This window comes from Nycticebus coucang, chromosome 13, assembly GCF_027406575.1.
Source record: "Nycticebus coucang isolate mNycCou1 chromosome 13, mNycCou1.pri, whole genome shotgun sequence".
Taxonomy (NCBI): Eukaryota; Metazoa; Chordata; class Mammalia; order Primates; family Lorisidae; genus Nycticebus; species Nycticebus coucang.
The window spans coordinates 31112348-31184436 of record NC_069792.1 but is presented as its reverse complement, the minus strand read 5'-3'; the positions used below and the strand labels follow the sequence as shown (position 1 = coordinate 31184436).

Genomic DNA, 72089 nt, shown 5'->3' with positions numbered 1-72089 from the left:
CAAGCACAAATGCAAAAAGAGAAAAAAAATGTTCAAACAATGCATTCACTTCTGAAATTTATGTTATAAATAATTTAGCTAAATTATTTAGATCACTCTTTCCTAAAGAGTATCTAATAGAGCTAAAGAAATATACTTGAGCAGAATGATAAGCAATAGTGATCTGATAGACCACAAGCTCTGGACATATTAAAGAAAATGTTCTTTAATTACTCACCAAATTTACCTGCTCAAGCGAGTAAAGTCAGTTCATATGGAAACTATGTAGTTTATTCTGAAACTTTTCTAAATCCCATCTACAAATCATGAAAACCTGTGCCTGAGGAATCTTTTCTTTTTTTTTTTGTAGAGACAGAGTCTCACTTTACTGCCCTCGGTAGAGTGCCGGGGCGTCACACAGCTCACAGCAACCTCCAACTCCTGGGCTTATGTGATTCTCTTGCCTCAGCCTCCGAGTAGCTGGGACTACAGGCGCCCGCCACAATGCCCGGCTATTTTTTGTTGTTGTTGTTGCAGTTTGGCCGGGCTGGGTTTGAACCAGCCACCCTCGGCATATGGGGCTGGCGCCCTACTCACTGAGCCACAGGCGCCGCCCTGGAATCTTCTTTTCAATATATTGTGTCTCAGGAGACTTTGCGATGTTCCCTCTCCCTGCCCAGGAAGGACACAGCATCATTCAGGAACTATGACTACTACCTCTTAGCTGCTTTTGAAACTTTCATCTCTGAAACTGAACTATCAAAAGGCCTTAAATATATCCCATATTATAATTATCGACCTACAATAAAAATACTTTAAACATATTAAAATTCTTATAATGAGACTCGATTACTCAACATGTTAATCTTTAGTTTCATTTGCTTAAGATTTTTCTTTAATGGTATTAATAAGTTTTGCTTTCTTTGAATGCATGTGGTTAAAAAATAAAAATGACAATCTCTTTTTTTAGGATATATAAAATGCCAGATTCTGCCTTTCCCTTGTATTAATCCCCAAATAAATTATGTTAATAACAATGGTAATACTTTAAAAATAGATGCTATTAAAAAGCAGGATATTCATTATAGTACGCTATACTAGAAACATTTTCAAATCTGATTTTCCAAGTTATTTCCACTATATATTCCAAAAACGAACTTCTATTACTTACCATGACAAACCAGCTAATACAATATTTATTCATTTTCTGCTTGCAAAAAATATGGCCTAGCTGCGTCATTTGCACTTAGTTTCCCAACAAGGGCCATTTTGAAGTCTAGATTAGATTCACACTGACACAATTCTATAAATTGTTTACATGAACCATAAAAACTTATAACAAATTGGCATGATACCAGTGAGTAATAAATGCTTAAAGAATAAAAACACTTCTTCATTTTCACTCATATCCATTTATTGCTAAAATGGCAATGAAATCCATCACCTCCACAGGCAAAATGTCTTAGAATTCTCAGCTCTCTCATATTCTTGGATTTTGTGCCAGGAAAATGATGTAGAGTCGGTGGTGGTAGCTTTCAAATAGACCTTATAAAATAAGTTTTGGATGACTATTGCTATGGAATTTCCTGACTCAGATTCTTTAAATTCAAATATTAAGGAAAACTATAGCATTCAATAATTTTTAGGACGTAAATTGGCTACTCAAGGAGGACAGTATTCCCCTTCCTCTGGTCAGTGACATCAATGTTTTTCAAAGTAAGTACTGCATAAAAATAACAAAACCAGCCATAATTATAAATCTATCCTGCTGTTTGAGAAGAGGAATGAGTTGGGCCCGAGGAATTCAAAGCCTTATGAGAATTTAATAATACAAATTAAAATATTTCTCATTTCCTTCAGCTGTAGTGTCTGCTAGAATAAGAAAAAAAATACTTCTCATTTCTTTTAGAATGCAATTAAAGAGAAAAAAGAAACTCTCCTCTTCCCACTAATAACTTTCTAAAAGGAATTGAATCATTAAATTTATGAATATTGAAATTATACTGTATTAAATCCATTAGGAAATTCTTGAAAGACTGGGATTATGCAACAGTGAAATTTTGATATTAAACTGCAAACTTAACCTTAAAATAAGATTAAACTTGTTTCTTCAAGATAAGTGTTATACCAGTGCTAGCAAATCAATATTCTAGCTTACAAGAAATAATTCTAGCTGCTTTTCTCTAAAATATCTTTGGATATCAATTTTTCATAATGAATATTCAATTCTTAGGCTTAAAGTGCAGAATAAAACATTGAACCAGGGCAGCGCCTATGGTTCAGTGGGTAGGGTGGTGGCTTAAAACCCGGCGCCGGCCAAACTGCAACAAAAAAATAGCTGGGTGTTGTAGTGGGGGCCTGTAGTCCCAGCTACTCAAGAGGCTGAGACAAGAGAATGGCCTAAGCCCAAGAGCTGGAGGCTGCTATGAGCTGTGACACCACCACACTCTCCGGAGGACAATGAAATGAGACTCTGTCTCTAAAAAAAAAAAAGGAACAGTATGCATCCTATGTATTCAACTTTGATATGAGGACAATTAATGACACTCAATAACATGGTGGGGCATGGGGGAAGGGGCAAGCAGAGAAAGACAGAGGGGGTGAGGGTAAGGAAAAGAAAAAAAAAGAAAGAAAATAGTGATTTATTCTCACATAAATTGGATTTGATTTTGACTAAAGTACATCCCTTAAACATTAATTTTTACTTCAACTTGTTAATATGTTGTTTAGGATACAGGATAGTGCATCCTCATTTATAAGTGAATTATGTTTGTAATTTCCCCTTTATGATAATATATTTTTTCTAATTTTAATATCAGGTGTATCCAGATTAAGTGGAATGATTTTGAAGTATTTCTTCTTTTTCTATGGTCTATAAGATTTGGCATGATCTTTTTTTTGAAATTATCTTTTATCTTTATTTATAAATATTAATTGTCTATTCTTTGATACTCTGGGAACAAAATAATAAGCAGTTAATTGATGACTCCATAGTGAACCTCAGAGTCAAAGCATTCTAAAATAGACATACTCTCATTTGACAAGGTGAATGTTACTTTCTTTGCATTACTGTTATTATTGCTTAATACTTTGTTGCAGCAATCGTCTGATTTTTTTTCTGAATGTATTTGTCTTCGTTCATTCTTTGTAAGGTTTTTGCTTCTGGTCCCTATCTTAAACATTATTATTGTTAAAGTTTAAGCCTTTTTAATTTTGTGAAGGCAAAAAGTGGAAGCCTAATGAACATATGTATATGTAAAAAATAAAAAAAAATACACTTAAAAAAATCTACATTGAACCAAAAAAAGGTAAATAGCATGGGTTTCCCATATTATTCTTGCAGAAATGAGAACATATAGTACTATTTTCTAAGCAAGGAAAAATTTTAAGGCCCTAAGCACTCCTCAGATACAGTGTACCTCCTTCCATTTCAATTTCCACTGTTATGGAAACCATTATGTGAAAGGCTTACACTTCAGTCTGTATGGCTTCAAAAGGTGGAATAAGAATTACTGAGTTGGGTGATACCTGTGGCTCAAGAAGTAGGGCCCCGGCCCCCATATACTGGGGGTGGTGGGTTCAAGCCCAGCCCCAGCCAAAACTGCAAAAAAAAAAAAAAAAAAAGAATTACTGAGTAAGGGCGGGGCGCAGTGGCTCACACCTGTAATCCTAGCACTCTGGGAGGCCGAGGCTGGTGAATTGCCTTAGCTCACAGGTTTGAGACCAGCCTGAGTCAGAGTGAGACCCTCATCTCTAAAAATAGCTGGGTGTTGTGGTGGGCACCGTAGTCCCAGCTACTCAGGAGTCTGAAGCAAGAGAATCACTTGAGCCCCAGAGTTTAGGGTTACGGTAAGCTATGAAGCCACGGCACTCAACCAAGAGGGACAAAATGAGATTCTGTCTCAAAAACAAGACAAAACAAATAACAAAAAAAGAAATACTGAGTATAAGTAATAAGGGGACAGATTTCCACCTGACACAGGATAAGGAAGAACGAACAGGACCCCAAGCTATGTGACCTGCTAAAGGAAGTGACCAGTGGGAGGGGAACATTTATGGATTGAGTTCAAGCAGAGGCTGGATAAACATGTATGATGAAGCTGTTGTTTCTAACACTCCCTTTGGATTCTGCTACTCTGTCATAGTTAACAGAGACACATACATGTTGATGTGACATGATAAAGTCAGCTAGACATCACCTCATTAAGTGTTAATATGGCCTGCTTGCATTAAATATCTTCAGAAAAATCAAGGTTCTATTTCTTCTAAAGGTAACTTTGCTATGCTTCATCAGCCCATGTCAAGACTTCATACAATAAAATATAAATCTAAAGATATTGAGAACATCCAACAGAAATAAGCTAGGATGGTGACCGAAAATCCTTTGTGCATCAAACAACAATGCATGGTGTCATTTAAGCAAATATTTGTAAAAGTCACCAGAGTTTAATCCATTGTGATTGCTGGAACTGAATAACTCAGAGGAAAGAACACTGGAAAAAGCCACCCAGCAAAGAACTATGGGCTATCAGTTTGTGCTGGGCCAAGTACAAGGAGTGATACCTAAAGGAAGGTAGTCATTAATAATGCCAAATACTGCCAAGTGGAGTGTGGATTTGGCAATTTGTCATCAGTGCCCTTTTTAAGGGTGGTTTCATTCAACTACCAAAGACAGAATCCAGACTGCAGTAGGTTGGGCAGGACATAAGATGCTGAGATAGTAACCACATAATCCTAAATTTTCTTCAGATTGTCTTCCTTAGAGTTCCATTATATGTCCTTTCTGATTCTATTTACATGCTTGATATCGTATCTCATTACACAGGAAGAGCAATGAAACTTTTTCTGAATCTTAGAATCAAATTATCTGTTCTGATTAATTTTACCCTGAATATTAAGTGGGAGCTCTTGGAATAGTTTTAGATCAAATGTTGAAATTGGGCAGCACCTGTGGCTCAGTGGGTAGGGCACCGGCCCCATATACAGAGGGTGGCGGGTTCAAACCTGGCCCCAGCCAAACTGCAACAAAAAAATAGCCAGGCCTTGTGGTGGGCGCCTGTAGTCCCAGCTACTTGGGAGGCTGAGGCAAGAGGATGGTTTGAGCCCAAGAGTTTGAGGTTGCTGTGAGCTATGATGCCAGGGCACCCTACCCATGGCAATGGAGTAAGATTTAGTCTCAAAAACAGAACAAAAAGGAAAAGAACATCCTCAGGATTTATGATGGGAATCAGTGTGTCAATGACAGCAAGATTTCTGATTCCATTTGGTAGTCTTTAGCCTTGGGAATTTCTTTCTTCATCAAGGAACTCTTTAGCAAGTATTTTCCAGGTCAGACATTTTGGTTCACAAACTTAGTATTTTCAAGCGAGACCCAAGATGACTGGCAAGTCTAGTTTATTGACACCTTTTATAAATGTAGATATAAATAAAAGACTCCCAAATTGTTTACATTCTAAAAACCACAGAAAAGTCAATGTTACAGTACTCAATTAAGGGTGAAGCCTGATATGAAATATAAGTATCTTTTATTTTATAAAATAAAAGTGTCTAAGTTACACAAGTATATATTTTTGTCAGCAAATGAAAGCCTCCTCTCACAAAGCTCTGAATGTTATTTCTGAGTTGAATGTGTTCTTTCTAGGAACAAAGGTGTCAGAAGAAACACCTTGGGTACTGGAATACAGTATAACTAAATTCCCATTAAGGTCTTACTGTTTAGAGCTGAGATAGTAAAGTTTTTATCTTTCTCAGCTAAAATGGTGCCACCAAAAGTGTAAATCTCATTGTTTCTCCATATTTGTAACTCTGGAAAGGAAAACAGGGATGTGAAGAAAGCACATTCTCCAATGTTTGTATTAAAGCAGTGAGAGACCTCCACATGAGTGAGCAAACTTTGGCCCATTGCCCCATTTTGTAAATAAACTTCAGAACACAGCCTTGCTATTCACTTCCATATTGTCTAAGGCTGTTTTCGTGCTATAAATAGCTGAGTTGAGTGATGAAGACCTTATGGTGCACAAAGTCAAAAAGATTTGTGTGGCTCTTTACAGACAGTTTGCTGGTTCTTACATAGATCAGCAGGCTGACTCAAAAGCAAAACACATCAGGCGGTACCTGTGGCTCAAAGGAGTAGGGCGCCAGTCCCGTGTGCCTGAGGTGGCGGGTTCAAACTCAGCCCCAGCCAAAAACTGCAAAAAAAAAAGGCAAAATACATCCCGCCACACAAAGTAGGTAATGGGAACATATCAAGAATGATATATTCCAATCCAATAAGATAACTGAAATATTGAACAGATTAAATATTTGATATTAACAGATTAATTTGGGAGGTATAAATATGCTACTTTTTTTTAAAAAAAAAGCACAACAAAATTGAATAAAGATACTTAGGTCGTCTATCATGTTCCTTGTGAATAACTTAGGGAGGAAAAAAACTACAGAAGCTTGCAATTTCATCCTTTGAGAAAAGATGATTTTTCTTCCACACACACACACAAAAATGTGGAATGAACAGTAATCCTAAGTACCTGCAATTTTAATGAACTGTTTTTTGGGTAGAAAATTCTTCTAGGTCAAAGCCCCTTTATGATCTAGAACCCTAAAATAGTAAGTAGACTCTGTTAAGATGTCAGTTTCCCTGAGTACACACTCAGTCTTCTGATAAGTTCTAGTTCTACAGACTTGTCCAGTATATCTGATAGAGAAATAAGAAATATCTAGAAAATATACTATCCCGGGGGGGGGAGGGGAACTAGTATTAACATATTTTAAAAATAGTATTAACATATTTTATGCTTGTCAGTTCATATAAAAATATCAGGCCTATAAGTAACAAACAAATCTCTTTCCCAAGACTATAAGATACATTTTCAAGGTGAAAGTATTCTTTCTACTTTTATTATGTTTTTAAGAGGACAATGTAAAGAGATGTCTGTATGCCATTCTTAACACTTAACGTGCAGTATTTTGTATCTATCCTGTCATCTCTCCTACAGTGTTGCTTTTAACAGCCAAAATGAAGGACCTAATTTTGCATCTGTTTCCATCCCAAAAGGCCTTCAGTATGATTAACTGAGAACAGTATATATACTACTCAGTATCTGTTATCAAAGGGCTTAACCATTTTCTCATAAATGGCCATTCTATGGCTGGGCATGGTGGTTTATGCCTGTAATCCTAGCACTCTGGAAAGCTGAGGTGGGTAGATTGTTTGAGCCCAGGAATTGGAGACCAGCCTGAGCAAAAGTGAGACCTCATCTCTACTAAAAATAGAAAATTTAGTTGGGGCTCGGCCCCTGTGGCTTAAGCAGCTAAGGTGCCAGCCACGTACACCTGAGCTGGCCGGTTCGAATCCAGCCTGGGCCCACCAAACAATGATGGCTGCAATCAAAAAATAGCCAGGTGTTGTGGTGGGCACCTGTAGTCCCAGCTACTTGGGAGGCAGAGGCAGGAGACTCGCTTGAGCCCAGGAGTTGGAGGTTGCTATAAGCTGTGATGCCACAACACTCTACCCAGGTGACAGCTTGAGGCTCTGTCTCAAAAAAAAAAAAAAAAAAAAAAAATTTAGTTGGGTGTTGTCATGGGTGCCTGTAGTCCCAGCTACTTGGGAGGCTGAGGCAAAAGGATTGCTTAAGCCCAGGAGTTTGAGGTTGCTATGAGCTGTTATGACACCACAAACTCTCTAGCCAGGGAAACAGACTTTGTCTCACAAAAAAAGGCAGGGATTCTATATATACCTACATATATGTATACACAAATACATATTTATACATATACACAAATATATACACACATATACATATATGTATACACATATATACAAAAAATAATATATATATAATCTGTTGAATACATATGTGACCAAAGAGAAAAACAGTCCACAGACTGAAGTAAGAGCTCACTTCCTGAGTGTGCTATGTCACCACCAGTAATAAAGGACCAGCAAACACAGTAGATGCCAGAGTCAGCTACTCTCAAAAGGCAAAGATAGGGCCAGGCACAGTGGCTCACAACTGTAATCCTAGCATTCTAGGAGGCCAAAGCGGGTAGGATTGCCTGAGCAAGAGTGACTCTATCTCTACTAAAAAGAGAAAAATCATCAAGGCATCATGGTGGGTGCCAGTAATCCCAGCTACTCAGGAGGCTGTGGCAGGAGAGTTACCTGAACCCAGGAGTTTGAGGTTGCTGTGAGCTAGGCTGACAAACGGAGTAGAGATTCTGATCAATCAATCAATAAATAAAAGCAAATGCAAAAATAAGGTGAGTTTAAAATAATTACTAGCTCCAAAAAATTTCCTTTGGTATAACGAAAATTTTAAACAAAAACATCTTTAAGCCTATGAAATAATAAAATCTACATTGAGACAAAATTTACAACTGCCAATTGAAGAAAAATCAAATCTACATATATAAAATTCTAGATTTTAGCTAAGTCCTAAAATAATTTCTTCAAATTTCATTTGCTATAAATGATATAGCCCTGGACTCTTGAGGGGTTGATCAAATTTCCTTATTTTCTGTCCTTTAAAATGAGTGAATCATATTAATCATTTAGGTGACAACTACCTGAACACTCAACCCACTTGAGAGAATGAACCATGCCTCTATGTTCTATTTAATTACCACCAATCCCAGTTTAGGAGTCTAGCTGCTACAAAAAATCTACAGTAATAGCTGAAAACTAGGGAACAGGTTGACAAAGGTACTGAACTCATGACCTTTCACATGAAGAAATGTATCTTTCATAAGGAAAAATATAAATGCCAAAATCCAATCTGCCTCTTCACAAATACAAAAATCACATTGGCAACTGAACATCAGATCTTAAATATCTTTATTGATGCACTGTCATGCTATATACACTACATCAAAACTCCAACAGGCTTTCTTCCTAGTTTTTTCCTTTGTATAAATGAGAATGTTAGGCATTTAGATGTTAGGGGTAGCTATCCCAGTTATTAATTTAAAACAAGTATTTTGCAGCACATAGATAATACTTCTCACTAAATATTCTAAGTTTGGGAGATGATTTTAAGTAAAACACTATCACAAAAGGCTACTTTTGCATTGAGATTTCTATCATATCAATATTTGCTATAGGTTGGATTTGGTCATTAAATCATCTTGCCGTACTGTCACCTATCAAGGTTTATTAGGGGAAAAGATCCCGAAAGCTCAGTGTGACTCCATATATTGCATATTGCTCAGCAACACAAAATACCTGTGAACGAAATTGGCTTGATCACTACATGCTGTATGATACCAACAGGCAAAATCCTTGTAATTGCTAATGCCTTTACTCATTTAGCCAATATTTCTGAGTACAAATTATGGGCCAAAAACTGCATTTGAGTGTACTTTTTAGGCTTCTAATTTCAAACTTTTCCCTAATCTCAAATACTTATTGAAATCAGTTTGATATAGAGAAATTTGTACTGAAAGGGAAGTTCAGGAGTCCAGGGCCCTAAAATGGACTATAATAATTGTAGTAGCATCTCTGGGTATGCTTTATTAGTCTAATCTTAAGGTCTCTTTCAACCTAATTAATTCTACAATTATCTCAAAACCATCTTATGTACTACTCTTTCACCAACTTTTCAAATGTGTGACAAAAAATTAAGACTGTCATGTGTTTAGTTTTCACTAAGATTTTAAGACGTTATTACACATGGAAGATTAACATTTTCCTATTGCCAAACATGAGATTGGTCATGGTAGGAAACAATCTGGTTGACATTAAGAAAGTAGTATTAGTATCAGGTAAGGTACTGCACAGTTAAATTGTAAAAATTTAATTAGCTGAGTAGATTTCAGCTAATTTCCTTCTTTAATTCAAACTTCAGAAAGACAGCTATCCCAGACTAAATTCTGAAGTACCTTTAATTTTCTTATCTAACCACACATCCAATAATGTAATCTCCTGCACCAGCTTCCAAACACGGGTCTGTGATGATGTATAGTAAAAAAGAAAAAAGAGGGCGGCGCCTGTGGCTCAGTGAGTAGGGCGCCGGCCCCATATACCGAGTGTGGCGGGTTCAAACCCAGCCCCAGCCAAACTGCAACAAAAAAATAGCCGGGCATTGTGGTGGGCGCCTGTAGTCCCAGCTACTTAGGAGGCTGAGGCAAGAGAATCACGTAAGCCCAAGAGCTGGAGGTTGCTGTGAGCCGCGTGACACCACGGCACTCTACCGAGGGTGGTACACTGAGACTGTCTCTACAAAAAAAAAAAGAAAAAAGAGCTAAGTAGCTTTTCCTGCTAAGATAAACTTGATGTCTTAAATTTTCTAAATTATGTCATTTTTAGTGTCAAAATATCCTTTCAACTATTTATACATTTTATTTTCTGTTCATTAAGCAAAACAAAATGTTGGTTAATTATGATTCTAGCACTTAATAAAAACAACTCAGAAATAGGATGTTTAGTCAATACTGCCTTTGCCATAGTGATTGTCAAATAATCTTTTTTCTCCAGATTATAGATTATCTCCAGTGGTAGGAGAGTCAATTTTTTCTGAAGCAACCCCATGTCATCTTCGAATAATTCAAAACTGTTTTTTTAATCTTGAGCCAAGTTAGCCTGGTGTGGTGGCTCAGGCGTGTAGTCCTAGCACTCCAGGAAGCTGAGGTTGGGGAATTGCTTGAGCTCAGGAGTTTGAGACCAGCCTGAGCAAGAGTGAGACTCCCCATCTCCACTAAAAATAGACAAATTAGCTGCGTGTTTTTAGCCGCTGCAGGCTCACTTGAATCCAGGTGGTTGCTGTGAGCTAGGCTGACACCATGGCATACTAGCCTGGGCAACAGAGTGAGACTGTGTCTAAAAAAAAAAAAAAAAAGTCTTGAGCCAAGTGATCCCAATCATTACCTCTCAGAACTGCACAGAGTATGTTTTAATACTTCTGCCACATGACATTCTTCACCTTTAGAGATATGCTATGCTATGTGGATCTCCTCTTTGCCTTTCTCCAAAAAATAAGAATTCCCATTTCTTCTGTGAAATCTCAATGTGGCCACTATATGATTTCCTTTGTTCTATTACTAACTTTGGGAAAAAACCTAATATTCCCTTTATTAATATATGGTTTCAGACTTAATATATAACATATTTACTTGTGATCAATGAGTCCACAAATACTCAGTAAATATGGAAAGCAGCAGTTTACCTTTCCTTTTCAACCCATTTCCCCAAGATTATGCATAAGGGCAAATTATAGGAGAATTCAGGGGAATTGTTTTTTGTAATGTTTCCTAACCTGTAGAGAATCATAAAAGTAAATAAAGATGAATGATAAATGATATACCGATTACAAACCACTGTTGTTGTTTTTTTGTTAAGACATACAGTCTCACTCTTTCACCCATGCTGGAAGTGCAGGGGTGCAATCATACCTCACTGCAGCCTCAAACTCCTAGGCTCCAACAGAGCTTCGTGCCACAACCTCCCAAGTAGCTGGGAATTTCAGGCTCAAGCAGCTGTGCCTGGCAACCACTATTAATCAGTCAAAGCAGGGTTACTAGGTAGTTTGTCATTTACGTACTTTCACATAAAAACATACAAAAAACACTTTATAATATATTCTATCATTCAATCTTGTTAACCTCAATCAAGTACAAAGGTATATGGATTTTACCGTTAAGTTAAAGTTTACAAAGGTGTTTCCCCTACCCCAATTAGTCTAAATTAGTAGACCTGGCAAAGAAATCTGAATTAATTGTCAGAGTCAATAAAATTCACAAAGCCAGAAGCAGTTTAGTGCTCACAAGTTTATATTTTTAGGTTTGATATTCTTGTGTATTTTGTAAATACACAGACAAAACAGTTTTGGAAGTTTACATACATGTCTTAGGACACTTATATTAGGTAGGTAATTTACATTAAAAAAAAAAAATTGGTCTTCGTAAAAGATCTTCCCAAAGAACTTTTACAAACAGCAGGCAGAAGAAAGTGTTCTTTATGTTTACAGTGTTTAAAATGCTGATTCTCCCATTTCATAATGGCCTCAACCATCCCTCTCTACAATCAAAAATTTTGTTCTCATTAGCTAGTGTACTCCAAATTTAAGTATCCAATGTCATAAAATTCAGGGCTAGAAAACATCTTTTAAGGTGTGCTTATCCCTAACACATTTTAAACTACCTAGAAAAGCTCAACTTCACTTGAAAGCAGGGATACAGCAGGAAAACCACCTTCCATTTTAAATGCTAAAGTGACTAAGAAAACACCTGTTTTGTTAGTTTTAAACAAGTGTATTATGTACCATAGTTAAGTTTAAGGATCTGGGTGACTGAACGGCACAAACACTAGGGTTTATTACATCTAGTCCTTCAGATTAAAAACCATCCTTTTAAAAATTAATATGCCACAGCTGATTAATAGCATATATATGCTACACTGAGGTTGTGTCTTCTTAAAGTCAAAGTGACAAAACAATTGCTTTATCAAGAGGAAAAGGTAGTAAGGATATTTGTTGGGGGGAGGAAGGACACAAAATTACTAACATAGCTGCTTTATAGGAAAAATATAAATCTCCATAGATTCCTTTAAAGAGCTGAAATTCTACAAAAGAATTGTTTAATGAGGCAGCAACAGTCTCCTAGGAAGAGCATGGGCTTCAGAATCAGAATTAATTGTCTGACTGTTCAAACCCCAGCACTATCATGACTGCATTATATTAGCCAAGTTTCTGAATTTTTCTGAGCATTTCTTCATCTATAAAATGGAGACAATTAGCACCTGCCTTACAGAGTAGATAAAATGTATACATACAGCATAACAAGTGTGGGCACTCAAATTTGGAAGTTTTAGAATCATTTTTTAGAAAAATGAATTTTAAACCTTCATGCTATGTTCAGAAAATACATTTAAGATTTTTAAAACCTATTTTCCTTCGCACTTTCGCTCATATTATACTACTCCAGTCATCTCCAGAATGTTTATACTATATTGGGTTAATAAATTTCCAAGTCCTAATCCTTTTATTTCCTATTTTCTCCCTCCTTTCCCCCTTTCTCATTTATCCTTTTCCTCTTGGTTTTCATGTGTAATTAAACAACTAAGATGTATATGCACCTATTATGTTCCAGTGTTCCGAGCACTTTACAGGAATTAACTCATTCAAGCTCACTCTTTTCCATCAGGATGGCCCTACCTAAACTAGCTAGTGTTTTTCCCCCCAAATTTCAAAGCTACACATTACCTTATTACTGTTCAGTTTTCCCTTCCTGAAATGTTTCGTTAAGCTCAATTGCTAGAGTGCTGAAATTTAGCAAAACATCCAGTAAATAAAAAAAAAAAAAATGAGTGCCAAGAACTATGACAAAGAGGGGACCATATGGAAGTAACTAAGAAATAATACATGATCTTGATTTGAGAGGGTCTGTTACTACATAGCTCATGCTCTTCCCCTTCATTAAAATTAGTTCTAAAATATTTTTTCATTTAAAATATAAATTACAAGAGAAAACTTCACCAAATATGTAACGTAATTCTGTCACAAAGTTCTATAGACAAAATTGAGTCTTCCATTACTACCTCTGAGACCAATCCTAAGTTCTTAGTATCTATCAACTTCCTGAAATTTTAAGTCAGAAAAAGAATATACTTAAAAAAATAGAAATGTCCAGTAGTATACCTTAGTACTAAAACTATTTTTTAAAAAGATCTAGACAGGAAAAGGAAGTCCCTCAAGAACATGAAACAAAATAAGTTAGGCAGTCAGCAAGTAGAAAAATCTGTCAATTCTGTTTCTGTTAAAATGTTTACTTCAAAGAAATTTTTATATAGGCTGAGGCTAACATATTCAAGAGTATAAACATTTTTCCTTTGGATTACCTAAAAACAAACTTTTAAAGTATTGTATTTCAATTGACTAAAAATATAGCCAAATCTGTCACAACACAACATAAAAAAAAGGTAATGGACAATTATAGAATATTTTAAATTAACAGCAACAAGTCATCTACATCAAACCTTGTTTCCAACTAAAACCAAAACAAAAGCACAACAATCCTGTAGTGTACCAAGTATGTATTTCAATTTACTATGCAATCTAACAAAAATTTGGTCATAATTTACCAGATATACATAAATGATTTAAGTAGTAGAAGAAAATTGTTTTAAGAGAATAAATTCATATTTTGAGGAAAAGTAAAAGTACATTAAGAATGTAAAGCCAAGTCCAGTTTCTATGCAAAAAGTGAACTGTCTAATAAAGCAGATTTAGGTGATTTTTTTAGATATATATCTTTGCTCTTTAATATATATTTTTATATAGACAGATCTACCAATTGTAAACTATTTTAAAGGAAGGGAATAAATGGGATCAAAGAAATCTTTATACTATACTTACATATTCACAAAGAACATTTTACGTTTAAAATACTTTTCATTCATAGTACTTTTGCCCAACTAATTTCTACTTTGGACCTCACCAGAAATACATTTTACTTATTTGTCTAGAACATTAAGATACTCTTCAGTTTTAAATCAAACCAAAACTATTCATCTTTCAGGTTTACAGTTATGTAGAAACTACAATAAAATACAGGTGACAAAAGATGCATCTAACCATGTAACTGTAATTTATCTTTGATTTATCCAAGCAGAAACATCATTGTCTAACATTAAACCATTATTCTACTGAAATCAGAGACAATGATAAAGCTTGCTCTGAAAAAAAGATATCAACTTTTCAACTTTGATCAGATGGAGCACCAAAAGGATTATCTGTCAAAGCATCTTTGCATTTTTCCACACAACTAGCATAATTTAGTTACCTGATATAAAATAGGAAAATATACTCACTTTATTTAAAAGAAAGCTGAAAATATGTCCCTCAATCTTATAGAATATACACTATGCTTGTGATAAACTGTGATACATGTCAAAATGTGAAATTTTGCTGAGAGTTCTGCAATCAGCTAATGCATTTGTCACCAGCCTAAATAAATCTGACAATTTCAACTTAAGGATCACCCTTTGTACCCTGAAGAATTTAGTTAAGAGAATAAAGCCTCTTAATTATTTTATTTGCAAGATTTTCAGATTATTGAATCAAGGTGACTACTACAAAGCCTGTAGGGGTGTGGTGACTTTAAAGAATAGGAAAATAAATTAACTTAACGATCAATCGTAATTTTATAACACTCAATATCCCCGTTAAGTATGAAACAAAAGAGAATTCATGTTTTGTGTTAATTTTAATGATAAAAAGGGCACAGGAATAAAACCTGATATTTCACTTCTACTGCATAACAAGCTAACCAAACTGGACATGGGGGATAAATTATAAAACAAATCATTTTACTTATTATTTTTATGACTTTTGATTAGGTCTTTCAAATAGGACTGAGGTATAGTACACTGGCAAAAATAAAAAGAGGCCAACAAGAATAGTGCCGAAGTAACAGATACCCAAAACCGAATACCATGTCGGAAAACATTATATAGTAACCATTTATCAGATTAGAGCAGCAAGAGAAATTACGTCTAAATCATAATCATTTAAGTGGTATTTGTCAACTTCACCACGGTAACTCTGCAACATCATTCTTCATTTGTGTAGTAAAATTCATGTCAAAAAGGAAAGGGGAGACAGGGGACGTCAGTTAGTTCATTCCAATAAATTATCTCTCCAGTTCTTATAAACATGTCCATCAGCACAAAATTGAGAAATAACACCTAAGACTAGAAGAGACTTGGTTTAAGTTATGAAGCAAATTAAATGAAAAAATACAAGAAAATAGAACCAATGGGGTTGAAAAAGCCCCTCACTGAAAAATCTGTATTAAAAAAAATAAAATTAATAAAAATAAAAACAGAAACAAAACTCTACTAGTACAAACTAGCCTGAGTGGTTTGATGGACAGAGTGATGATGGGTCAATTGTCACTGTATTTCCATAAATGGATTTTCTTCACTCATGTTAAAGTAGCACATGAATGTAAGCTCTATAAAGACAGGTAATATATTTTCATAGGACCCAAATAGTTACTGTATATCCTATAAATAAAAAATATTTTACTTTGATAACTGACTGAATATGTGGGGACTCCATGTAATCCAACCACATGGTTGTTTGCTGTACAGTCCTGTGCAAATATAAAAAAATGTTTTTTTGCTATAAGGCTTTGACCCTACAGTTTTCACAGCAACATAACTACCATCCAGCATGTACCATATTTTGCAAGCCTTCAAGTTCAACAATCCAAATTGTCGATTCATATTATGTCCAAATGCAGCATTCTTGAGGAGTATAGTAGGTCAATTAATCATCTAGGGACATACAAACATCTCCTGATTCATCCCATCGAGATGGATCATTCTGATCTTCTCCATCATCAACCAGCTCTTCATCAGCTTCTGCTACTTCATTCTCCTCATACTCTTCATCTCGAGGGAATTCTGTATCCTGTCCCTGATCTACACCTTCTTGCCCTCCTGGTTGGGACTTATCTGCACAGTCTACACAAACACCATAGCGTCGAGATCCATGTCTTATTCCAACACTGGCTGCTAACATGAAGATCTTCTTACACACCATACATTTGTATTTTTTATCCTTTTTATGCACCTAATTGAACAGGAGAAAAATTTAATATAAGGATAGTATACAGATAATAGAATGCATTTGAACTACTCGAATTAAACCATATATTTATGGTTTAATGCTTTTCTGGACGAAATTCAGTTTGATACATAAATCACATTCGTTGTTTAAAGCAATTTGTTTAATGACCAACCTTATTTAAATTTGCAATTAACTGTTAAAATCCTTTTGTCACTGACATAAATATAGTTTATCTCAAAGATCAACCGTATTTAAAATAACTCACCAGGGAATGTCTTTTTACATGTTCTCTTCGAGTAAACAGCTTTCCACAAATATCACAGCTAAATGATCTCACTCCCGTATGAATGAGCAAGTGCCTTTTTAGTGTTCGTCTGTATTTGGCTACATAGCTACAATGAGGGCATTTCAACTTGTTCATGATTAGAGATGATTCACCTTTGAAAATTAAAAAAGAAAAAAAAAAACAGATAGTACTTACTATACATTAAACAGAAAACTTGCTATTAAAACTTTCTCTCTATGCCTGAGAACAGGGCTACTGAGATATAGGGCTGAGATCTAGGGCCACTACTACTTGATCTTTTAAAATTCAGACTATTAAAACTTTATAATTGTTAAAAATTGTTTGATAACTCTATATTTACTTAGTTGACTAATACTTGCCATTTTCCCAAGTTTCTTGTTTTGGCCAAGATTCCGGCAATAATCCATACTTGAAATCATTTGAAGCACCTGGTATCAATCCATACTTGAAGTCATTTGAGGTACCTGGTATCAACCCATACTTGAAGTCACTTGAAGGGCCAGGCATCAAACCATACTTGAAATCATGTGAAGTACCTAACACATTAAAAAGTGATGTGAAGTAATAGTAATAGATATCTCTCCTCTTATTAGTGTTAGAAAATAAAAAATATATCTTATGATCTTAGACTTAAGCTAGTTAACTCTACATTTTAGTATAAAAGATGTCTTCATACTTTATCACAATTAAAAAGCTCAAATTTATATTATTTTTAATCATAGGAAAAATTCAATTAAAAAACACCATGAAAATTATTTAATTGTGGGGAGGTGACAAAAAACTACTCTTATAATGTTGGGTTTCAAACTTAAACAAAACAACTCTGAATAGTTGCTATTCCTACCTATTCTGTCACGTGAGGTTTTTTTTACTTTGAAGCCCAGCTGTCAAATGGGATATTCTTCTTATTGTATCTACGACAACTAGACAATCACATTATTTTAAGAATACATATAGAAAAATGGAATAAATCAGGAGGCTGGGGAAAAAGGACTGCTTGAGCCCAGGAGTTTGAGGTTACAGTGACTTATGACTGTACCACTGCTCCAGCCTGCCAACAGAGCAAGACTTTTTTCTCTAAGAAAAAAAGTAGACTAAAGTTCTTACTAGATGCTGTTGTTACAGACACATGAGAGCAAGAATAACTAAATACTCTTCACGTTCATTTAACTACTCTTTCTAAATCTATTGTTAAATAAAACTAAGTCCAGGAGTTACAATCAAATTAGAATACATGTGCGTAAGAATCTTCAGATTATGAAGGGTAGGAATTATCTCCTCTGGATTTAATTCCATCATGAATTTGTAAGCAATTCCCTGGACCAGGTACCTTTTGGCAATAGCAATATGAGGTTGAACAATCAGATTATGAGCTCATCCTAGAAAAAATGCTCCATACATCACTGCTGAATAACACTACCATTACCTTCCACACACTCACTCCCCTGGGGAAGCTGGGCACCAACTCCAGCACCTAGTCCACCCTTCTAAGCAATTCTGGAATTCTTTCTGGAATGGCCAGAGCTATCACCATATGAGGTCTGACCATTAAGTTCGCAAATTCATCCTAGAAAAAGTGCTACATATCTCACTGCTGAATATCACTGTGGTTACCAGACGGGCAAGGAGAGTACTTTGAAGGTGACCCTAGTGATGATTTTCAGCAATGAGGTATACAGCACTTTTTCTAGGATGAGTGTGCGAACTTAATCCTTGGACCCTGTATATCCAGAATCCTCCACAGCTATTGCCAATCTGATCCAATCAATTATCAACTCTAGCTCTTGTATTGTTTTTGGTAGTTGCCGACTTGCCTCCTGGTTCCCACTGCTGCCTTCCTAGGGTGTGTTTTCAGTATAGCAACAACAGATTATTTTAATTACACTAAATTAAGCTGGGTGTGGTGGCTCACACCTGTTATCCTAGTACTGTGGGAGCTTGAGACAGGAGGATTGCTTGAGCTCCGGAGTTCCGATACCAGCCTGACCAAGCGGGAGACTATGTACTAAAAATAGAAAAATTAGCCAGGTGTTGTCATAGGTTCCTACAGTCCCACCTACTCAGGAGATGGAGGTAGGAGGATCGCTTAAGCCCAAGAGTTTGAGGTTGCTGTGAGCCACGATGATGCCACAACACTCTACCCAAGAACAAAAAAACCACTAAGTCAGCACAGGCCATCACTCTACTCACATGGCTGCAAGGGCTACCCATTTCACTCAGTGAAAGACAAAGATGTTCAATATCCTACAAAGCCACACCTGATAGAGCCCTTGGTAACCTGTATCAATTTCTGTGATAATCACTCCTTTAGGATATATGCGTGTTTTACTTGTATGGCAAATAATGTATTTTATTTCCATGGACATCATGGTTTTTAATAAAAGAATGTTTACAAAAATGTATGTTATCCTAAGAATTCATTTTCCCAAATTTTTTTTTTTTTTTTTGTAGAGACAGAGTTTCACTTCATCGCCTGTAGAGTGCTGTGAAGTCACACAGCTCACAGCAACCTCCAACTCCTGGGCTTAGGCGATTCCCTTGCCTCAGCCTCCCAAATAGCTGGGACTACAGGCGCCCGCCACAACACCTGGCTATTTTTTTTTTTTTTTTTTTGTAGAGACAGAGTCTTACTTTCCTGCCCTCGGTAGAGTGCCATGACGTCACACGGCTCACAGCAACATACAGCTTTTTTTGGGAGGCTTATGCAATTCTCTTGTCACAGCCTCCCGAGCAGCTGGGACTACAGGTGCCCACCACAACGCCCAGCTATTTTTTTGGGTTGCAGTTTGGCCGAGGTTGGGTTTGAACCCGCTACCCTCTGTATATGGGGCCGGCGCCCTACTCACTGAGCCACAGGCACCACCCTGGCTATTTTTTTTGTTACAGTTGTCATTGTTGTTTTAGCTGGCCCGGGCCGGCTTTGAACCTGCCTGCCTCAGTGTATGTGGCCAGCGCACTAACCACTGAGCTATGGGTGCCAAGCCTGCTCTGTTTTTAAGAGGACAATATGTTTTAATAAACATATCTGGGAAGGGTGGTGCCTGTGGCTCAGCAGACAGGGCGTGGACCCCATATACCAAGGGTGGTGAGTTCAAACCCAGCCCCAGCCAAACTGCAACAAAAATATAGTGGGGCGCTGTGGCAGGCGCCTGTAGTCCCAGCTACTCGGGAGGCTGAGGCAAGAGGATCGCTTAAGCCCAGGAGTTTGAAGTTGCTGTGAACTGTGATGCTACAGCACTCTACTGAGGAAGACACAGTGAGACTGTCTCCAAGAAAAAAAATTTTTTTTAGAGTAAACATAAGACTTCTCCTTTGGTGAAAGTATTAATTACTCAATGCATTCAAGTATTTTAAAATTATACATTACTTTTAATGTGAACTGTTTTGTACTTTAAAATACACGCATCTTTTGATGTCAAGAAAGCCCTCCAAACACCCATTAACTATATATAATTTAACTATAATGTATTACTGCTTAGGGAAAAGTTTTCAGAACACTAAAATAAGACAACATTTGTATGTGTGCAGGATAGAGACTAGAATGAGGATAGCCTGTGGAGATGAATCTATTTTTAGTTTCACATTTCTAAATAAAGCTTTAGCTGTATGATTGATATATCTTGTCTAAATCAGTACAAAACAAATTAAACTACAGGAGAGTAATAACTGTGTCTTAATCACCTTATAATTTCTGTCCTTTTTTTTCCGAAGACAAGGTCTCACTTTGCCACCCAGGCTAGTAGGGTGCATTGGCATCATCATAACTCACTGCAATCTCAAATTCCTGGGCTCAAGTGATCTTCCTGCCTCAGCCTCCTGGTACATGCCACCATGCCTTGCTAGTTTTTCTATTTTTTGTAGATATAGTATCTTGCTCAGGTGCTAGCATCAGTGCATAGCTTCCCAAGGGGAGTACTTCAAAGGTGAGTGTAGTTGATATTCAGCAATGAGATATGTGCCACTTTTTCTAGGATGAATTTGAATAGCTAATTGTCAGACCTTATATGTGCACAAATTTAAAATCTTACATATAAAAATCACACAGCCTTATTAAGCCCATTTTGGGGGCCAAATGTACAAATGAAGAAAGTACAATAAAATTCTCTTGCATCATTAGCAATTTTCCATATAAAGAAAATAATGTTCAAACTTCGACACATCTGACTTGTACATTATTAGTTTGAAAACTTTTTTTAGTAAATTATTTTCAACATCCAGGGGAAACCACCTTAAGGCAGCTTCTTCAGAACTGCAGCTTATTGTGCTCAGTGTACACTATATTCAGAAACCCTGGATGCTTCGTGTAAGGAGTATCCCTAGTAGTCCCCCACTCCATCAACTTTGAAAAGTATTCCAAAGCTACATTGAAAGAACATCCACATCCCTTTATCTTAAACAAATGTCAGTTTTGGGTGGCGCCTGTGGCTCAAGGAGTAGGGCGCCGGTCCCATATGCCGGAGGTGGCGGGTTCAAACCCAGCCCCGGCCAAAAACCAAAAAAAAAAAAAAAAAAAAAAAAAAAACAAATGTCAGTTTTGTTATATTTTCTTTTTGTATACGCATGTACATTTTTATCCAATATTTGAAAATCTGCACACTCATCACTGTAAGTACCTTCACAGTACCTACCTTTCTTCTATTTTATTTTTCTTTTTGTTTGAGATAAGAGTCTCAACTCTGTCGCTCTCTGTAGAGGGCCCTGGCATCATACCTCACAGCAACCTCAAACTCTTGGGCTAATGTGATCCTTCTGCCTCAGCCTCCCAAGTAGCTGGGATTATGGGCACCCACCACATACATGGCTATTTTTAGAGACAGGGTCAGTCTTGCTCAGCTGGTCTCAAACTCCTGAGCTTAGGCGACGCACCTGCCTCGGTCTCCCAAAGTGCTAGCTAAGATTACAGGCATGAGCCGTGCTGCCTATCCTAGTATCTTTCTTCTAGATCCTACATAACACAACACATCCAAGAAATTAAAAATTGGGTGGATTACATACTAGATATTCAAATTTCTAGCCATTCCCTAAATACCCCCTTTAATCACTTTTGACCTAATTAAGATCCCTGCTACATTTTAGTTTATGTCCTAGGTCTCACCTTTTAATTGCTCTCCACTTGTCTTTTATGAAATTAACATTTTAGAGTTTGGACCACCTGTTATGTAACTGGATTTATGTAGATCTGATTTTTTTTTTCCATGATTAGAATGAGGCTAAATGTTTTTTCAAGGATACTACATAGGTAACATGTTTTGGCTAACGCATCATGTGGGCTGGCACTTAATTTCACTTTGTTACACCATTAATGACACTAAGTTTAATAACTTGGTTATATGACAATGTGTTCTTCAGAGCTCTTTAATTATAAAGATGCCATTTCCTCTTGTAATTGGAAATAATGTGGGATGATACTGAGACCATGTTTAATACACTATTCCTTTCACCCAATCCTAGTGGGACAAGCCCAGTAACAATGGTCTGACATCCACTGATGATCTTTCCTGTGGGGGCTGAAAACTAGGCATTTTTTCCAATTCTGTCATCCTACTAGCTTGGCATTCTTCTATAATGAAATCTTTCTCCCCTTTACTCTATTTTACTTATAACACACTCAGGGGTTCTTTGTCTATAAGCATCAAGCTTTCTCCCAAATACAATTAATATTACATAGAATCAATAAAATGTTTTATACAGTATTAACCATACCATCATTTTGTAAAGCTAATTAAAATACATTTGTCAACCATTCTGATAATTCCCATTCCATATCTATTTACCAGCAGGAAGCCATAAATACTATTAACTTAATTACTGTTTGATATTTAAGAGTTTTACAACTCTAAATAAATGACTCCATCAAACATACAAAATCGGAAACATCAATTCACATTTACCAAATTTCAAAGATCATAAATACAACTACCAAAGATTCAAAGTATTTACAGACAAAACTGTCCCCGAAACTACAATAGGCTGCAGTAAACATGTAACACATCCTAATCATCAAATCCTCTTAAATGGACTTTTGCTAAAATCCTACTGTACCTACCAGCATCACCTCCATCTTGATTAGAACCAGATTCAGCCAATAAATTTGGATTCACATTCCTATCTCCATCAGGCCCTGAGAGTAGAGCGCCATCCAAATCTGAAAAAGGAGTAGAATAATGTATTTATAAACCACATGATAGCCACCACCGTAAACATTACTCTTCTTGGAATAGTTTCTTACACAGATTAACTAAAAAGGTCTATCTGTAAAAGCAGCATTATCTATGTGCTCAACACTATAAGACACAAGACATACTTTTGTGTGTGTGCTGCAGTTTTTGGCCAGGTCTGAGTTTGAACCCGCCACCTCTGGTACATGGGGCCAGTGCCCTACTTGAGCCACAGGCACCGCCCACACAAGATATATTTTTTAACTACACAAACATGCACACACTAAGTACCATGTACTGGTTGGGAATGGTCTGTATAGCCAGGGTGACTTAAATGCCATTCCTAGTTCTGTTACTGGCTCTATGTGACCATGTGCCTTAGTTTCCTCATTTATATCCATCTATATTATTGATGTGACATAGTAATCTAATTGGATAGTGTTACAAGTGTTACAATTATGGTACCTGACATAGGAACAATACTTGCTACTACTAACACTAACTCCTAAGTATAAGATGTATAAAACAGATTTTTTTTTTCTTTTTTGAGTCTCACTATGGAGAGCTGTAGCATCACAGCTCACAGCAACTTCAAACTCTTGGGCTTAAGCAATCCTCTTGCCTCAGCCTCCAAAGTAGCTGGGAGTACAGGGACTCACCAGAACGCTCAGCTATTTTTTTGTTATAGTCGTCATTGATGTTTTAGCAGGCCCAGGCTGGGTTTGAACCCACCAGCCCCAGTGTATGTGGCTGGCATCCTAACTATTGAGCTAGGGGTGCCAAGCCAGACTGCTGTTTTTGTATTTGTTGAGAAGTGGAGAAGAACAATTAAAGCTGGAGTACAGAAGACCTTAGAAAAGTGGCAACTGTATTCACACCTCTATTCATTTCCCATAATGTTGCCACAGAGATCTTCCTAAAACAAAAACCTTTGTTTAAAATGTTCAATACCATAGCTTTTAGGATAAAGCTTAGACTCTAAAAGGTTCTAATATTTAGGTTCTTGTTTAGGACTTATTCTGCTTAGCATAATCCCACTGGTACTATATGAACCCTCTTGTACTCTCTCAAATGACTTTAGTCTCTGAAGACTTTTTTTGGAGACAGAGTCACATTCAGTTGCGCTGGGTAGACAGAGTGCCATGGCATCATAGCTCACGGCAACCTCAAAGTCCTGGGCTCAAGCAATCCTCCTGCTTCAGCCTCCTCAATACCTGGACTATAGGCAGCAGCCACAACACTCAGCTAATCTTTCTTTTCTTTCTCTCTTTTTTCTTTCTTTCTTTTTTCTTGCTCTTGCTCAGGCTGGTTTCAAACTCCTGAGTTCAATCAATCCTCCCACCTCCGCCTCCCAGAGAGCCAGAATTACAAGCATAAGCCACTTTGTCTGGCCTTAAAGACATCTTTAAAATGAATGCCACTGATGAGCTTCCCTTTTATAACCTTTATAAAGACTTATCTTTGGTATTACCATCCTTCTATGCTCTGGCACCCAAAAACCCAAGATTAAAAAAAAAAAAATTGAACACAAATTCCTGGGCACATTAAGTACTTATTCAAAAATATTTATAGTGGGCAAATAAACTGTGGTATATTCATACACCAATGGTTCTAGTATACAATTATAAAGCCCCAAACCAGTGTACTCCCTATGTATCAACATCATCAAAGAACTTTCTAGAGATGCAAATTCTCAGGCCTTACCCTAGGCCTACTGAATCAGGTACTTTGGAGGTAGGGCTCAGCAATGTGGCTTTTAGCAAGTCCTTTATGATGAGTGAGAGTCCTTTTGCTCAGAATCCAAACGAGCAACGTGACGTGCTTAGCTCTTTGCCTGGTATATAGAGGAACTCTGAAATGTACCTAAATATGATGTTTTAAATTTCTACTTCCAACTGGAGACTCCTAGTACCAAGGTGTTTGAGCTGGAAAGAAAAATGCTGAGTTGCCAGAGTACAGATGTAAATGACATGGGAGTAAACAGATGAGACCATAAGGAAAGTCTCTGACAAAGTATAGTGAAGAATCTCTCATTTACTAAGTTAGAAAAAGATTTTTAAAGGGAAAGGTAATCCATTTTGTCAATTCTTCCTAGAATTCAAGATAAAGACTGAAAAATATGCATGGCTTTCATTTCATTCACTAAGCACCAGGACCAGGGTTCTCAACCTTCCTAATGCCGTGGCCCTTTAATACAGTTCTTGTGGGTCGTGACCCACAGGCTGAGAACCACTGACCAAGGAAGTCACCGGTAATCTTACTCAGTGATAGTGATGAGCTGCAGTGGGGCAAAAATAAGAATAGAAAATGACCATTTAGGAAAAGAATGTAGACAATTTTTAGAGAAATGTGGCTCTAACTCTAAAAGAGGAAAGTGAGAAACAGAGTAACAACTGCTTCTTTTTAGAAGGTTAAAGTAACAAACATATTGACAGGAAGGAGTCACTAAGAACAAGGCAAGTTAAACATACTGAAGATGTATAAACAAAGAGAACAAATTATCAAGTGTGTAGGATTCTTAGGCAATCTGGGATCCAGGAGCACAGGTTGGGTACTTAAGAGACAGCAGAGATAATGTGCGTATAGAAAAAAGTTTAAAGCCAGAAATTTAAAGACCTTCTTGGCGGTTGGTTTTTATTTCCTCTGTAAAGTAGTAGTAGAATAGAATGTGAGATTATTACCTAGAGTAAATGGGTTGGAAGTCACGAGAATAATCAAGCAGTTTATGTGGAAGCAACAGTACAGACTCCTTTACCTGTTCCTCGAGAACAGGGATACTGCTTAGGTTTGTCTTCCCAGTATTTATCACAATGTAGGTAAATAAAAGGATTTAAACATATTCATTGTGGCATGAATATTCTTCCCTTTGTAACTTGTATAACTAAACAAAGTTTAGTTTTAATTAACAGTCATCTGAAGAATAATTTCTTACTGTTGGGGTCTAAAATTAAATTGAACTATATAAACTTGAAAAAAAAATTTTTTTTCCTTATTCTTTTAAGACGGGAGTCTCACCTATATTGCCCTCGGCAGCGTCACAGCTCACAGCAACCTCAAACTCCTGAGCTCAAGCGATTCTCTTGCCTCAGTCAAGAGATTGGCTGGCCATAGGTGCCCACCACAATGCCTGGTTACTTTTAGAGATGAGGTCTCCCTCTGGCTCAGGCTGGTCTCAACTCGTGAGGCTCAGGCAATCCACGTGCCTCAGCCTCCCAGAGTGCTAGGCTTACAGGCGTGAGCCACTGTGCTCAGCTAAACTGAAAACATTTAACTAAAATTTAGTGGCTTTGTTTTACAAAAAATGTTAAATGTATTTCAATAATACAAAGGTAAAATTTCAATTATTCCAATTTGAATAGTTTTCTCACTCTTTTAAAAAAGTCATTACTCTGAAACATAAGGATATTTCTAACTATAATTCTGCCAAATACGTTTGGAAAGTACAGGTTTCTATTTATGTAAAATTCTATAGTGATTTGTTGAAAAAAGCACTTTCCTCAGCTGCTTCTTAATAGAGGTTATTTCTTACTGCCTTCCCTTTCTTTTGAAAGGCATCAACTCCTTGGTTCTTTCTTTTTTCCCCCTTTTTTATTGTTGGTGATTCATTGAGGGTACACAGAACCAGGTTACACTGATTGCTTTTGTTAGATAAGGACCCTCTTATATTTGTGCCCCGCCCCCAAAAGATGTACCATACCCCTTGACCCCCCACCTCCACCCCTTCCCTCTTTCCCTTTCTTGGTTCTTGATTATTAGAAAGTCTCAGAATAGGCTCCGTGCCCATGCTCAGTGGTTAGGGCGCTAGCCACATACACTGGGGCTGGCGGATTTGAACCTGGCCCGGGCCTGCTAAACAACAATGACAACTATAACAAAAAAATAAGTGGAGATTGTGGCGGGTTCCTGTAGTCCCAGCTACTTGGAAGGCTGAGGCAAGAGAACTGCTTAAGCCCAAGAGTTTGAGGTTGCTACATGAGCTGCAATGCACTCTACCAAGGTAGACATACTAAGACTCTGTCTCAAAAAAAAAATTAAAAAGTCTCAGAATAATAGCTGTGCTCTTCCAGGTTGACAATAAGCTTTCATCAATGTTGTGCTTAATTTAGGAAGTGACAGATCATGTAACCGCTGTACATTATCCAAAATAACCAAACTACCCAACAATAGTTATGTCGATGTGAGTGGGATAGAAGCCAGGCAATCAACCAGGCATTCACTTCAGGAATGAATTTTGCTTCATTAGGAAGCATGATAAAAACTCTTGGTCATAATCTTTTTCTTTAAAACTATAGGATTATAGGGGCGGCGCCTGTGGCTCAGAGAGTAGGGCGCCAGCCCCATATGCCGAGGGTGGCGGGTTCAAACCCAGCCCCGGCCAAACTGCAACAACAACAACAAAAAAAAAATAGCCGGGCGTTGTGGTGGGTGCCTGTAGTCCCAGCTGCTTGGGAGGCTGAGGCAAGAGAATCGCGTAAGCCCAAGAGTTAGAGGTTGCTGTGAGCCATGTGACGCCACGGCACTCTACCCGAGGGCGGTACAGTGAGACTCTGTCTCTACAAAAAAAAAAAAAAAAAAAAAGACTGTAGGATTATAGAATAAACCTTAATATATTTGCTTTTGTGACTTTCCTATGGAAATCTTTCACTTCATTTAAACATAAAAGGGGGCTAATATTTCTTCATGAACACCAAAAGACCTTTCTGAAGGCCTATTAAAACATTAGTTTCATGATGACAGCTATTTTTTTTTTTTTTGGTAGAGACAGAGTCTCACTTTATGGCCCTCAGTAGAGTGCCGTGGCCTCACACAGCTCACAGCAACCTCCAACTCCTGGGCTTAAACGATTCTCTTGCCTCAGCCTCCCGAGTAGCTGGGACTACAGGTGCCCGCCACAACGCCCGGCTATATTTTGGTTGCAGTTTGGCCGGGGCCGCGTTTGAACCCGCCACCCTTGGTATATGGGGCCGGTGCCTTACCGACTGAGCCACAGGCGCCGCCCGATGACAGCTATTTTTCTAACTGGTTACATACATATGTGGTATTGTAACATTCAAATGATCAGAGTTAAAGAATAAGCCACGTAAAGATTTCTTCCATTTTATAAATGTCCTTCCCTAATGAACAACAGGAGCCTCCCAAAACAGATTTCATGCATCTAACAGTAAGTCTTTTCATATATTATCTCATTTAAGTTTCACTACATACACCTATGCAATAATAAGAATATTCGTACCTAAAATCAGAGGATGTTGTAAAAAAAAAAAAAAAAAGAATATTCGTACCTTTATCAATGAGGAAACTAGTGCTGGGTTAGGTTACATAAAACAAACTAGTGGCAGAGGTCTGTACTATTTATCAACTGTATTTCACTGCCTGCTGATAATTTATTAATTTATTAAGAGTATCAACTTCAGGTTCTAGCGCAGCAGTTCTCAACTGTGGATCCCGACCCTCTTTGGGGGGTCGAATGACCCTTTCACAAGGGTCGCCTAAATACATCCTGCATATCAGATAATTACATTATGATTCATAACAGGAGCAAAATTACAGTTATGAAGTAGCAACGAAAATAATTTTATGCTTGGGGGGTCGACACAACATGAACTGTATTAAAGGGTCGCAGCATTAGGAAGGTTGACAACCATTGTTCTAGTGCATAGTAGGTAAATCAAAAACAGTACAATCTTGAGTGCAGAAGCATATTCAAACTTATTTTGCAAGTGATACCTGACATGCTTCTTTTGCAAAATGAACAAAAATGAATCTTAACTCCACTCTGCAAAACTGTTTACCTTCTCTTTTTAAATAAAACTACCTCCAAAATCTTAAGGGTACCAACGTATTATTAGCTGTCATTCTTCTTTATTGTAATACATTTGTCTATCTTCAAGCAACTCTTCTTTAGAATTCATTTTCTATATTTCTCTGATTAACCATGACTTATTTTAAAAATATTCATAAAGAACCTAACAAAAATGAAAAGAGAATGAGATTAAAACACTCAGTTATAAATCTCAGTCTCCCCCTCCCTCAAATTTTATATTTTTCCTCTTCGCACAAACAGTAGCAATGTTTACCCACTTCATAAAGTTGCAGTGACAGACAAGTGATATTACTAAATGAAAATACTGAGTAAGTTATAAAGTATAACATAAAACAAGGTATTATTAAGTGAGGTTAATTCTGGTCCCTTGAACCAAAAGGAGACAAGAACCCTTCCAAAGGGGTGGCACCTGTGGCTCAAGGGGGTAGGGCACCGGCCCCATATACTGGAGGTGGCGGGTTCAAACTCAGCCCCGGCCAAAATCTGCAAAAACAAACAAAGAACCCTTCCAAATCATCTGGGGAAAAGTACAGCACCTGCCTGTCTATGCTAAATCAAACAAGAGTTGGCAGGTAATAGATAAAATGAGGTATGTATACATCATGGAATATTCTGCTATGCCATAAAAAAGGATGAAATAATGTCTTTCACAGCAACTTGGATGGAACTGAAGCTATTATACTAAGAAAAATAACATCAAGGGCGGCGCCTGTGGCTCAGTGAGTAGGGTGCCGGCCCCATGTGCCGAGGGTGGCGGGTTCGGACCCAGCCCCGGCCAAACTGCAACCAGGAAATGGCCGGGCGTTGTGGCGGGCGCCTGTGGTCCCAGCTGCTCGGGAGGCTGAGGCAAGAGAATCACGTAAGCCCAAGAGTTAAGAGGTTGCTGTGAGCCGTGTGACGCCACGGAACTCTACCTGAGGGCAGTACAGTGAGACTCTGTCTCTTAAAAAAAAAAAAAATAACATCAAGAATGGAAAACCAGGGTGGTGCCTGTGGCTCAAGGAGTAGGGCACCGGTCCCATATGCCAGAGGTGGCGGGTTCAAACCTAGCCCCGGCCAAAAAAAAAAAAAGAATGGAAAACCAGATCCTGCATGTTCTCACTTAAAGGTGGCAGCTAAGCCAAGACATGATTGCAAGAGGGACTTTACCTAACAATTGCAATCAGTGTAACCTGGTTTATTGTACCCTCAATGAATCCCTAACAATAAAAAAAAAAAAAGGTGGCAGCTAAGCTATGGGTACACAGGGCCATACCTCTGGACACTAGAGACTCAGGAGGTAAGGAGGTGGTGAGAAACGAATAATTACCTATTGAGGGCAAAGTGCACTAATTGGGTGGTGAGTACACTAAAGCCCTAGACATCACCATATATAATTCATCCAGGCAATCAAAAACTACAAAATAAATTAATTTTAAAAATTAAAAGAAGACAACATGGTTGGGAAGGTCTGTTTGACTACAATTTGCTTTTGGTTCTCAATATTCCAAGCATGAGGCAAGTACAGACTAATCTAGATATTCTTAGACCAAATATTCTTGAAAAGAATGAGATATGAGAAAAGACACAAGAAATGAAGTTTTAAAAATAGCTAAACTCGGGTGGCGCCTGTAGCTCAGTGTGTAGGGCACCGGCCCCATATACCGTGGGTGGCAGGTTCGAACCCGGCCCCAGTGAAAGTATAACAAAAAATAGCCGGGTATTATGGCAGGCACCTGTAGTCCCAGCTGCTTGGGAGGCTGCGGCAAGAGAATCGCCTAAGCCCAGGAGTTTGAGCTTGCTATGAGCTGTGACGCCACAGCAGTCTACCAAGGGCAATAAAGTGAGACTCTGTCTTAAAAAAGAACAAAAAAAAAACAAAAACAACCTAATCTCTGTTGTACAAAAACTCAGGGACTCAGTAAGATCTCTTCGACTTTTATTTTCTTATGAATATATATCAGCATCAAGTTTCTCTTCTCAGGAAACAGTTTAAGATACAGACTTTTTTCTCTTCGTTCTGTTTTCTCCTTTTCATGGAAAGTAAATTCAGCTGCAGCAAATGTATTATATCAGAAACCATGACAGTTCCTGTAGAAGCCTAGAAACTCAATAGTTTCCCTTCACTTCCAAACTCATGGACTCACATGAACACACCTAGACTAGGCTGGCTCCACTGTTCTGAGCACTACTGAAAAAGGCTGATTCTGCTCCAAACAGTCCCTATCAGATATTCCTGGTTCATTTGCCACTCCAATCCATGAACAGTGCTCTCTGAATTATTTAGTCTTACATGCAGATATAAACAGATTAAACGTCTCCAGTTAAAAATTTCTTACACACAAAAACATCCACAATTTATTCCCATAGCATACAGTTACAACATAGCCCTAACCTATAAACAAGGTGGCAAGAAGTTATAATAAGAAGGTAGAACAGAAAGGGAAGTGTACTTATCTATTACATTCTCCTTTCTGTTCTTTTATTCACTTTTAATTTCTTGCCAACTTATAGTCAGCGAATGCCCTTCTTCCTTTCCTGGCAAACTTCTACATAAGATCCAACTCATACTGCCCTTTCCATAAAGCTTTCTCCAACTCTAAGAAGTTAGGAGCCTCTCCTTTGCCATGCTGCTTAAATAATCTTATTTTGACACTTACCACATTGTGCTGGATATGTTTTTAACCCCATGGCCACCCTATTGTTTGTAAGTTCCAGATAAGGGACTCCTCAATCTTGACACTGGCCTGGTGTCTTGGGAGGCCAAGTCTCATTCTGTTACCCAGGTTAAAATGTCATGGCTTCAGCCCAGCTCAAAGCAACCTCAAACTCCTGGGTTAGAGTGATACTCTTGCCTTAGCCTCCAGAGTGGCTGACACTACAGGCGCCTGCCACCATGTCCAACTAATTTTTTCTATTTTTAGTAGAGACAGGGTCTCACTCTTGCTTAGGCTGGTCTTGCTCAAGTGATCCTCCTGCCTTGGCCTCCCAGAGTGCTAGAATTATATGCATGAGCCACCATGCCTAGCCAAGTATCCTTAGGATTTAAATAAAAACTTTGCTTCTAAATTTCCTCTTATTTTAAAACTATCTGGTCCCTCCATTATACTACGTCTGTGTCAGAAACAAAAAATTCAATTTTATAAAACTCTTTAGGGGTTGATATTTATAAAGTTTAGACAATTTAACACCCTCAGCAAGCATAAGTGACAAAAATGCTTTTCTAACTGAACCAATAAGGCTTCTTCATCTACTAGTTTCACTCTGGCCACACAGCATCTATTCCTTAGGATTTCTAACTTAACAGGTAATAAATAATTACCAGTGCAGCCATCTCTTGGGTCAAATATAGCAGATAGAAAAGAAAATAACAATAAGTACAGTAAAAGTACAGAAGAGGAGAAAAAAGATGGAAGACTATGTCAGTTGTAGCTCATCCTTCATACATATCCGATATCAAAACAATGGCTAAGTTTATCAGAACATCTGTAATCTCCTAAGAAAAAGAAAACTAATACAGGTCTACAAAGCTATTACATGAAACCCTTCAGATAAGACATAGAATGCAGAACTTCTCAGATTTTTGAAATGTAATCACTATAACATTCCAGTGGGACCTGGGGTAGCACCCTGCAATAAAACATTAATATTCACACTGAAAGAAATAAGTTTTTAAAGAGATGGTTTTATTATAAAAATGAGTATGAAATAATTTGGGGTTTCTAGAGCTTTTAAGATTTCAGAATTGAGGTATAAATTGTACTTTTTTCCCAATAGAGAGGTTACTGGAATATACTCAAGGCTAGTTAAGAGGCAGGACTGAGTCTAAACCCCAAGTCTCTTCTGTTACAAAAGCCAAGTTCTATAGTTCTTTAAACCAATGGCATAGTCAAACCATGGGAGGTCTCAAATCAGATTAAAATTTGATAATTTAGAAAGCATTTCTGGATTCTGCAATGCCCAAGTAATACCCAAAATATGGAAGGATGGAAATGCCGGTTAGTTGGCAACTCTAATTATAGAGTCTACTATAATTAGAAGTAATAATTCATTACTTCAAATATGTCTCATTAGAATTCCTTATAACTATCTAGTTTAAATGAATATTTTTCTCAAAATTGTTTACTTCTTTTTGGGGTGAGACAGTATCACTCTGTTGCCCCAGGCTAGAGTGCAATGGCCTCACCCTAGCTCACAATAACCTCAAACTCCTACATTTAAGTAATCCTTCTGCCTCAGCCTATAGGCAACTGCCACAATGCCTAATTTTTCTATTTTTAATAAAGACAGGTCTCACTCTAGCTCCGACTGGTCTCAAACTCCTGAACTCAAAGGATCCCTCCCCCTGCCTTGGTCTTCCAGAATACTAGTGTTATAGCCATGAGCCATGCTGGGCCCCCAAATAGTTTTCTAAATACCAACGTATATGCTTTTAACCAAAAGGCAAGTACACAAATGGAAAATGTACAGCTTAAACTTGATTTCAACTCTGAACGTAAGAATACAATTTTTTTTTGAGACAGAGTTTCACTTTGTCACCTTGTGTAGAGTGCTGTACAGTCATAGCTCACAAACTACGTGAGCCCTCAAACTCTTGGGCTCAACTGATTCTCTTGCCTCAGCCTCCCAAGTAACTGGGACTACAGGCACCCACCGTAATGCCTGTAGTGGCGCTAGACCCCATCTCACTTTTGCTCAGGCTAGTCTTGAACTCCTGAGCTCAAGCAATCCACCTACCTTGGCCTCCCACAGTACTAGGACTACAGGCATGAGCCACCATGCCCGGCCTGATTGATATAAATTTAAGAACACACAACGTTTTCCCATTAAAAGTCTAGATGAAAGAAACTTCTAGATTACTTAAAAAGAACTCTAAATTTTACCTTTTAATCTTCTAAAGTCACTTTATAATGGAGTACTTGTATGGCATTAAGTCAGTTTTTGTCAAAGATAAAAAATATATAATAATCAATTGCTGCATTTACTAGAATATACTTTAGGAAAATATCCACATTAGGTGGTGTCAACTACACTAAACCCCACTGAAGAAAGTCCCTTCAGAAGTCAGTACCACGAAAAAATCTGCCATCCTGTAGAATTGGTATGTTTTTCCCTCTTGAGTAAGGCTGCTTAGCATCTTAAGAATCAATTAAAAGCTTAATTAAGGCAACATATTTACATCCATGACTTACTACTTGCATTTTGCTAATTTATCATTTCAAAATCTTTGTTCAAAATGCATGCAACCACATACAGAGTACAATTATTAACCACAGGTAAAACTTGCAAGTATAACTGGTATAAACATGAAGATCTAGGCTCAAAAAACTATTAAAGAGATCAGAAAATGGGATTATCACTTAACTTGTTCTAATTAAATGCTACAACATGTGTGAACATATTTTTTAAAACAACTTAGGCACTGGTTATTTGTATTTCTAACCTCTTTATCTACTTTATTTAGCTAAAATTTAATGTTTTCTGATCAAAAATCAGCAAGACAATATTTACATTAGGGGTAACCCATTAATTATAGCATTTTTCCTCTCGGTCCACACTAATCTTTTTGAGACAGAGTCTCACTCTGTTGCCCAGCATCATAGCTCACAGCAACCTTAAACTCCTGCCTCAGCTCCCCACCTCCCAGTTGATTTTTTCTATTTTTAGTAAAGACTGAGTCTCACTCAGGCTGGTCTTGAATTCTTGAGCTCAAGGGATCCTCCCAGAGTGCTAAGATTATAGGCATTAAGCTACCATACCCACCTATCCACACAAATTTTTGCTAATAGCTTTAACAATTCCACACCCAACAATGAAACAGGACAGCATTTTCTAACTTTCTTGAGTTTGACTTCAAGTATTCCCATGACAAATGATAAGTTAGCTTCTTCAAGAATTAAAAAAACATATCATCTGAATAAAATCCATGAGAGCTAGAACCCCTTAGTACTAACACAGGCCCACAGTATTCTATATTAGTCAGAAGAGTGTGAGAGTCAATTATATATATTCATCATAAGACGGGAAGACCAGCACTCAGCCTAGAAAAATAGGACTTTGGGGAATTTTACATTTTTAATATTTGAAAGATTGTCAAGTAGATTAGCAGTTAGGTTTAGATTACACTACTCAACATGGCAAATTAAGAAGTTAGAGAAGCAAATTTTGGTTAAACATAAAATGACTAATAACCACACTCATTTTAATGTGAAACAGGCTGCTGAAGGAAGTCTGCAGAAGTATTCAAACAAAAAAATTTAAACTGAGGCTAAAAAGACCACCTATCTAGCCTTTTTTTGAGACAAAGTCACAGCAACCTCATACTCGGGCTCAAGTGATTCTCTCGCTTCAGCCTCCCAGTAGCTTGGACTACAGGTACCCACCACAATGTCCGGCTATTTTTAGAGACAGGAGTCTCGCTCTTGCTCAGACTGGTCTGGAACTCCAAGCTCAAGCAATCTGCCCACCTCAGACTCCCAGAGTGCTAGAATTATAGGTGTGAGCAACTACACCCGCCTCATCTACCTAGCTTTTGGTAGAAAGAACGCAGCACTGGAAAACTAATATCAATAATAATATTAATATTATTATATATAAATAATAATCTATAGTAAAAATAATATAATATAAATAACTTCAGTAGTCTTTCCCAACTTAAACGGGGATTGAGATGACCATGAGAGTTCTTATGTTTGTCATTTAATTTTGATAATAATCCTATGAAATAAGCTATTTTTTAATAGCTTTAATAAGCCATTATTTTAATAAGGAGGAAACTGAGAACAAGGGTTTATCTTTATATAACTATGATGTGATGTAGTTACCAGCACAGCCAATTTTCAAATCCATTGTTTGACTCAGTTTAGGATCATTCCCCTCATTCATATCCTTGAAGCAGAACTTTTAAAATGTCCAACATCAGGCGGCACTTGTGGCTCAGTCGGTAGGGCGCCGGCCCCATATACCGAGGGTGACGGGTTCAAACCCGGCCCCAGCCAAACTGCAACCAAAAAATAGCTGGGCGTTGTGGCGGGCGCCTGTAGTCCCAGCTACTTGGGAGGCTGAGGCAAGAGAATCGCTGAAGCCCAGGAGTTGGAGGTTGCTGTGAGCTGTGTGAGGCCACAGCACTCTACCGAGGGCCATAAAGTGAGACTCTGTCTCTACAAAAAAAAAAAAAAAATGTCCAACATCCAAACCAAATCGTATACCAACTATACTGCAAATTCTGGGAGGGATGCTTATAAGTGATCCATGTATTATGGTCTGCAACGCTCTCAAGTATTCCCAAAATGCAGTCATGATTAAGAACCACTGCTATATATTAAGGGCTGGCAGTAAAGTTTTATTGTAACATACCCACAATCATTTGTTTATATATTGTGTATGAATGCTTTCATGCTACAAATGGCAGAATTAGGTAGCTAACCCTCAGACTAACAAAGCCACAAAATATTTACTGTTTTACTTGGCTCTCTACAGGGAAAATTTGCCAGGCCCTGGCTCTGTGTACAATATCCTAGCCATGATACGCTTATTTCTGCCACCAAATGAAGTTGGATTTAGAGGCATTAAAAAGTTGTAAAAAGCTTAATAGCTGGAACACAGGACATCAGTGATAATAACCAAATTTATGAATTCAGCAAAGTTTATCAGATACCAAATGGTACTTATTACGTAAGAATAAAATTATCTTTTATTTAAGATGTAAGAGACAAAAACTATTAGACTACCAACATTATTTTGGTAGATAATTTTATGTAAATGTTCTTACGCAGTAAGTACACAATTAACATAACCATGGCTAGAACATACTTGCTAACAACTGCTACTTAGTACTGTATGTTTCCTTTTTTCCCCCCAGTGGTAAGATAGGATTTTACTAAACAGAAAGGAATACCGAAGGAGTAAAAAGTACCACAGCTTCTGGCAAAGGGGAAGACTCAAGTCGGAAAACCAATTTGGGCCCTTTGTCTAGGGCTACTTAGTATTAATTTTAAAAGTAGGCATTGTGGGCTGAGCACTCATAGCTCAGTGGTTAGAGCGCTGGCCCTGTGCACCTGTGGTGGCTTGTTCAAAACTGGTCCAGGCCTGCTAAACAAACAAACAAACAAAGTTCCAATTTTGTCTGGTGGAGGTTGCTATGCACTATGACGCCATGACACTCTACCCAAGGGGACAGCTTTAGACTGTCTCAAAAAAATATATATATATATATGCATTGTGGTTCAATAATATGAGATTAGCTGACTACTTCTGCCATCAATTACCCAAAAGATCTGCTTATTCCTTAAAGGAAAGCTGTGTATTTAAAAACACTACAGGGACCAGGTGCAGTGGCTCATGGCTATAATCTCAGCTCTTTGGGAGGCTTGAGCAGTAGGATGCCTTGAGGCCAGTAGTATGAGACAAGCCTGGGCAACACAGCCAAAACCCTGTCTGACAAAAAAGTGAAAACAATTAGCTGAGCATGGTAATAGTTCTATCTGGAAGCTGAGGCAAGAAGATCACTTGAGCCCAGGAGTTCCAGACTACAGTAAGCTATTATCTCTGCACTGCACCCCAGTATAGGGCAACAGAGTGGGACCCTGCCTCAACACAAAATTTTGCAAATAAAATACAAAAATACTACAGGGTTCCCACCACACTGTTAAACAGGAATAATCCATGCAGCAGAAAGACAATATAGTTCTAATTTGAGAAACGTATCAAAATCTTCTGTTATTAATAATTAATACAAAGCACTAGCAATTATTAGCTGGGTGTTGTGACAGGCTCCCGTAGTCCCAACTACTTGGAAGGCTGAGGCAGGAGATACTTGAAGCCAAGAGTTTGAGGTTCTGCCACTCTAGCTTGGGGCAACAAAGTGAGACTCTTGTCTCAGAACAAACAAAAACAAAGCTCTAGTGAAAACATCTACCCACCCATAATACTTTAACTAGGGCTTAATAGCTAAAACTTGACATAAAGTACAAGGAAAAAGATCAGCAAATAGTGTTCATTATATACACACATGAAGATTTTTACACAAATAACATTTCCACCATTGAAAACAAACTCAAATCTAAAGAGCCAGATGAACCATTTCACAAGATTACTATGGCATTTTGCCCTCTGGGAACTAGAAACAGTGATTCTTTTTAACAAAAAGTACTCCATCCTCAGATGACCACCATAATGTAAATCAGACACTGAAAAAAGTTATAGTGCTTTGAAGCAAAACAAGCATTAAATCATGTATGACAGTGGTGGACAAGCTCAGGGTATACACAGGAAACCTCAAACCCACTGAGCGCTGTTTCAAATAAAGATAGGCCCAGCAAGATTAAACTAAAGGTAAAGAAGTTTCAAATCCATTTGCATCCTTTAATAAAGACCTTCTTAATCCTACTTTTAAAAAAATCTCCACCATCAATATGATATGCTGAGATTCTTACAAATATTTTGGGGGGAATATATTGAAGAAAAAGGCTCAGAGGCCTCTCTCTTGAATAGGTGAATGAAAATTAGAATGTAATAGGCTCGGCGCCAGCCAAGCCAAAACACCAGAGCTGGCGGGTCTGAATCCAGCCTGGGCCTGCCCAACAACGACAATTACAACCAAAAAATAGCTGGGCATTGTGGCAGATGCCTATAGTCCCAGCCACTTGGGAGGCTGAGGCAAGAGAATCGATTAAGCCCAGAAGTTGGAGATTGCTGTGAGTTGTGATGCCACAGTGTACTCTACTGGGGGGGGGCGGGGGGGACACGGACAGATTGAAGCTCTATCTCAAAAAAAAAAAAAAAAAAAAAAAAGAAAGTAACAATAGACAAATTATTCTAACTTCCATAAGATTCATGGTGAGAAGAGTGGCTTGGCGCTAAGCAAATTAGAATATTGCAACCTCATGATTTTGCAAAATTCTGCGAAATAATTAAATGTTTAAAGTTAACTAAGTCTCAAAAATGTTCCAAAATGACAGAATGATTATAGATCATCACTAAAGATTCTATCTTTTCCAGCCCTGAGTATAAAATAGTAAGCATAGAAAGAGCAAGAAAATCAAAGAACTGTACACCCAGAAGTCTGCATCCTTTAACAATATATGTAATGTCTCATTACTTAAGAAATCCATACATATATGCCTAGAAAAGACAAAGAATATATAGCAAAAATTGTATGTGTCTCAGTGATCCCATTTCTTTTATAAAATTCAAATTTAGTATTCCTTTTATTACTTTTCAATCTCATCTTTCTCACTTCAGATTGTATTAATTTTATAATAAAAATTTCATTAAAGATATACTTTATACTTCTAGCTTATTTCGAACTAGAATTAGAATGAAAACAGATAAAACCAAAACATCTTTGTATATACAGTATTTACCTGGTTCTTCCTTGATGAGTAGCGTATTTTCTTCTGGATAGGCAACAGGTGGCTGCATCACTGAGCAATCTTCTAAATTTGTTTCATTATTAGGTGGTATATTATAAATAAATCTCTTTGTAGTTTGGTTTTTCCTCCTTGTTTTGCCAGTCTCCTGAATTCCCTGGGAGCCCATATTATTCCAAATAAACACTTTTGTTTGACCTTCAGATTCATTTTCAGCCATTTCAGGAGATCCATCCTGGACCCAACTGCTATCATTCATTTGGTAGTTTTCTATTTGGCCCTCCTCAACGTTACAACCATCATTTTCAATTTTTACATTACTTGCCAAATTCGTAAGATTCCGTGTTGCCCAAAAACTGGCAATTTTTTGATCCCGTGATGAAGACAGACCATCTCTACTAACTGGCTTTCTATTATTGTAGTCCACAACTACAGATTCTGGAGCTTCTGATTTAATGCTTATATTTAAGGCATCTTTAATGAAATTTCGGCAAGTTTGAACAACTTCACTCATTTGAAGATAGCTGGCCACTGTCATCACTTCAATGGCATTTTGGCTTGTGAGCACCAGATTACCAGAATATAAGAAGTCCAAGATAACTGAAAAACCTTGAACTGCAGCAATATCTAAATGGGTAGTATTGTTTTGGTTAGGGCTTTCTTTGTTTGAAAAGCAATATAAAGTCTTAAAGAAACGGCTGCCTGCAACCAGGATGTTCTTATGAGCTTTAAAGATTTTTCCGCTTACCACGATGCTGACATCACAAAGAATACCTTTCTTTCTCTGTTCATTTAGTTGTCGCAGAAGTTGATAGCAATAAGAGTTTTCATTTGGCCTACTATTAAAGTCACAGTACCCTTCCTCTGATGGTATTTCTGACTCCTGTAATTGGATGAAAAACATTAATGTTAAATTTTATTTACTTTTTTAAAAACCTAAACGAAATGTCAACATCAAATTTTTAAGAAGCACTAATCACATATACTAATTTGTGAGCAAACATGTATTTTGAGATCGAAGTGAGCATGATCCTAAATATTCAAAAAATGAACAGCATGGCACAACTTCTTGGTATTAAAAAAAAAAATCCAAACACATTTGATGGAGAAATTAGCAGTTATTTCATTTAAAGAATAACATGCATATGACTCTTTTCAAATACAAGCTGAGGACATGGATTAAGAATTGTCTAAAATTAAAATAAGCTATTATTTTCTTAAGAAACTTTCATTTATAGGATCAAATTAGTTTGCTTTATCTCTGATAGGAAAGTAGCAGTCTTCTCAGATTGAACTTAAAATATCCAAGTTATAATACGCTGGGCATATCACTCTAACATTAATAAAAAAGTAAATTTTAAGTCTTGTCAAACATTAAAATCAAATAGCTTAAGTCAGTGAGGTTAATTAAATCTAGCCAGAAATAAAAACCAAAGAGGAGAATGTGCTTCAACTAAAAGTATATTTAATTATATTATATCCCTTCAACTTTCAAAATGTCTTATGTCTCTTTAGGATAATAAATACCATATAAACTCTAAAATTTCTGAATTCTAAATTCTTAATGTTTATAGTGCTTTATAGTTATTAGTGCTTCTTTTTCCTCATCAATCATACTAGTATTCCTTACAGTTATAATATATATAAAACAATTAAGATTATGTTATAAAATAGATAAATATTATGAGCTAGATTTCAGAATGTTCTCTGTGCCAGTTACTAACTGTGGATCCCTGGGCAAGTTAATATTCCCGGACATTTTTCTTAAACCATAACAGTATTACAAATGATAATTATAATTAACAACATTATGAGTTCCTTATATCGAGACTATAAGGTAGGTACTCGCCCTAAAGGTAGAATTGTAAATCCCTAGTACCTTGAAGAACGCCTGGCATACTGCTTAATAACTTCACTAAGTAACTGAAGCCCTGATTTTTTCCCTAGAGAAAAAAATGCTTAGATATTTCTAGTAGAAAGGATGACTGAAAATGCTGAATTTATTTTAAATTTAAAATTTTTTCATATTTGGGGGAACACTCATTGTATTATTCAGACTGGGGTGCTGCCCAATTAATAAAAAAATACAAATTTTAAACTATTTTCTTAGGCACAAAATATGAAAAACATAAGCTGTTTCTATAAAATAATTAAATATATATGGATCTGTGATTTAATGAGCAAAAAAAAAAAACCATGGAAAGATGTGACTAGAGTGTAAACATGGCTAGAGGACTGACAGGCTTTGAAAGAAGAACATGGTACAGGGAAGACACGACTGCAAAAGAATTCTCAGAGAAACAACGTTCTAGTGGTGGATTCCTCAACAGTAACAAAACTTAACTCAACCCAACCATGGGGATGGCTAAACTTAGTATTAGCTTTACTTCTGAGTACTGGTCAGGAGGCCATACACACAATAAATTACAATTCTCTGAAATGAAACCACATCTAAGAAGTTTTATGCTGCTTTCAGGTATGAGAAGTCAACTGTAAGAACCAAAATAGTAGAATCCCAGGACACTTCAAGTGTTTCACTGGGACAACATTAACAGAATAGATAACCCTGCAATCTGGCATATATGATCACTACGGAATGAAGCATGTGAAAAACAGAGAATTACCTTTCATTTTTGACAGACCCTTAGTAGCTTCCCCCCAGCCCTCCAACTGCTTCAGGGTTTCAGGTACTTATACCAGAGCAATCCTCCATCCATGCCCACCCTACCATACCACAATGTTGATGCTCTAAATTAGCTAATTTCTTCTACCAAAACACCTAATCCTTAGCAAAAATAGCAACAGTAAAGGATGGAGTTAAAATAATCAAAAAAAAAAAAAAAAAAAAAACCCATTTGAAAGTTAAGTCCCATATTTTTGCTTTGGGGGGATGAGGGAAAAGGAAGTAAAGTAATAAAGAGTTTGTTTTATGTAACCTAAGATCTTGTACACAAAGCAATATGCTATAAAATTTAAAACAAATATAGGACTTGTATGAATGTATCAAAAACTAAAACAACACTTAAACACCTATAATCAGTGCTACAGAATAACTTTCTATAAAAGCATCATATTGTTTACTTGGTCTCCCTTTTGAAACTATCTGAATATGTATCTATCAATTTGTCTATGCTCTCTACAGATATTCCAAACATGAATAAGGAATCTTGGGTTGGTGGATAAGCCTTACATTAAGCTTTGCTATGGATGTTGTACCTGACCAAGGTCATGTGGTTTAAAATTCCAATAGATATTGCAGTAAAAGAACAAATCCTTGCAAGTAGCAAAAATTTTTTAACATTGAATAACATTTGGCAGTACATCCATCCAGTGTTTGTAGAAGCAGTGAATTGACATTTACAAGTCAAGAACTGCCTAAGTTTATATATCAAGTAGTTGAAAACACTTTAGGAGGTGGGCATGAATCTAATTGTAACAGTGATCCTAGGCTATGGTCACTGTGTACTGAATTTGCTGGACAAGTCCCAATTTGTGCCTTTACCACATCAAATGCCCTAATTTTTAAAAATAACTCAGATAAAAGCCTACCCACCAAAACATTTGCCCATTCTAAGACAAACTATACAAGTCAAACATTATTCAACCACTATCTTTTCTCATTACTATTATACAAGAACATAAACACTTCCTGCTTTTAGGATCATAAGTACCAATTTCTTTTTCACTATTGATTAAAGCACTATGCTATATGTATGTTTGTAGTAGCTATTAAAAATGCCCTTCAAAAATGAAGTTTCCAAGTCAAGAATATTTGTTCTTTCCAAGGATATTATTATTTGAAGATTGGGTAAAAGAGCTAAATAAGCACAGAGCACTAAAATAAACTGACAATATTATTTGCTGAACCAAATAAATTAAGACATCTTAGTACTAGAGACAAAAATCTTAAAGTAGGTCCAGTAACTCCAGGATCTCTACCTCTTTTATTCCTTCTTTAACCTTCCATGTCTACTTACAGTATATTGATAACAAAAAGGATTACTAATAAGAAAAAAATACTGGTAAAAGGTTGAAATAGTTCCACAGCTGGTTTTCTGTTCAAACGTAAGGTCTTTTTCTATCCCCTTTCTCAAAAGGGAAAACATTCTTAGCCTCAACATTAAGCTGGTTACCCAAATTTTATGGAAATGAATATTGAGACCTAAATATGAAGTGTTGAATTTTTTTATGTGTGGTGATACCCTTAAGTAAAATAACAATTTTAGTTTGGATGGGCCCTCAATATCTAGTCTTACAAAATTAAGAGAATACATAAAATACTTAAAAGCCTCATGTTCTATTATCTTAATATTCTATGGCAGATGTAGGTTACAAAACAGCTATTATTTTTACTCAGAGGAAGATATCAAAAAGCCTGAAAAATCTTTCTTACCATTGAATTTTAAGCCAACGGCATGAGGGAGGGGGGTAGTAGAAGAGGGACTGAAATATCCTCACTCTGTTCATTGATTAATAAGCATTAACTGAGTGCCTATTTTAACCAGGATCTACACTAGGAACCAAGGATTTACTTCCTAATTTAAAGTTATTGCTTGTGGGCAAGACTCTCATTGCACTTAATAATAAGGGAGGTGGCTAATTCAGGTTTTTCTTGAGGTATGAGGATTCTTTTGGAATAAAGGAGATCTGAGCAGTTTTATAAAGGATAGAGAAAAGTAAGACTAGGCCTGGCTGTTTGGGCCTATAATCCTAGCGCTCTGGGATGTCAAGGTGGGAGAAGCCCTTGAGTTCAGCAGTTCAATACTAGCCTGACCAAGAGGTCTCTACTACAAATGGAAAAATTAGTAGGGTGATGGTACAGGCCTATAGTCCAAACTACTCAAGGCTGAGGCAAGGGAGCTTGAGTCCAAGTTTGAGGTTGGTATGAACTATGATGATGACACAAAAAGCAGGGCACTCTACCCAGTGTGATATATGGTAAAGCTATCTCAAACAAACAAAAAGACAAGACAGGGAGGGATAGTGGGAGGTGGAGGAAGAGGGGAAGTGAGAGAGAAAGAAATGTGAAGAGTGGGATGGAAGGAAGAGCATTTGAGCATTCTAAGCAAGTGAGACAACATGGGGGGAAAAGAAGCTAAGATGGTACAGTATCCTCAGAATTCCAGATTTATGAAATAACATCAAGGTGATTAAAAAAGAACACAAAATGCAAAGACACACTTAATCATACTTAAGTGTGTCTTTCAGATTATAAAAAGTAATAAGCATCCCGCAAATGATTAAGAACCCCTGCCATGGGGCGGCGCCTGTGGCTCAGTGAGTAGGGCGCTGGCCCCATATGCCAAGGGTGGCGGGTTCAAACCCAGCCCCGGCCAAACTGCAACAAAAAAATAGCCGGGCGTTGTGGCGGGCGCCTGTAGTCCCAGCTACTCCGGAGGCTGAGGCAGGAGAATCGTGTAAGCCCAAGAGTTGGAGGTTGCTGTGAGCTGTGTGAGGCCACGGCACTCTACCCAAGGGCAGTACAGTGAGACTCTTGTCTCTACAAAAAAAAAAAAAAAAAAAGAACCCCTGCCACAGGCACCTTACAGAGCTTTTAGAAGCAGGGTGGCTTGACTGGATTATCAGACAAGGGGACATGACTGTGGCAGCAATGTGGGGGATTAATATCATGGACTAAGACTGTAGATACTGTGACCAGTTGGGAAGCCACTTTTGATAGTGCAACATTTTTGTAAGAAACTAGGACCTTAATTAGGCAAGATGATGTCAAGGAGGAGTGAGACAGAACCTAGAAAAATCAGCAGAACTGGAGTGATGAAACAGATCTAAGAGGGTGGGGGAATCATAGGGTTTTCCCCATTCTTGCTTGAATAATCAAATAATGCTACCAACTTGTGAAGAATACAAGACCTCGACCCACTCTCCCACTCCTCTGGGGAGGAAAGGGAGAGAAGCTAACTTCAGTTGTAAATAATATAAATGTCAAACAGCATACCTAAGTTTTATCTTTGAGACAAGATAGAGATAGTTGCCCTGGGTAGAGAGTGTCTTGGTGTCCTAGCTCACAGCTACCTCAAAACTCTTGGGCTGCTCAAGGTATCCTCTTGCCTCAGCCTCCAAAGTACCTGAGACTACCGGCACCTACCACAACACTCAGCTAGTTTTATATTTAATAGAGACGGGGGTCTCACTCTTGGTCAGGCTAGTCTGGAACTCCTGAGCTCAAGCAAACCAACCTCCTTGGTCTCCCAGAGTGCTAAGATTATAGATGTAAGTCACCACACAGACTACAGTCAATTTATTAATGATATGAAAATGCTCTTTGCTAAAAATCAACAAGTATTTAATATTTACTTCCCTACTCAGAATTATAGGGTTGTTTTTTTTTTTTTTTGATAAATAGACTAGCAGAAAAGACACTTAACATGAACATTAAAGTACAAACTAAAAGCATTAAAAACATCAAAATCTTCATTACTTTTGTTGCTGCAACAATGTGTTGGAAGAACATAAACTTATTTCCACTTCCAAATCCAAATTTTATTAAAACAAATTCATTTGATGACGACAAACACGGACATAACAAATGTGATGTCAAACAAACACCTGCTAGTGGTTCTGATGAATTATAATTCCTTTTCAATTTTCTGATCACCTCTATGTCCCAGAGTAACAGCATCCTCTCTGGTGGTTTAAGTATACTAGCCCTAGAAATTCTAATGCTGTGAGGGGGAGGGGAATTGAAGGGGGAGACAGACTTCAGATGATAATAACGTCCAACCAGTTCTCTCCTTAATTCTAACCCATACTACACAGGTGCCTCTAAAAAAACAATACATACACAACAATTTTCACCTACTTAAAACTGCTACTGTTGCCCATTTGTTTAACAGACTAAAATGCAATCTTTTTAGCATAACAAGAGATCCTCCAGAATTTTGAGTCTATTATTCAAACTTGATTTTTTTTTCCATCCTGCTCAGCAACCAAACTATCCACTACCAGACACATTAAGACACCACTTTTGTGGGGCCTTGGTGTGTGTCACACTTTATGGGGGCAAGACATGAATGCAAGAGGGACTTTACCTAACAATTGCAATCAGTGTAACCTGGCTTATTGTACCCTCAATGAATCCCCAACAAAAAAAAAGATACCACTTTTGGCCAAGTGCTGTGGTTCACACTTGTAATCCCAGTACTGTGAGAGGCTGAGCTGGGAGGATTGTTTGAGGCCTGGAGTTTAAGACCTCTACAAAAAAAATTTTAAATCTACCTGGGCATGATGGTGCAAGCCTGTAATTTTTAAATACAGGGCAGAATCACCTGAGCCCAGGTGATAGAGGATACAGGAAGCTATGATCATACCACTGCACTCTAGCCTGTCCATGACAGAGAATAAAACTCTGTAAAAGATAAATAAAAAACAAAAAGACACCCGTTTCATTTTTGTCAGGCTGCTTCCAAATGCAGTACCTGAATGCCCTTCTCTCCCTGGTCAACATCTATTCATTTAACACAGTGGTTCTCAAACTTTCTAATGCTGTGAACCCTTTAATACAGTTTCTCATGTTGTGGTGACCCCCAACCATAAAATTATTTTCATTGCTACTTCATAACTATAATTTTGCTACTGTTATGAATCATAATGTAAATATCTGATATGCAGGGTTTATTTAGATGACCCGTGTGAAAGGGTTGCTCGATACCCAAAGGGGTCACGACCCACAGGTTGAGAACCGCTGATTTAACACAATTAAACTCAAGATCCAGTTGTACAAGCTTCTTCCTATCTTTGCAGGTAGAAATGCTCACTCCCCTTATAGTCTTCACAGTTTCCTGAATATATCGGTACCTTGTTACCTGCATCATTTTACTGTCCGGTCTGTCTCTAAACTAGACTACAAATTCCTTGAGAGAAAAGAGAATACCTTATTTTTATTATTTTATCTCTAGTGCTTTGTATCAAACTTAAGAGTTAAATTTGAGAGAAAGAAGCCAATCCCAGATATACAACAAGATATAGTCAGACACACTATTAAAAATTTGAAAAACACAAGGGAAATAAATGAACCAGCTCTTCCTGAAACGAACACAAGAATTATAAACAATACAAAAATATAAACAAGTCTATAACCCACTACATATCTATATCTCCTAAAAGTGAAAGGTTTTTCAGACTTTCTTCCTACAGTGTTAAAGATCAGCCAGCCAGCCAACCAACCAATCTTTGGGATTAATTTTTACCAAAAACAAAGGCTGGTAGATCTGTCTCACTTTCTTTGCTCCAGCTGCTGATATCAACGTATACCAATCAATAATTTCAATCAGATCACTAGCCTGAAATTTGCTATTTAATCTGCAAAAGTTGACTAAACTTTTTTCTTTTTCTTTTTTTTCTTTTTGAGGCGGAGTCTTACTTTGTCTCCTTGGGTAGAGTGTCATGGTGACATAGGACACAACCACCTCAAACTTGGGTTCAAGAGATTCTCCTGTCTCAGCCTCCCAAGGAGCTGAAGCTGCAGAATGCCTGGGTAGCTTTTTCTGTTTTCAGTAGGGATCCTCAATCTTGCTCAGGCTGGTCTTGAACTCCTAAGTTCAAGCAATCCACCCACCTCAGCTTCCCAGAGTGCTAAGATTACTGGTGTGAGCCACAGTGCCAGCCTTTTTTTTTTTTCTTTTAATTTTTCAACAACGATACACTTCTGTGCATGTTTTAGGTTAAATAAACTATAGTGAGTAGACAGAATGTGTGATTCAGGGTATGAAAATTTTACAAGTGGGTATAAAGTGGTCTGAACCAAGATACAATGTTAATCACGGTAATTAAGGCAATTTTAAAGTCCTCTGGGCCAAATGGTCAAATCCTGAATGAGCTAATCATTGAACGTGACTGTGAAAATAGTTGATACTCAAAACTATGAATTGTCCCTCACATCCTTTAAAATACAGGAATTTTAAAGAGAACCCTCAGAACACAGCTTCAGAAATATTTAAATTGAGAGTCACTCTCATGAATAGTCTTTCAGTCATAAACAGTCATAAACAAGGTCCAAATAACAAGAATAAACTTTTTGGTCACCAGCAATTAACAAAGGTGGACTTTTCTGATTTACAGAAAGCCTAAGAAAGAAAACTAACCCTTAGTGACATACAGCCATGCATCACTTAACAGGGATTCCAGAGAAATGGGTCAATTTTCCTATTGTGCTAACACTGTAAGAGAGTACTTGCACAAACCTAGATGGTATAGCTTACTACACACCAAGGCTACAAAACTGTACTGCACTTAAGACTATAGACAATTTTAACACAATGGCAAACATTTGGGAAACTAAATATACCTAAGTGTAAAAAAAAAAAAGGTGCGGTAAAATAAGGTATAAAACAAAAGTGGCACACCTGTACAGACCACTTACCACGAATGGAGACTCTGAAAGTAGGTAAATGCAGTTCTGGGTGAGTGAGTGGTGTGAACATGAAAGACCAGGACATTACTGTGCGCTACTATAAGGTAATGGTTTTCAGCTCCTTTATAATCTTATGGGACCACCACTGTAGTTAATTATCTCATAAGATTATTAAGTACTAAGATTTGACCAAAAAAATGGCCTCTTTAAACAAAAAAATAATAAGGAAAATAAAGGGAGTGAAGTACTCCTACCCTCCAACTGAATTCTTGCCTCAAGAATTTCAGAAGTCTCATTTCCATTTTTTTTAAGGAGAGAGAAAGCTAATGCAATATATACTTTGTGAAGCTGAGAATGATGAATAGGCTCACAATGTTCAAAGAATCTGACAGCCAAAGTCTCTGGGGATATAAAAAGGGGAACTGATTTGCTTTCTAGAATCAAGTGCTGCTATGGGAGAAAGTGACTTCAAATCTGATAAAACTGGAGAAACTGAGACATGAGGTACCAGGTGACAGAAAATACCTTGTTAAAGATACTTATCTGCAAGAAAAATAGTAATGGTAATAAGTAATACAATTATTTACTAAGTGATTACGTGCTGGCGCACATACTTTCATACATGAGGAAACTAGAAGTTAACTCATTTGCCTGCCAAGAAAGTAGAGTATTAAGGACCCAAGTCCCCCAGACCTCAAGCCCAAGAGTATTCTTACAGGCTGTGTTATACTGCCTCCTACAGGTAATCAGAGACTGCAGAACAGTGAAAAAATTGAACACTGTCCAGAGGAATAAAATAGATCTGGAATCTGTTGCTCATTAAAACAGAGACATATGTAGCTGGTACCTGGGGTTCATACCCCTAAAGCAGTTATGGTTATTATAAAGAAATTAAAGAAATTATCAAGAGCAATTCAAAGTGAAAACATCCAAAATCCAATCAAGGAGACCAATACAAAACAATTCACCTGTGGTGCATATTACAGGGGTATTTGCGAAACTTGGTAAATGTAGAATGTAAATGTTTTGGCACAGTAACTGAGATAACGCCGGAAAGGCTATGTTAACCACTGTGATAAAAATGTGTCAAATGGTTTATGAAGTGAGTGTATGATGCCCCATAATCATATCATTGTATACAGTTATGATTTAATTAAAAAATTAAAAAAAAAAACAATTCAGTAAGTGATGGCAAGACAAACATCACTGACTAAATTGTATTGTCCTCAATCTAATGTTCAAGAAAGCAGATGGCCAACAGATTAAAGAGGAATTTCAAGGGGGGGAAGGGGAAGAAAGGGATAGTTCAGGTTAAGTTTAGAAAAGGTTTTACCTAAGAATTCCATGATCCAGATACATGCCTAAGGGAGAAGGATACACCCAAGCTAAATCTACCACAAGGTTATCTAACTAATTCCCCTTCCTCTGATTTCAGGTTCACTAAGCAGCTAAATATAATTTGCATTCCCACTCAGATTTGCCTACAGGGACAGACTATGCTGATAAGATGACTAACTAGTCCACTGTAGATTAAGAAAATTCATTCCAACGCCTTTTTTAAACTTTCTAAATAACCAACCTACTATTATTTGGAAAACTAAACTTTCATTTTCACAAGTCCCCTGCACTTCCATCATCTTTATAAATAACTTTAGGAATAAATTACTTAACCATCTAGAGCCTTAGATTCCTCTTCTGTAAATGGGAACAAAATTAAATGTCTTTGGCACACGGAAAACAGGGAAATGTTAGCGTGCTCTCTCACTCCATTGGCCAAGCTCACAAAGCTAGTAATTGCAGAAAGCTGAGATTTGAACCCAGAGTTACTCCAAACCCATTCTTTTTCCATTACGACATCCCTTATAAGCTCTTAGTCTCAGTTTTAACCTGGACTGTTAAGACTAAAGACAATTTACTTAACCTTTCTGGGTCTTGTATCTTTAAGTGACTTTCCTTTTAGGGCTTAGACAACTAAAATTTATGTAAAACAAAAAACTACTGCATTTGTCCACTGGGGAAAAAAAATAGCCTTGTGCTTTAAAGTTAAAGCCCTAACTTCTGAAACATGGGTTCCGTGTCTGCTGGGTTACTGGTGTGCCTAATTAACTCCAGTGTAAGTGTGAACAGCAGGATCACTCCAATAAACACAAGAGACTAGCAGATATTTGACTTAACTTCTAAAATCAATGACTAGCTACCAATACAAAAGAATGAATTCCATTCACCATCACAGGTTGTCTAAAAGTCATAAAGGACTGATCAACATCGATTTGGCTTGAAAGGCAGCAAAATGGTAAGGCTACAATCTTTACACTAGAAATGTTAATACAAGGACCAAGAACTAATGTACAGCTTACTTTTTTTGTGAGGATTTAGGATTTTCAAGGAATTTGGTAAATAAATTCTCCATCAGTCCAAATCAACAACTTGATGCAAATTAACCTCACATTAAACACTTCTAAGACTAAGTTTAAAGTAGTTAAAGTAAACTGCATTTATAAAAAACTCTGAAAAGGAGCGTTATATTAAAAAAAAAGTTCAGAAATCTGGGTAGAAGTAAACAAGTAAAAAAAACTCCACAATAATTTAGCAAAAGCCAAGCCCCGTAATAAAATTCAACAAGTTCAACACAGATGAATTTAGTGAAATTATTCACAAGAGAAAGGAGTTCCAAACAGCTTCCTCTACATTTACATACTGCTCTCATATTTCACATTATCTTGACCCGACACAAAGAATTTTTTCGACTGTTTTCCTGAAAGCGGTAGCGTTAAAGGTTAAGGAAATTGTTTAATCCATTCTTCAAAGAGCTGCCAGATTTGACTTCCACCACCACGTTAAACGTCTATAAACGTAAGGCAGCGTCTCTAAAATCACAGCTAATAAAATTATTGACCGCAAAGACAACCTTTTAGATTAAAACCTTCAACCTCACTTTCTTTCTGATTCAATCTGATAAGGAATCTGAGTCATAATATAAAACAAATTCATAGCTACGATGAGAAAGTTGTCATTCCATCTCCCACCCCCACACACACATACAACTTTTGAAAACTTGTTCCCAAGCTTTCTAACCCCCCACGCTTAAGCTCCCCGCACCTCTCAATGGGAACGACGCCTTCACCCAGGAATATGGGGTGGGAGGGTGATGTTTGTTTTCTGCTAAACCTTTCCGACAGATCTCAAAAAAGTAGGAGCAGGATATACTGTACCTGGGCGTTGGCTTCGTGGAGTTTGTGTTCGGTAGAGACATGGTGCCTCAAAAGAAGGGTTTTCTTATAATTGCGGGTCCCTCGCGAAAGCTCATCGTGCCCCACTTGGGGAAGGTCCACGCTCCCCCCATCCGCGGGGTTCTTTTGGCACCAGCCGCAAGACATAAGGCCAGTATCCTTGGAATAACGCAGCCAGGGAAAGTCCTTGAGCCAGGAGGTCTGGAAAGAACACTGTAGCTTCTGCATTAGTGATTTGGGCCGCGCGAGCGGGAAGTGCTGGACAGTCTCTCCTTCACCAGCTCCCACACCACTGCCCTCCACTTCGTCCCCGCCATCGCCGCCCGACCGCCTGCTGCCACTGCAGCTGCCGCCTTCCGGCCCGCTGCCGTCGCCCAAGCTCGCCCCCTCCTCCTCGTCTTCGGTGCTGTCGCTCAGGGACGCGCCGTCCTGCATCAACTCCTTCCCCTCCAGCGCGTCCAGCTCCAAATCCACAGCCGCCGGCCCTCGCCCATTGAAATGCCTAAGGGGCCACGCCGAGGTCTCGGGGCGGCCGCGGCTACTGCCATTGTTACTGAGACCCCCGCCGCCGCCGCCTCCTCGGAAGGCCAGAGTCCGACGGTTCCTTTCCGCTAGCAAGGGGCCCCCCGCGCCACCGCCGCCCAGCGAGGTGGGGCCGCTTGCGTCTTGGGGGAGCAGCAACTCCTTAGTTTCCTCGGCTGCGGCGGCCGCCCCAGCAGAGGCCTCCAGGTCTTGGGGCTCCAGGCCCTCCAATTCCACTTCCTCGTCGGCCCCCCGCCCATTGGGCTGCTGAAGCGCGGGCGGCCCCGGTGGCGGGGGCTGTCTCGACTGGGGCTGCTGAGGCCAAGCTGAGGCCTCCCCGCCAGTGTTATTGTTCGTGGAGCCGCCGCCGCTGGAGGTGACCAACCCGCCTCCTCGGAACGCCAGCGTCCTGCGGTTCATCTCACTGAACGACATGGCGCGCGCCGCCGCCCGGTGCCCCGGCTCGCGCGCGGCCTCGGGCCGTGTCCCGCGCGCTCCCCGCGGCTCCCCCTCCGCCTCGCCCCCGCCCCCGCCCCCGGCGTTCCGGTCTCGCGGGGCTAGGGCTCGGCCTCGCCCTCCCGCCCGGCCGCCCAGCTCGCGCTCGCTCCCGGGGCTGCCGCACGCGTCCGCCGCTGCCGCCGCCTCCGGCCGCTCTCTTCGTCCTCCACCCCCGCCCCGCTACGCTCCGAGCAGAGTCCCGCGCGGAGAAGGGGGCGGGCGGCGGAGAGGTGAGGAGCGAGCCGAGGTCGCGTGGGGCCTTCGAAGTTGAGGTGGAGTGCGGCGGTACCCTCCGCTGCCCCCTCTTTAAAGCCGCGCGCACACACCGACCCTCCAAACAGATATCCTTCCTCCGGCGCGCTGAGGAGTCCCGACGCCGCCGCTGGCTTCAGAGGCGCTGAGGGCGATAGGCACGTTAAACTGCTGGGCTCCGCCACATAATGAACCGACAATAAAGCCGGCGGAGCGTTTCCGTCCGACCAGGCCCTGGCGGAGGTCGAATGGCAAATGAACAACGGACCGTGCGCCCACAATGCACCGGGGTAGCAGTAACCGCTGGAGGGGGAAAGGGTGGGGGCCAGGCTGGGGGAGGGGGGCTGGGCTTGGGGCTGGGCTGGGGTGGGGTGGGGGCGCCGGGGGACCGGGAAAGGGGCTGGGCCGCGCCTCCGGCCTTGGGGGCGGGGGTGCGGGCGCAGGGAAGGAAGTCGGCCGAGGGGCGGGGGACAAAAGGCCGGGTGGCGGGCTGGGGGTCTCAGGGAGGGGGCGGGCGTGTGCGGCCGGGGCCGGGCTACGCGGAGGACAAACAGCTGGCGAGTGTCAGGGTCTGGCCGCCTCCCCGCTGTCCGCACGCACCTACCCGCGCCCGGGACGCACATTTTCCTTCTCTGGCAACGAGTTCACCTGGGACTTTGCAAATAACTGTATGGTGGGAGCTGCGCTCCAGCCTTGTCATTTGCTGGGGGTGGGTGGCGGTGCCCAAGGAAGTGAACTTATTTTGTTCCTTCACAAAGACTGGACCAGGGGGTGCCTTTTCCTCGAGGAGGTTACAACCACCGCCACCTCCTCCACTGATGCATCGTGCGAGGCAGCACCTCAGTTTCTTGGCAATAATCATTTCACAGAAAATGCACCGCCCCGAGTGTCTTATTGCTGTGATGAAATGGAAATTTAAATAAAAGGTCGAACACGTGCGTTCACTGGGAAGTATTGACATGGGTGTTACATCACCAGCAGCCAATCAGATAACTACAGTCGTGTTTATACTTCTACAACCACCTTGTGAGTATTACAGTATGTCATAACGTTATAAATATTAGGCAGGGTTTTCCCCAGAAGTGGGGAGGAGTCTACTTATACCGACGTGGTGTGCGGCTCCGAAGATTATGGGTTTAAAGACAAGAATTAACTTTTTTTTTTAAAGTGATTCTCAGCTGAACATTGTGTCTATTGTAACTCTGATAAGCATTCCACTTTTGTTATTAGTGGTTATCTTATTTTTTTTTTGAAGTGTCAAATCTTGTGACTATTAAAGTACCATTGTAATTTAACAAAAAAAAAAGAATTTTTAAGACTTTTTAAAGCAAACTGTTTACATTGCATATGGAATTTAGATCAGTTAGAACAGAATGAGCTGGAAGAAAACGCAGTGTTGTATATCAAACAAAACCATTAGTTCTATCTTGTGGAACTCTTTTAAATTTTTTCATATGCTAAATTTAGCAAATAATGTGTTGAGATTCGTTTACAAATTTACAATGTTAGATAAGTTACTTTTGTTCAAGCCTATTTCAGGTTTAAAAAGATATCAAACTATGGAGGAGCTTTTTATTCTTTTAAAAATGTTTATTAGAACATATTCTCACAAACTAATATAGGTTCAAGATAATTGTTGAGTTTAAAAAAGGATATTTATAGGGCAGAGTAATTTTTACATAATACATATTATGTGCATAGAAAAAAGTGAGCAATGAACTCTTTACAGTTATAGATTACCTAATGGGAAGAGTTATGTTAGAAGCTTGAACCTCCTACATAATATGTTAATGTAAGATTATATACGTATGTTTTATAAAGAGCACATGTTACGCTTTTTAGACCTCTGGGTTTATGATTCTTATTTTCTTCAGAACTTTTTTCTATTTTAAGAATAAGAGCAATATTTAAAGGTTGCATAATGTGGAATATTGTATGTTTTTCAAGATAAATTTTCTTGAACATATAAAATACGATTTGTCTTAGTATTTTTAAATGGACTAGATACATGAATACACATCTAGACACATGTATATTGGTTGTTTAGATTTATTCAAACCAACTTAATTCACTGTAATTTAGTACAGTATATAATGAGGAGTAAATGAGCAGTATATATCAAACAAAAACATTAATTCTACTCTATGTATATAATTTTTATGTAAAGAATGATAAAACTACCCTGCCACAAAAAGATTTTGTCTTTGAGTTATTTCCTCAGTAATAAGCGTATTGTCACCTATCCATATTGTCATCTGGCCACCAATGATCCACAACTTGAAATTCTTATTCATCTCCTCACATTGGTATAGTTATAGGATTTTTTGCTCTTCTTCTGCTTTGTTTGAATTGTTGGAAAACTGAAGACAGTGAAGCCTGTGATCTTGACCTAATTTGTACCCTAGAGAAATGAGAGAATTCAGCCTACTGTAGCTGTGTATAACATGTACCACAAATGGAAGAATGTGGTAATAATACCATGCTTTGTCTTTAATGCATTGTTAAAAATTCTAGGCATTCTGCAAATAAATACATGTATTATATTTTAACCACTACAGCCTTCTCCCCATAAAAAGAAGAGTTACTGAGTTACTTATCTAGCATTAAGGTGATAGGAAGTGAAAATAGACTTAAGAATTTTTGTTTCACTTTAAGCCCATTTTCTTTTTTTTTTTTTGTAGAGACAGAGTCTCGCTGTACCGCCCTCGGGTAGAGTGCTGTGGCATCACTCGGCTCACAGCAACCTCTAACTCTTGGGTTTATGCGATTCTCTTGCCTCAGCCTCCCGAGCAGCTGGGACTACAGGCGCCCGCCACAACTCCTGGCTATTTTTTTTTGTTGTTGAAGTTTGGCCGGGGCTGGGTTTGAACCCGCCACCCTTGGCATATGGGGCCGGCGCCCTACTCACTGAGCCACAGGCACCGCCCACTTTAAGCCCATTTTCATTCCAAAAGTGCTAAATTCAGATCTTTCCTTCTTCTCATTTTGTATCCCTGTTACATAATAGGCACTTTATAAATTTATGCTAATATTATTTTTTATATATCTAGAATTGTGTTCAAATAAGAACAGATTAGGAATGAATGACACTGTAATAGATTCAGGTGGTACAAATAAATGACTTAAATTCTAGGACCACCGAATAGTATTAGTAAGTTGTGTGTGTGTACATGCATGCATATTTATACATTTATCCACATATGTATGTACATATATATGTGTGTATGTATGTGTGTATATACAGTTGTCTTTCTTTAAACCTACAGTCTCTCCCCCTCCCCCTGGGCTGAGGACCAGTACCAGTCAGTGGCCTATTAGGAATTAGGCCATCCAGCAGAAGGTGAAGCTTCATCTGTATTGACAGCAGCTCCCCATAGCTCACATCAAACCCTGAGCTCCACCTTCTGTCACATCAGCAATGACTATAGATTTTTCACAGCACAAACCCTACTGTACACCGTAATTGCGAGAGGTCTAGGTTTTGAGGGATCTAGATGGTGTGCTCCTTATGAGAATCTAATGCCCCACACACAAACCCTGGTCCTTGGAAAAATTGTCTTCCATGAAATTGTTTTCCTAGTTCCTAGTTCCTAGTTCCCAAAAAGCTTGGGGACTATTACTCTAAACCCCAGAGGGAGACAGAGTCAGAAACAAAGCTAAGTGGGATAGTAATCTCAAATCTCTCAGAATACTCTGTAACAAAGGAACTTTGAGTAATAGAAGGGGATCTCCTGTTCTGTAAATGGAGTTTTGAGGAATTCCCCAGCCCCTTCCAGTCTCCTACTAGCAAGTAGGGATGTGTTCTCCCTTCTAGCCCCTGTATTTACTGTTAGGGTTCTATCATATTCAAGGGAATTCCCCCTTATGCTTACCAGGGGAACCCCTCAAGAATGGGGCATCCCCAACCAGTTTGTCCCCTAATTTTACTTTAGCTTATGTAAAACTGATAGAGGTTGCTCTTGATACTGTCTCATAACTCTGTGACTCCCGTATTGGCTTAGCTGATTTTTGATGGTGAAATCTAACTATCCCTCTCTGCCTTGATAGAGGTACTTCACCTCTTTAAATTCTCAGGGCAATAGTCCATGATTGTATCTGTGGGTTTGACATGGGTCATCCACCAAATGAAGTACACTCTCCACTCCTTCCCATCCCAGGCCCCAAACAGCATATATTTGATGGGCTTAATATCACTAATATACACACAGGGCTTTCATAAATTTAAAAAACCAGAGGTATAGTAGATAAAAAAATGTGCAAAGGACATGTATTAGAAAATCACATAAAAAGAAATACCAGTGTTATAGTCTGAACATTTCCTGCCTTCCCCATTCCCAAAATTCATACATTGAAACCCAACCTCCAAGGTGATGGTATTAAGAAGTGAGACCCTTGGGCAGGGCTCTGTGGCCCAGGCCCTAGCACTCTGGAGGCCAAAGCAAGTGGATTGCTTGAGCTCAGAGACCAGCGTGAGCAAGAGTGAGACCCTGTCTCTAAAATAAGATAGGCATTGTGGTGGCTGCCTGTAGTCCCAGCTACTCAGGAGACTGAGGCGAGAGGATCACTTGAGCCCAAGAGTTTAAGGTTGCTGTGAGCTATGTTGCCATAGCACTCTACTGAAGGTGACAAAGTGAGACTCTGTCTCAAAAAAAAAGTGAGACCCTTAGGAGGTGATTAGGTCATGAGGACAGAGCCCTCACATGGTATTAGAGCCCTTACAAAAGAGGCCCATGGGAGAGCTGGTTTACCCTTTCTACCATGTGCAGCAAGCAGATGTGGTTTATGAGGAACAGGCCCTTACCAGACACTGTGCCTTTTTTTTGAGACAAGAGTCTCAAGCTGTCACCTTGGGTAGAGTGCCATGGCATCATAGCTCACAGCAACCTTCAACTCTTGGGCTCAAGTGATCCTCCAACAGTTTTTCTATTTTTAGTAGAGACAGGGGTGTCTCTCTAGCTCAAGCTGGTCTCAAACCTGTGAGCTCAGGGATTCTACCCACCTCGGCCTCCCAGAGTGCTAGGATTACAGGCGTAAACCACCGCACCCGGCCTCCCTATGCCTTGATCTAGGACTTCTCAGCTTCCAGAACTGAGAAATTTCTGTTTTTAAGCTACCCAATTGATACCAGTCTTGGGCGGTAATCAGAAGTGTGCATGAATACACCAATGATAAATTTTTAATCCACAAGGGGTAGAGAAAAGTAAGCATAGTGGTGATACAGATAGGAACAAGTTTTCTGAGGCTGTTTGGCCATATGTATCAACATATAAATTGTTGATAAAATCTTTTTACCCAGCAATTTTATTACTAGGAATTTATCTAGAAAGGTGTATTAAGATGTATGTGCAAAGATATTTATTGAAGCACAATAAACCTAAGAAACTGAGGGGAAAAAAATGAGCTCTATCAGTATAGGATTATTTATATATATTATGTTACATTTTTAGTAGAGATAGGATCTCTCGTTGCTTCTCCAGCTGGTCCTGAGCTCAAGCAATCCTCCCACTTCAGCCTCCCAGCATGCTAGGATTATGGGTGTGAGTCACCACACCCAGTCTTTTTTTTTAAATTTGTTTTTAAACTTTCTTAATGTATTTCCTATAGTCTTATATTTAAAATATCATTAAAAATATTGAATGTACAGTCAAAAGTCAATAAAGCTGTTTTCATTGGGAGGGGAAGTTAACTTCAACGATACAATTTTTCTCAGGACTTTTGAGGAAAAGTACTGTTAGTTCTTTTTTCTACTTATGAACAAATTTTGGCCCCCTCCAATAAATACAAAAAACTTAAAAGATTAAAAACTGATTTTTCTTTCATGCATGTTTTCAGGGAAGCATCTATCACAATAAACCATACATTCTGGCCATGTCCTCCATCCATTCTCTATAGAAGCCAGTAATCTCACTCTTTTTTTTTTTTTTGAGTCTCACTCTGTTGTCCAGGCTCCAGTGCCATGGCGTCAGCCTAGTTCAGAGCAACCGCAACCTCCTGGGCTCAAGCAATCCTCCTACCTCAACCTCCCAAGTACAGGCACCCACCACAACACCCAGCTAATTTTTTCTCTTTTTAGTAGAGATAGGGTCTTGCTCTTCCTCAGGCTGATCTCTAACTCCTTAGCTTAAGGGATCCTCCTGCTTCAGCCCCCCAGAGTGGTAGGATTACAGGACTAAGCCTCCACCCACCAAACGAGTAATCTCTTCAAAATGCAAATCTGATCTTGTCACACACTCCCCCCCCCCCACCACTTATGATTCTTGATCACTTCACACCTAAAACCCTTCAAGGTTTCAGTTATTTTCTATTGGCATACATATCAAAACATTTTTAAAATGCCTACAAAACCCAGCAAGGTCCATCTGCCCTCTACTGCTCTAGCCTCATCTCACTCAACATACTCCTATAAAAACTGGCTTCCTTCTGTCTTTCATGTTTGCTTTGATCTCTGGCCTTTGCCCAAACTGTTCTCCATCTGTACAGCCCTTCTTTCCTTTCTCCTAATTAACCCACATTCATCCTCCGATACTACCTCAGAGCCGCTTTCTCTGAACCACACAGCCCCTAAACTTTCAAATATCCTATTACAGATTCTCCTGGCATTCTTTAACTCTCCATTATTCGCTTTGTCACAACTGCAGTTTTTAATCTTTTATAATTGTGTGAGTATTGCATATTTGCCCATTAAACTGAAAGTTCTGTGAGAGAAGAGACCATCCCTGGTTCTGTTCGGTATTGTTTTCAGCATCTAGTAACCATGACTGTGACATAATGAACAATCAATAAGGGTTTGTTAAATGATTAAATGAGAATATGAATATGCAAACTTACAAGCACTCTATTTACAAAGTATCCTGGACTTGCAATAAAAGACTGAAATACAGATTTGCATTTTGCTGAGTAAGCCAGTAGAACAGAAATATGGTAGGTTTCAAATGTTAATGACATTTGCATTTTAAATAATTAACTCCCATACAGTATGCCATTATGGAGAGATGGTTTTAAAAGTTTTTACTGAATAAAAATAATGCAAATCAAAGCTTCCTAGGTCAATTAAAAATATATACAAATAAGAAATTCTTTTTTACAACACATCCTTTTAATTTAAAACTTTTAGAAAAATAAATAAATAAAACTTTTAGAAGTCTAAATTCAGTGTTAGCTGACCATTTCATGGTTTCAGCTTATTTTTTGTTTTTACTTATTTTCAATTATTTTGGGTACATAATAGTTGTATATATTTATGGAGTACATGTGATGTTTTGATACAGGCATACAATATGTAATAATCAAATCAGGATAATTGGGGTATCCATCATATCAAGACTTTATCATTTCTTTGTGTTAGGAACATTCTGATTCTACTCTTTTATCTATCTATCTATCTTTGGTATTTCAGAGTCAGATGATTCCAATCTCAGTTTTTTAAGAATACACAATAACTTATTGTTGACTATACTTATCCTGTTGTGCTATCAAATATTACATCTTTTTTATCCAAACTGTATTTTTGCACCCATTAGCCATCCCCCCTTCCTTTCTACCCGTTCTAGCCTCTGGAAACCATTTATTCTCCTCTCTATCTGCATGAAATCAATTGTTTTAAATTTTAGCTTCCACATAAGCATGGGAGTGAAATTTGTCATTCTGTGCTTAGTTTATTTTACTTGACATAATGTACTCCAGTTCTATCTATATTTATGTGAGCGACAGAATTTCCTTCTTTTTTTGGCCAAATAATATTCCATTGTGTCTATGTACGCTTTTTCATCATTCATCCGTTGATAGACACTTACTTTGAGTCCATATCTTCACTATTGTGAGTCATGCTGCAGTAAACATTGGAGTGCAGATCTTGTTGGTATGTTGACCTCCTTTCTTTTGTTTGGATTGCTGGGTCATGTGGTAGTTCTATTTTTAGTTTTTTAAAGAACCTCGGTGCTGGTCTCCATAGTGGTACTAATATACATTCCCACCAACGGTGTATGAGGGTTCTCCTTTCTCCACATCCTCACCGGCATTCATCATTGCCTGTCGTTTTTTTTTTTTTTTCAGGATTATTTTTTTATTGTTAAATCATAGCTGTGTACATTAGTGCATTCAAAGGGTACAATGTGCTGGTTTCATATACAATCTGAAATATTCTCATCAAACTGTTCAACGTAGCCTTTATGGCATTTTCTTAGTTATTGTATGTAGACATTTGTATTCTGCCTTTAGTAAGTTTCGCCTGTACCCATTCTAAGATGTACCATAAGCGTGGCCCCACCCATTACCTTCCCTCCACCCTAACCTCCCCTACCCCTTCCCCTTCCTTGGCCCTTTCCTCATAGTCTTATGCTATAGTTGGGTTATAGCCTTCATGTGAAAGCTATAATTTAGCTTCATAGTAGGGCTGAGTACATTGGATACTTTTTCTTCCATTCCTGAGATACTTTGCTAAGAAGAATATGTTCCAGCTCCATCCATGTAAACATGAAAGAGGTAAAGTCTCCATCTTCATCTTTCTTTAAGGCTACATAATATTCCATGGTATACATGTACCAAAATTTGCTAGTCCATTCGTGGGTCGATGGGCACTTGGGCTTCTTCCATGACTTAGCAATCATGAATTGGGCTGCAATAAATATTCTGGTACAGATGTTGTTGTTATATTGTGATTTTTGGTCTTCTGGGTATAAACATAGTAAAGGAATTATAGGATCGAATGGCAGGTCGATTTTTAGGTCTCTAAGTAGTCTCCAAACATCCTGACTAAAGGAACGTATCAGTGTGCATTCCTACCAGCAGTGTAGAAGTGTGCCCTTTTCTTCACATCCACACCAACATCTCTGGTTTTGGGATTTTGTTATGTGGGCTACTCTTACTGGGGTTAGGTGATATCTCAAAGTAGTTTTGATTTGCATTTCTCTGATGATCAAGGATGATGAGCTTTTTTTCATGTGTTTGTAGATTGTGAGTCTGTCTTCTCTAGAGAAGTTTCTCTTCAAGTCCCTTGCCCACCCTGAGATGGGATCACATGTTCTTTTCTTGCTAATACGTTCGAGTTCTCTGTGGATTCTGGTTATTAGACCTTTATCAGAGGTATAACCTACAAATATTTTCTCCCATTCTGAGGGCTGTCTGCTTGCTTTAGTTACTATGTTCTTGGCTGTGCAAAAGCTTTCTAGTTTGATCAGGTCCCAGGAGTGTATTTTTGGTATTGCTTTAATTGCCTGGGGAGTCCTCATAAAATATTCACCCAGGCCGATTCCTTCAAGAGTTTTCCCTGCACTTTCTTCAAGTATTTTTATAGTTTCACATCTTAAGTTTAAATCTTTAATCCAGTGAGAGAATATCTTAGTTAATGGTGAAAGGTGTGGGTTCAGTTTCAATCTTATACAAGTTGCCAGCCAGTTCACCCAGCACCATTTGTTAAATAGGGGATCTTTTCCCCACTGAATGTTTTTAATTGCCTTGTCGAAGATCAAATAACGGTAAGTAGCTGGATTCATCTCTTGGTTCTCTATTCTGTTCCAAACATCTACTTCTCTGTTTTGATCACTACCAATTTATAGTAGTCTCAGGTCTGCTAGCGTGATTCCTCCTGCTTTGTTTTTATTGCTGAGTAATGTTTTGGCTATTTAAGGTTTTTTCTGATTCCATATAAAATGGAGTATTATTTTTTCAAGATCTTTAAAGTATGACAATGGAGCTTTAATAGGAATTGCGTTAAAATTATATATTGCTTTGGGTAGTATAGACATTTTAACAATGTTGATTCTTCTCAGCCATGACCATAGTATGTGTTTCCATTTGTTAACATCTTCAGCTATTTCTTTTCTTAAAGTTTCATAGTTCTCTTTGTAAAGATCTTTCACATCCTTTGTTAGGTATACTCCCAAATATTTCATCTTCTTTGGCATTACTGTGAAGGGAATAGAGTCCTTGACTGTTTTTTCGGCTTGGTTATTGTTAGCATATATAAAGGCTACAGATTTATGGGTGTTGATTTTGTAACCTGAGACATTGCTGTATTCCTTGATCACTTCTAAAAGTTTTGTAGTAGAATCCCTAGTGTTTTCCAGATATACAATTTCATCATATGCGAAGAGTGAAAGTTTGATCTCTTTTGATCCTGTGTGGATACCCTTGATCGCCTTTTCTTCCCTAATTGCAATGGCTAAAACTTCCATTACAATGTTAAAGAGCAATGGAGATAATGGGCAACCTTGCCTGGTTCCTGATCTAAGTGGAAATGATTTCAATTTCACTCCATTCAATACAATATTGGCTGTGGGTTTGCTGTAGATGGCCTCTATTAGTGTAAGAAATGTCCCTTCTATATCAATTTTCTTAAGTGTTCTGATCATGAAGGGATTCTGGATATTATCAAAAGCTTTTTCTGCATCAATTGAAAGAATCATATGGTCCTTATTTTTTAGTTTGTTTATGTGTTGAATTACATTTATAGATTTACGTATATTGAACCAACCTTGAGACCCTGGGATAAATCCCACTTGATCATGGTGTATAATTTTTTTGATGTGTTGTTGGATTCAGTATGTTAGGATCTTATTGAGTATTTTAGCATCAATATTCATTAGTGATATTGGTCTATAATTTTCTTTTCTTGTTGGGTCTTTCCCTGGTTTGGGGATCAAAGGTGGTATTTGCTTCATAAAATGTGTTGGGTAATATTCCTTCTTTTTCTATATTTTGGAAGAGGTTTAGTAATATAGGTACTAGTTCTTCTTTAAAGGTTTGGTAGAATTCTGATGTAAAGCCATCTGGTCCTGAGCTTTTCTTTTTAGGGAGATTTTATATAGTTGATGCTATTTCAGAACTTGATGTAGGCCTGTTCAACATTTCCACTTCGTTCTGGCTAAGTCTTGGTAGGCAGCATACTTCTAGATATTGGTCGATTTCTTTCAGATTTTCATATTTCTGAGAGTAGAGTTTCTTGTAGTATTCATTAAGGATTTTTTGAATTTCTGAAGGGTCTGTTGTTATTTCATCATTACCATTTCCGATTGATGAAATTATAGATTTATTCTTTTTTTCATGGTTAGGTTGGCCAAAGGTTTAAAACCAACTTTTGGATTTATTGATCTGTTGTATAATTCTTTTGTTTTCAATTTCATTTAATTCTGCTCTGATTTTGGTTATTTCTTTTTTTTTTTTTTTTTTGTAGAGACAGAGTCTCACTTTCTGGCCCTCGGTAGAGTGCCGTGGCCTCACACAGCTCACAGCAACCTCCAACTCCTGGGCTTAAGCAATTCTCCTGCCTCAGCCTCCCAAGCAGCTGGGACTACAGGCGCCCGCCACAACGCCCGGCTGTTTTTTGGTTGCAGTTTGGCCGGGGCTGGGTTTGAACCCGCCACCCTTGGTATATGGGGCTGGCGCCTTACCGACTGAGCCACAGGCGCCGCCCTGATTTTGGTTATTTCTTTTCTTCTGCTGGGTTTGGGGTTGGAGTGTTCTTCCTTTCCCCAGTTGCTTGAGATGTCCCATTAAGTTATTAACTTTCTCTCTTTCTATTTTCTTGAGGAAGGCTTGCAGTGCTATAAATTTCCCTCTTAGGACTGCCTTTGCAGTATCCCAGAGATTCTGATAATTCGTGTCTTGATTATTGTTTTGTTCCAAAAATTTGGTGATTTCTTTCTTAATCTCATCTATAACCCATCTGTCCTTTACATAAGGTTGTTTAGCTTCCATGTTTTTGTATGGGTATGCAGGTTCCTGTTGTTATTGAGTTCAACTTTTATTCCATGATGGTCTGAGAAGATGCAAGGAATAATTTCTATTTTTTTAAATTTGCTGAGGTTAGATTTGTGGCCTAGGATGTGGTCGATTTTGGAGTATGTTCCGTGGGCTGATGAGAAGAATGTGTTTTCAGTTTTGTTGGGATGAAATGTTCTGTAGAGGTCTGTTAAGTCCTGATGTTGAATGGTTAAGTTTAAATCTAAAATTTCTTTGCTTAGCTTCTTTTTTGAGGGTCTATCTGGCACTGCTAAAAGGGTGTTAAAATCTCCAACTACTATGGAAGTGGAGGAAATCGAGTTGCTCATGTCTGTTAGAGTTTCTCTTATAAATTGAGGTGCATTGTGGTTGGGTGCATAAATATTAATAATTGAGATCTCATCATATTGAGTATTAGCTTTAACAAATATGAAGTGTCGGGCAGCGCTTGTGGCTCAGTCGGTAAGGCGCCGGCCCCATATACCGAGGGTGGTGGGTTCAAACCCGGCCCTGGCTGAACTGCAACCAAAAAAATAGCTGGGCATTGTGGCGGGCACCTGTAGTCCCAGCTACTCAGGAGGCTGAGGCAAGAGAATCGCTGAAGCCCAGGAGTTGGAGGTTGCTGTGAGCTGTGTGATGCCACAGCTGTGTGATGCCACAGCACTCTACCGAGGGCAATAAAGTCAGACTCTGTCTCTACAAAAAAAAAAACATCCTGCCTAGGGCGGTGCCTGTGGCTCAAGGAGTAGGGCGCTGGTCCCATATGCCGGAGGTGGCGGGTTCAAACCCAGCCCCGGCCAAAAACCACAAAAAAAAAAAAAAAAAAAAAAAGAAAATATGAAGTGTCCATCCTTATCCTTCCTTATTTAGGTTGGTTTAAAGCCTATTGTGTCTGCGAATAGGATTGCAACACCTGCTTTTTTCTCCTTTCCATTTGCCTGGAGTATAGATGATCATCCTTTCACCTTGAGTCTAAATTAGTCTTTTAATGTAAGATGTGATTCTTGTATGCATCAGATATCTGGCTTGAGTTTTTGTGTCCAATCAGCCAACCCATACCCCTTTAGAGGAGAATTTAAACCATTCACATTAATTGAAAATATTGATAAGTCTTTTGAAAGTCCAGTGAACATTTTTAATTCTTTTGCAACTGTGGAAGTTGGAATTTGATGAAAATTTTCTAGGTAGGTTTACTTTTGTGGTGGAGGATTACACTGGTCTTTATGAAGGCTAGGTCTGAGAATATCCTAGAGAGCTGGTTTAATTATGGCAAATTTCTTCAACATGTGAATGTCATTGAAGTATTTAATTTCTCCGTCATAAATGAAACTCAGTTTAGCTGGGTACAGGATCCTGGGTTGAAAGTTATTTTGTTTTAGGAGATTAAAAGTCAATGACCATCCTCTTCTAGCTTGAAAGATTTCAGCAGAGAGATCTGCAGTTATTCTAATATTCTTCCCATTGTAGAAATTATTCTAATATTCTTCCCCTTGTAGGTGATGGTTTTCTTTCATCTGGCTGGTTTCAGAATTTTCTCCTTCATATTAACTTTAGTGAAGTTGATTATGATGTATCTCAGGGATGTCTTTTTCAGGTTGAGTCATGCTGGAGTCCTAAAACTGTCAGCTGTCTGGATTTCAGACTCTCTTGGCATGTCTGGAAAGTTTTCCTTCATAATCTCATGGAGAAGAGACTCTGTGCCTTGTGAAGCCACTTCGTCGCTTTCAGGGATCCCTGTAAGATGAATATTGATTTTCTTCGAATTATCCCAGAGCTCTCTAAGAGAGTGATATGTTTTGCCCTCTATTTCTCTTCCTCTTTGAGAGTTTGGGAGCGTTTGAAAGCTTTGTCTTCAATGTCAGAAATCCTTTCTTCTGCCTGCTCCATTCTGTTAATGAGGGATTCTACTGTGTTTCTCAGATCTTTGAGGGCTGCAACTTCTTGTCTCAATATCTTTGGTCATTTGGTCTTTGAATTTGTTGAATTCTTGAGATATCTTTTGGGTTACTGCTTGGAATTCTAATTCGATCTTATTTGCTATCCAGATTCTGAATTCGATTTCTGACATCTCAGCTATTTGTTTGTGCATGGGATCTTGTGCTGTGTCTGCCCCATTGATCCTTGGGGGATTTGATCTGCTCTGACTATTCATATTGCCAGAGTTTTTCTGTTGATTTCACCTCATGATTGTTTTTCACCGTTGCCTCTGGCCGTCCTCAGAGTTGGGGAGGTGGTTTTCTCTAAGATTAGACCCAGGCGGGATCACTCTATTGTTGCTAGATCTTTTAGGGAGTGGCCCTGTGTAGTTCCTCTGCGCCTGCCCCAGCCAGGGAGTTCTGGTTGTGGAAGCAGCTCCAGAGCGTGACACACCCGGATCCAGCAACAGGGCGGGAGGTGGTGCACACAGTTCTGGGAGTGCCTGGCACCCAATGATTTTGGCACAGAGAGCCCAAGGCTCCAGCAGTCTCTCGCCAGGAGAAGGGCTCTGCACAGAGTCAGGGAGGGCCCCAGAGGGCACGCGGCTACCAGAGTCCCTGGCCAGACGAGCAGGCCAGTGTGGAGACAGGGAGGGTTCAGGAGGGAGGACGCAGGGTTGCGTGGCTCCTGCAGTTCCTGGTCAGGGCATACGGAGGCCCGGCGGGTGCAGCTTGTGGGTCGGGGGTAGCGGCGCAGATCTTATGGAGGACCCGGTGGCGCCAAGCCCAGGAGTTTGAGGTTGCTATGAGCTGTGATGCCATGGTACTCTACCCGGGGCAACAGCCTATGGCTCCAGTGTGCCAAAACCTGTCTTACTCTGCCCCTGAGGGTTAAGGCTGTAAGGCAGCTTAGTCCCCCCTTTAGGCTGCTCAGTCACTAGGTTACTATCTCCCGCCCGATCCTTACTCTACAACCCTGAGGGTGGAGCTTGCCAGGGAGGTTCTCTTACAATGGCTCCCTGCATCCCACAGTCGAACACTATTAGCTCCATCTGGCTCAGCGGCTTAGTCTGGGACTCTAGACAATGCCCAAAGTTCTCCGAACTCCTGCTCAAGCTCTCCCCAAGGCAGTTCAAGTGAGTGCCAAGTCCAAAAAACACCGAAACAATTCACAGGTAAGACCTTTCTGGTTTGCAGTCTCACTGCTGCTTGTACTTATGGCTGCCAGCAGGATTAGGTCGATTGAACACACACAACCACTTGCCAGTTTTCCACTGTTTTTGTCCTCCTCTTGGGGTCCAGAAGTCCCTTGATGATTCCCTGTATCCTCAAAGGGATGATTATAGGTGGATCCCACCAGCCAAAGATGCCTGGAGTCTTATCTCCCCAGACTCACTGTGCCCTGTTGCAGGAAAGCTGTTACTTGGCCGCCATCTTGGATTGTGATTGCATGAGTCCATCTGCTGCCTGTCTTTTTAAGCCATTTTAACTGAGGTGAGATATATCTCTGTAATTTTGATTTGTATTTCTCTGATGATTAATAATGTTGAACATTTTTCCATATACCTACTGGCATATGTCTTCTGAGAAATGTCTATTTAGATCTTTTACCCATTTTTAAATTAGATTATTTTATTTTATTCCTATTGAGTTGGTTGAGCTCCTTATATATTCCAGTTATTAATCCCTTGTCAGATGGGTAGTTTGCAAATACAGAAGGTGTATTTGCAAAAACATGTATATACATTTTAAGAAAGGAAAATGCTGTATTAAAATTATAATATTGTATATCAGTAACAAAAGATGAATACAAGTCATGTTGTGCACCTCTTATAATTGCAGAAGTCAAATGTGAGTTGAGTGCTACAAATGTAATACAGTTTTTTCCTTTCTTAAAATATGTGTACATTTTTTTTTTTGGCACCCTCTGTATTTTCTCCCTTTCTATGGTTTGTTTCTTCACATTGTTGATTGTTTCCTTTGCTTTGCAAAAGCTTTTTAGCTTGATATGATCCCGTTTGTCCATTTTTGCTTTGGCTGCCTGTGCTTTTGAGGTGTTACTCAAGAAATCTTTACCTTGATCTGGACCCAGCATGATGATTGGGTTTTCACGGTGCCTGTGTGAAATGTGCCTGTGTCAAACCTTCCTAGGACATCGTGGGCACATTGCCAGTCTGACATGAGAAAGAAAAAAAAAAAATGTTTGTGCAAACCAACCTCTTGAAGTGTTTCTCCAATATTTTCTTTTGGTATTTTTATAGTTTTATGTCTTAGATGTAAATATTTAATGTGTTTTGGTTTGATTTTCACATGTGGCAAGATAGGAAACTTAAGGGTCTAGTTTCATTCTCTGCGTATAGATGTCCAGTTTTCCCAGCACCATTTGTTGAAGAGACTGTTCATTCTCCAATGTATGTTCTTATCACCTTTGTCAAAGATAAGTTCACTTTTAGATGTGTGAATTTATTTCTGGATTCTCTATTCTGTTGCTTTGGCCTATACTTCTGTATTTATGCCAGTACCATGCTGTTTTGGCCACTATAACTCTGTAGTGTAATTTGAAATCAAGTAATATGATTCCTCCAGTTTTATTCTTTTTGTTCAGGATGGCTTTGGCTGTTATGAATCTTTTATAGTTGTATATTAGATTATTTTTTCTATTTCTGTGAAGAATATCAGTAGTATTTTCATAGGGATTGCACTGAATCTATAAATTAGTCTAGTATGGACATTTTAACAATAGTGATTCTTTCAATCCACAATCATGGAGTATCTTTTCATTTTTTTGTGTCTTCAGTTTCTTTCATCAATACTTGACAGTTTTCATTGTAGAGATCTTTCACTTATTTGGTTAAGTTTATTTCAAGATGTTTTGTTTGTGTGCTTTTGTAAGTAGGATTGCTTACTTGGTTTCTTTTTCATTTTCTGTATTTTAATTAATCACAGTAAGAGCCCACTATATTGTTCTCAGAGAGATGAAGTTAGAAGTTAAAGTGCCTCTTTTCTATGTATGAATTATATGGAAGCTTTTTACAATATGAATTTTGATATAGACTACAAAGAATGGAAACAGTGGAGTAGGGATAGGATTTGATATTTGTGTGGAAAACAATTATTAAAATCACATTACATTACTGAATTCTCTTAAAGACCCATCTCAAATATTTACATTATAGATACACATTGGTTTACAGATTCATTTCTCTGGTAGACCAGTTAACTTGACTCTGTTCAGTAACCACACAATTCATATTAATTCGCCTCTCTCATAAATTTACAAATGCAAAAATTACCTTTAAAAGGATCTGATGAGAAAATGTATAATAGAAAGATGCCAAGGCCATAACGGCACAGTTATAGGAAGACATACTATAAAGTAGGCCATGCTATGTAACTTCATGCAATAACTTTATAGGCGACTTTAGGTTCCAAATAGAGTAACATATTTCCCCCAGAACTTGGAGATAATGTCAAGGTCAGAAGATATCACACTTTGAAAACTAAAACTAATAGAAGAAGCATAAATCATTATATCAGTCTTTACGAAAGAAACCTTCCATTGCAAAGATGTGATTCGGACTCTACTATTTGTTCAAGATTGAGGGTACATCCTCTGATCGGAATGAACTACTTCAAAGAAACCTCTAGTGCTTTCAGGTCTAGTCCAGTATTCTTCATACTAGTGTATGCTTAGCCCTGGAGGTATACACAGTGAATTTCCAAGGTGTATGTGAGCACATGAACTGTTTTTAAGAGAATTGCTTCTCAGGCTTTCCACTTTCAAATGGACTTTCCCCCCCAAAACTAAACTGCTGAAGAATACTTCCATCAAGCTGTTTTTGCTTTTCTGTCTTTTCTTTCACAATCACCCTTATCCCACTTCACCAAAAAAGGCATACCTTTAGCCTATCCTTATCCCTAATCTTACTGTTTTACATTGTTCCAGGATGGAAAAGGGGAGTCAGAGACAAAGTAAGGGTCCCTAATCATTTGTTAGCAACACTTTTGCAACTCTGATGATCTCCAGATTTTACTTTGAATAGAACTGAAGGACCTTATGAGATGTCAGCTGATCATTAAAAATAATTTTGAGGGTGGCGCCTGTGGCTCAGTGAGTAGGGCGCCAGCCTCATATACCGAGGGTGGTGGGTTCAAACCCGGGCCTAGCCAAACTGCAACAAAAAAATAGCTGGACATTGTGGCGGGCACCTGTTGTCCCAGCTACTCAGGAGGCTGAGGCAAGAGAATCGCCTAAGCCCAAGAGCTGGCGGTTGCTGTGAGCTGTGTGACGCCACGGCACTCTACTGAGGGTGACAAAGTGAGACTCTGTCTCAAAAAATAAATAAATAAAAATAATTTTGAATGATATATCACTAAGGGATTTTTGCACATAGCTTGGAAGTAGTTAAGAATGTTGTGACATAGCTAAAACAAAACTCCTTCTATTCTTGTCGCCCATAATTTTTTGTGAACAAATGTTCTCAACACATATGCAAAAGAAAAGGAAAAAGGGAATAAAATGTATGACAGATCCTGTCTCACTCTAACAAACACATCCTTGGCACATTAATTAGGTGGAAAAAACTGAGCTAATTTAAGAAATACATTTCTAATAAATGTTTATGTATTATGTTTAATATTTATGTTGCTTTGATCAAATGTACACTGATAATGGTAACTCAATTCAGGATATTTTTAACATTAGTCACAGAAATTTTAAAAATTAAATTTAGGGCAGTGCCTGTGGCTCAAGGAGTAGGGCGCCGGTCCCATATGCTGGAGGTGGTGGGTTCAAACCCAGCCCCGGCCAAAAACCACAAAAAATAAATAAATAAATAAATAATTAAATTTAAATTGATAATGGCCTCTGTGCAAATGTATTATAAAATTCTGTGGAGAAATAGAATGAAAATAAAGGAAAAGTGTTGCTCTTTGAACTGTTCATATATTTTTAAGTTAATGGTGGTGGGTATCAAATAATTATGGCATCTATATTCCGTTGAGTGAACTTTCTAAGATGACACAATTTCATTTTGAAGTAAGGATATTTACAACTGCCAAATATGACCTTCATTACAACAATTTGAACTTAAAGTGAAATATCTCATATGATAAATAAAGGATGTATGAAAGGGTATATAGTTTTTCATGATGATTTTAGGGGCCAGGCATGGTAGCTCACCCATAATCCTAGTACTTTGGGTGGGTACTGAGTGAGACCCTGTCTCAAAAAAAACAAACAAAATTATCTTGGGGAGGATATTAGTCTAGTTTCCAAATTCCATCTTTCACCAATTGGTGGTAAAATGAAAAAAAAAGACCATCTAGAGAATTTTCTTTAAAGTAATTTGTTCAACACATATTCTGAAATTATAGCCTCTCTGACAGCTTTAGACTTAAG

General features: G+C 38.5%; 1 protein-coding gene and 1 pseudogene across 2 annotated transcripts; one reads left to right on the top strand and one right to left on the bottom strand.

Annotated features, from left to right (window-relative positions):
• Window positions 1–11724: 11724 nt before the first annotated feature.
• Window positions 11725–55137, bottom strand: ZBTB10 (zinc finger and BTB domain containing 10). Of its 2 annotated transcripts, none has more exons than XM_053559216.1 (6): window positions 53659–55137; window positions 39177–40065; window positions 22898–22996; window positions 17211–17387; window positions 16810–16982; window positions 11725–16547 (listed from the first exon to the last, which is right to left on the bottom strand). In XM_053559216.1, exons 1-6 carry the CDS (start codon window positions 54013–54015, stop codon window positions 16242–16244), a joined length of 2001 nt encoding a protein of 666 aa, XP_053415191.1. In that variant the 5' UTR covers window positions 54016–55137; the 3' UTR covers window positions 11725–16241. The 2 variants fall into 2 exon arrangements, with proteins under 2 accessions (XP_053415191.1, XP_053415190.1); XM_053559215.1 differs by lacking the exon at window positions 53659–55137 and adding an exon at window positions 51765–53337.
• A 13619-nt stretch (window positions 55138–68756) lies between these two features.
• Window positions 68757–68868, top strand: LOC128564217 (uncharacterized; annotated as a pseudogene).
• The last annotated feature ends 3221 nt before the right edge of the window (window positions 68869–72089 follow it).

What these genes read in the sequence shown, in the direction of transcription:
- ZBTB10 (XM_053559215.1), bottom strand. Translation starts at nt 52,739, where the DNA reads ATGTCGTTCAGTGAGATGAACCGCAGGACGCTGGCGTTCCGAGGAGGC. An exon ending in TCCACGAAGCCAACGCCCAG is followed by an intron (nt 40,066 to 51,764) that starts GTACAGTATATC and finishes ATCCAATTACAG; the next exon opens with GAGTCAGAAATACCATCAGA. An exon ending in ACTCATCAAGGAAGAACCAG is followed by an intron (nt 22,997 to 39,176) that starts GTAAATACTGTA and finishes CTCCTTTTTCAG; the next exon opens with ATTTGGATGGCGCTCTACTC.